The sequence below is a fragment of the Marmota flaviventris genome, chromosome 12 (assembly GCF_047511675.1).
Source record: "Marmota flaviventris isolate mMarFla1 chromosome 12, mMarFla1.hap1, whole genome shotgun sequence".
Lineage (NCBI taxonomy): Eukaryota > Metazoa > Chordata > Mammalia > Rodentia > Sciuridae > Marmota > Marmota flaviventris.
In genome coordinates, this window is record NC_092509.1 from 63,582,112 (window position 1) to 63,654,200 (window position 72,089).

Here is a 72,089-nt window from a genome sequence, read left to right on the forward strand (position 1 = left end):
ATAAATTTTATTATTTAAAATAATTATACAAAATTGATGGCAAAGTCTGAAATAAATATTCTACAAATAAAGATCAAAGATAATAAGGTGCATTTCATTAGAAATGCATCTATTGATAAATTATTTATATTAAATTATATCTCTCAATTATTTAATGGATACAAGTATGAATATAATTTATTACTAGAAGGACTCAGGGTTAGGTGGAAATCAGCAACAAAAAGAGGGCATTGGGCTGCTACAAAGCATGAGGTTTATAAAATATTATTAACATTTCTTTTTTTGCTAAGAGCATTATTTATAGGAGAACCCATATGTATTTTTAATTTAAGGATTCCAAATCTAATAAATATATTTTTATATATTTATAAAAGGATAAAAAGGTCAAAAGTTTAATGGATGAGAGTAATTTATAAGGAAGATCAATGAAAATATTTTTAAGAGTCTGAATAAATGGTTTAGAAAAAATAAAATATTAACTAATTTAAATATTTATTCTATTTGAAAGTATAATATTGGTTTATAGGAAATAGTCATGAAACTTTAATCTCTTCATTAATATCATGAAAATTATGCAACTGAAATACAGACTGAAAGATGAGATGAATAACAATATTCACCAAGTACTTTTTTCCTATTGAGAAGGAAGACAGGGTTTGCTTTTTTTTAAGTAGAAAACAATTTCTCAGCTTGCTTTCTATGACTATCCTAATAGAAAGATAGATTAAAAATAGGTGAATGGAGGGAATGATGGATATATAAGTGAACAGATTGATATAGGAAATGATAAGTGCATGAATAAATGGATGGATGGATGGAGGGAGGGATGGATGGATGGGTGATGAATTGTTTTAGTTAAGCTTTGAATTGCCATGGCTCAAATACCTGACCAGAACAACTTAGAGGATGGAAAGTTTATTTGGGGCTCATGGTTTGAGAGATCTCAGTCCATTCACATCTGACTCCATTGCTCTAGGCCTAATGTGAGGCAATAAGTACATCATGGGGTAAGGGCCAAGTAAAGGTAAGCTACTGGGTTTATGGTGGGGTCAGGAAGCAGAGGAGTCCAAGAAGGGGTCATAGGAAAAATGAACCTTCCTGGGACATGCCCCCAGTGACCGATCTCCTCTAGTCATGCCCCACTTGCCTACAGTTACCACCCAATTAGTCCATCAAACTAGATGGACAGATTAGAAGCCAATGGTCACCAGAGGATTGAAAACACAAATCACTCTATTCAAGTCCATCCCTATTTTTAGAAAAACAATACCAACTCAAATAATCTACCCTTCTAGTAATAGCCTAGTAATATCTTTCATAGTTATAGCTTTCATATTCCAATTATTATACTTTCTACATTCCTGCATCTCACAGGTGCTTTTGGGGGACACATCATACTACACTACAACATGGGTGGATAGATGGATGGATGGGTAGATGAATGAATGGATGGGTAGACAGAGGGAGCTCGTAGCCTTACCATGAAATTGGGAACTGGCACCTTTAATATTTCTTTTTTCTTTCCTTTTTTTCTTACATTACCTTTATTGAGGTTTATGTTGAGGTTACACTAGGGTCATAGAATTATCTCAGGAGTGAGGGAGTATCCTTTTTTTTTTTCATGAATTCCCGGTGAAGAGGCCTCAATATTTCTTACTAAAGATATTTGCTTTGCTTTGACAGCTCTATCCCTCTGGGTGATGCTTTCTTTGAAAGAACTTCTGGTTTGGAATAGGGAATTTTTTAAGCAAAAGTTTACATTTTTATGATACTAGTATAGAACTGCAAAACTATTCTGAATTAAAGTACCCCAATTCTAAAGCACAGGTTTTGTCCTGTGAAATAGATTTAAGACAAGAAAAGTAAAGAGACTTTAATGTGAGTTCATAGTGTGTTAGTAAAGGAGGTTGTCAGACACAAATATTCCACAATGTCCCTTATTTCATACCCTGGAAGTTTTTACTATCTATATATTATATCACAATATGATTCAGGATGGATGGAAGCTTCCCCTACTCCCTTTGGAATATTGGGAAAAGAATAATTCTGTGAGGGGAACTGGGAATAAGAGAATATGTCCCACATTGTGAACATAGGAAAGTTCTATGACAAATTAGTTTTCAGAAAGAGTAATAAATGGAATTTGGAATCTAGAAATGATCACCCTTACATATACATGATTATGAGCCTCATTGGAAAATCTCTCCAGATACCCAGAGGCACGAATAGCAGATATTAGTCCAGACAGCCAGAAAGGTTAGAGGCAGAGCAGGATCCAGGCCTCTTTGGAGGAACTCACCAGTGGAGGAACTTGCAAATCCCTCTTATTCTGGAGATTCAATGACCCTTAGGGTACTGCCAGTCCTTCCTACATGTATGCCAGCCCTCAAGTCTCCCCCAAGCTGGGCAAAACTAAGATCCATTTGAGAGAGTGGTTGCCTTGAGTTTGAATCTAACCCTTTCCATCTCCCATCATTCCCAAACAGAACAGAAGGGATCCCAGAGGATTTCAGGGAAATCATGTAGCAAGAGGATATATAAGAGACAACTTGCTCTTTTTTTTTTCTTCATAGATCACCTTGTTCTACTAAGATTTTTATAATTTTTCGATTACTATTAAGCTGCAGTTTTCTTTCAAAGTTCTTGACCAGAACTATCTCTTATGCACACCTTTTCCCTCAACACTGTGAAGTCAGTTTCCTAATATCTGGTGGCAGAGGCCCATCTTTCCCCGGTGATGCTTATTCTCAGTAACACTGGCCTTCTGCTGGTGTGACCACCACACCTTGTTGGGATTTCAGCAGCAGGAGCATATGAAATAAAATATTTTTTAAAATGATGCAACATTTGAGTGTAGGTAGAAAAAAATTATTTGGAAAGATAAAGTACCTATGAATGGGTTACTTTTTATGGATAAAGGAAAAGCTCTCAGGTTTACAGGGTATGGGGTTCATTACCTTTTATATTTGATGCTGGGAATTGTGTCCTCCACAGGTACAGTATAGCTGAAAATCCCGAGGAATAATCCATTGTTTTTTCTATCCTATGTGGAATAATTCCTGGATTTGATACTACAATGAGTTCTCAAAGAGACTTTCATAGTTCGACACTGCTTCTCGATATCAGGGCAATTTCACATTAAAAAAAAATTACCCTCTCCTCTAAAAAACTTCTTTTAACCAAGGAAGCTGGATTTGTACTCACAAGACAATGAATGCCACTTAACCTAAGAAGGAATTGATGACTACTCATTAAACTATAACAGGTACTCTATATACGAGATAATATGTTACATATTATATATAGTATATTAATGTACACTAATATTAATATAATATAAATTTTCACATGTCAACATGTATCATTAATATATATTTATGTTACATAAAAGAAGCTGAAAGGCTTTATTTTGCTTATTATTTTATATAAAAACTGAGACTTAGATGGCTAATAACTAAAGCAAAAATGACTCAATTGGTAGATGAAGGATTTGAGATTCAAATCCAGATGTTTTTGGAAAAAATAACCTCCTTACTGTTTCCTGGAAGCCAACACCTACATGCCCTGGGGACTCTGGGTTTCTTGCTCAGCTAACCTTGGGAGAGACAAGTTATAGACAAGAAGCATCAATACATGAACTCTAGCTGTATGACTTGGAAATCTTTTAACCTTGTCATAGACTCATTTTGTCTTTTATAAAATGTAGATAGAAATATTTTCCTGTCTATCTTCCAGACTGAGTCAGTAGATAAATGAAGCCTAAAGACTGTGAAGTGCTTCTAAATCTGACACATAGAACAAGAACTCACGTTGGATATTGTCTACTTCAATACTCAGAGATTACTGATGAAAAAAAATAGGATCAGGAGAATAAAGTGAGTTAATAGAAATAAAACAATCCATTAAACCAGAAGTATGTTAACACTTTCTAATTTCTATGGCAATGCTTTTCAATCTATGTCAACCTGGCTTTCAACAGGAGAAAATATTGCTACCAATTTTATTACGGGTATTGCCTTTATCATCCATTATTGATACTCTGGTTGAGAGAGACTGTACCACAAACATCAGTTCTGGGTGGTTGATTTCTCTTTGCCATTAATATGTCCAGCTAGTGGTGTATCTTTTTTAGCATAAGCACTATTTTGAGTTGATGATTTTGGCAATCAGCAGACACAGGAGCAGCTCTGAAGAGTAGCAGTTACATTTGTAAGGGAAATTTATGTATGTAAAGAAAAACTCCATTCTAAGGGTACTCAAATCTCCCTCTTTGCACCAGGAAGAAAAGGAGGAATGAATCACTGGAAACTCTTAGCACTGAGGAGGGTCCGAGCTTAAATCTATACAACTAACCTACCCCTTGCTTAAGGTGTTTTCTAGCCATTTTCTCAAAAACACTGCTTCTCCACACCCTTCTTTCTCAGCTTCAGCAATGATGGCATTTGAACCACCTCGTTGAGAATTACTCACTTCCTGTCTATCTTCCATGTATGTGTGAAATATGCATATTAATAAACTTGTTTCTTCCTTGTTAATCAGTGCTTTTTAAAAAAATTTTTTAAGAGAGAGAATTTTTAAGTATTTATTATTATTATTATTATTATTATTATTATTATTTTTAGTTTTCGGTGGACACAACATCTTTATTCGTATGTGGTACTGAGGATCGAACACAGTGCCCCGCGCATGCCAGGCGAGCGCGCTACCACTTGAGCCACATCCCCAGCCCCTAATCAGTGCTTTATTAGAAAAATCCCTTCCAATTAAGAACCATGTTGGGCAGAGAAAAAGTCCTCCTAATCCCCACTAATATACTGAACTTGGAGTTTAGCTTTAACTTAAGGTGGAGGAGTTATCTAGAGCACACACTAATTTAATTGATGCATCCTTCAGTTTCTTATACTAGTCCCTCACAAGATCCAATGTGGTTCAAAGAATAGGATTTAATAACACCTTTTGGAAGTATGGCTTTAATTTAACAAATTAAATTCTCAGCTATAAGAAATTATATATGCTGAATTTCCTAGGAAATACAAAATATAATAACAATATTTGCATAGTACCTACAGTATATAAAATATTTTCATACATAAAATTTCATCTTACTGGTTTCCTATCAGTGCTTAAAGTTATTCTTCAATGGCTAAATGTGCCCTAGGTGTAGACACAAAGAGCAACCTTGTACTATAAGTAGAGCAGGTGTTAGGATTATCAGTGTTTTACAGAATAAACCAAAGTTCACAAAGATTAAGCAACACACCCAAAGGCACATAATTGATTAGCAGCAAAGCTAGAAGAGATTGCAAGTGATTTTATTTTCATCTTTTAAATTATAAAATTAAAATATACTCATACTATTTAAAAAGTCAGTTCAGAAGGATATTAAATAGAAAATACTAGTTCTCATTTCTTCTTGTAACTATTAACATTGACAACAGGCAACTATTATTTGTATTTTCTTGATTGTTTTTCCAGGAAAACTTTTCCTCTGCACATGCAACCTCCCTACAGGAATGTGGTTATCAATCTACACACTGTTATGAATTTGATTTATTCACTTAAATATATTTCCATGTTAACAATACAAGGATCTATATCATTCTTTTTAATAGATGTACCATAATTTATTTAACCCATGCTCTATTAAAAGGAATTTAGAACTGTTCTATTCTGGATTCAAATCTATGTTCTTTTTATTCCACTGGGAATAGAATAAAATCTGTTTCTTTGCACAAAAATAGTGACACATTCCACCTCTGCCTTAGGCTCCAAATTGCTAAATCTAGTACCATTGTCCCCAAAACATTCTTCAAATGGGCAATAAATAAAGTCTGCTTTCTAAATGGCTGCTTCCATATCTAACACCTACAAAGAGACAAGTTTAAAGTTTGGTCTATATATGTCAACATTTTTAGCCAGTCTGTAGGATCTGATTCTAGAAATGTCTAACTCTATATTTTTTAAACTATTTCATTTGCCAAAGTTCACATTCTTGTGGGAGGACTTGCTATCTATTATTCTAGAGCTAACTTCTGGACCATCCACTCTGGCCAGTGGATAGGAACACATTTTACTAACATAGAGTTTCCTGTTTTAATGATAGGACTGAGGCATGGGGTAAGGGACTCAATTCCTAGAAGAAATAGGTTTGGTGGATACAAATAGGTAAATGATTACTATATCATGCTCTGATAGCAGATGGCATAGAGAGAACAGAAATATCTCAAATCTGTCTCCTAATCAAGAGGTGGTGATCCTCATCTCAAATTTAACATCTGGTTTTACTATGCAATGCAGGACTTGGTATTGATTTCTTATTTGCAGAAGCTTTTGTTCTTGTCAGTCATGAGATCTATGACAAAGGGACCCTAAATGGCTACTACTTTCATGGTTACCAAAGGGGCTTCCTCTCTAAGGATATTACCAAGCCAGAAGGCAACAAATTCACTGATCATGCATTTCATCAGCTGTTTGCTGGTTTTCTCATAGATAAAGGCTATCTCTGTAATTATTTACATAGGTATGTTTATTATATTACTAACTATAAACTAGTTCAAAATAACCAGAGAAATACATAAAGATAATGAAAATAATAGCTGAAAGTAGAAAGTTACCATAAATATTAAACTGCTAGAAGTTTTTGCAAATGGGTTAATTATATTTCGACCAATAAGGTTGTGTCATAAAAGTTTTATTTGAGGACATTGAGTAAAATTTCCACTTTGTTCTTAGCTATTCAGGCCTTTGGAGGTAGTCATAGATAAGGTCTAAGGCAAACTATGAAACAACTGAAAATATTTAGGAGAGAGAATTTGATTTAAAAATTCAAGATGGAAATTGTTATAGAAATCATTCCCCATGTAATTTGTTGGAAAAGTGGGTATGACAGAGAGGTTCAGAGCATGCACTCTCAGAAACAGTTTACTTGATTCAAATCCTGGTTCTACCTCCCATTAGCTGTGCAACTCTGACAAATTACCAAGCCCCTGTACATTCTTTCTTTGTATGTACATAGAGATAATAATAATTATACCTGCCTTACAGGGTTGTTGTAAGCATTAAATCACATTTGATGCACATATAAATGTTAGGAATTTTTAGTAGTAGATTTTACATATTCCTTCACTCACCAAAAAGAGAAGGAAAATAAAAAAGAGTGATATCTTACATGCCTGGTCTTTCATATTGTTATATTGGTTTAAAAAATGTTATTTTTCAATTCAGCTTTGTTTAGAAATCAGATTTCACCAAGTATTTTATTTATTCATATTTATTTATTTTTATTTTTTTTATACAGGGATTGAACCCAGGGGCATTTAGCCACTGAACCACTTCCCAGCCCTTATTTTTATTTTGAGACAGGGTCTTGCTGATTTGTTCAGGATCTTGCTAAGTTGCTAAGGCTGGCTTTGAACTTGCAATTCTTCTGGCCAGCCTCCTGAACTGCTGGGATTACAGGCGTGTGCCATTACACCCAGCTAGTATTTGATAATTTTATATAATATCATGCACAATACTGAGACATAAAGTGATTTAATAGATGCATCAGTTTAGTAAAGAATAACTTCAAGGTCTCAGATGTAAACTGGCTCTTTAGAAATGTAAGTGTGGCTCTTTAATGCACTTGTAAATGATTGTAATTTATCATATTGATGTAATTGTAAATGATTGTATTGATGTCATGATTAAGATTATATCATGTCATTCAAAAGACCTAAGCTACTAAAAATATATTTCAGCCTAGACTCCAGTGAATTTATTTCAAAAACAGTAGTGAAATCCAAACTATAATTTCTAATAGCCTTTGCCTATATTAGAGAAGTAAACTCCAAATTTGAAAATAACTTCAGTATTTGAATCTTCTAAATTTTTATTTTGAATACTCTTTTAAACTCTCAAACTCTCTTGCAAATAAATATATGCTACTTGTCAGTTTCATTGGTAGAAATTATTGAGATATTGACATGGCTTTATAAGAATTGTATGCTGGTTACTTTCCAAATATATTTAGTATCTTGGTATTCAGGTGATTTATTCTAAGCTTTATTAGGGATTGAAAATAAACAATTTCTTATTAAATGTATGCCAAAATTATTTCATTTTTTACATGATTTCCACAATTACAACTGAGTCTTTGAAGTCAGAAAAGAGATGCTTCAAGTAAGGGATTTGTATTTATCCAAGCAAAGTCTCCCTAGTGCATTCAATAGTGACTTGAAAACCCACCTTTATATACTTTTGTATGACTGAATTATTAATGATACAACCAGAAGGAAAAATGAGTGAAATTCAACATCTTCAATTATATTCTTCCATTTGAAATTTATCCTAAATTTGTATATAAAATAGCATGTGTGGCCTACTGAAATGGCGAAAATAATACTTAAAAAATGTAGAGAAATTCTGTCTTTTGGGTAATGTTAAAAGAGGAGAAACTTGAAAGGAAAAGGATATGAATGAGTCCTACATTTGAGTGGAGTGAGGCAAGGAAAAGGAAGATCAATTCTACCACTTCATAGATAAGAGGATTGGAACCCAAATCTTAACCTGTGTTGCATAAACTCTGGAAGATGTCCCTCCATAAATAGTCTGCAATCTGCCAACTGAAAAGCAGATTGAGAAATTAGATTGATAAACAAATAAATTTCTACAGAGTTTGAAAAGGTTAAGAATATTTTCCACATATTAAATAGCTAGATACTTTAGCCCTTTCTTACTGATATTGTAAGAAAGTTGTGAGCCATATAATAAGTTAATGGAATTTTTTAAAAAAATTAAAGATAGTTTTAATAAAAGAGTAATGGTAGGTAATAATGAAAACACTCCATATTAAAAAGAAAAAGAATGCTTTTTAATACATCTCAATGAAATCTAGATTTTTCCATAATGTTTATTGGCATTCACAGAGAAGTCAATACCATTCCCACTTTTTGTTTGTTTGTTTGTTTTTACTTTTATTCACCGATGATTCTGATGTTGCAGAAGCATTCAAGGAGACATGAGCTAATACAGACAAGTTCTGGAGTATTTGCAGTATACAGTGCCACCCCATAACCCACACATACACCTTGCTGGTAGAACTGGAACCCCCAAATCACATTTGTTCCATGAGATTGTGCTTCCAGACACAGTTGACTGGAATAGGAGTCCCACTAATCCTGATATCCCTTATACATGCAAGACAATTTCTCTCTCTCATGCTAGACAATCTCTCTCTTTCCCCCTGCCTCTCTTTCCTGCTCCAACCATCTCTGTCTCTCCATATCTCACCTTCTCTTTAGACTTTGACATTGAACTGAAAACACACAAGCTTAGAGCTGCAAGATAATATCCTGTATCTTCTGACTGGAAAGGCAGAGAAATAATTACAGGGAAATAAGGATAAAGTAGTAGCATGAAGAAAAACAAATTTTTGTGAGTCGGGGGCAGGGAGATAGATAGATATTGATTGAGTCCTGGTGGAATTTATGTTTTTTTTTTTTTTTCTCAAGTCCTTTATGGCCCTGACCATACTCCCTGCTCTAAGGATATCTGAGAAAACCTGTACTCTTAACAATAACTTTCTACTTTTCTTCTCTTATTACATAGTCTTGTCAGGACCACTATCCATATGAGAAAGAAGTATATTTATTCTCTCAACAAATATTTCCGGAATGTGTACTAGGTCCAGCATAAGGTATCATGTTTGGGATATGAATAAATTAACAAGGTAATCATGAAGTGGAGCTCATAATCTGAAAGGCCAAAATTAATGATGATCATTAAAATGTAGAAGCTATACATTTTACATGGGCATAATAATAACTTCTATTGGGTCTAATGGTAGTGAGGAAAGTTTTCATGTTTAGCCTAAGACTAATGGGTTAAAAGTTTGAAATATCAAGCTTTATCTGTGTGTGAATTAGAAATTAGCCAATGTTATTTACCTATTGTAAATTCCAAATACTTCTGGGAAAGAAGCATATTAAACAGTTTTCCTCCCACTCTTGAGTTTTCATTGTATAGCTGGAAGAGCAAAAAAAGAAAATCAAGAGTAGGAATTTTATTTAAAATGAACTTGAAGAGCCACAGACATATTTCCCACCCCCTTTCCAGTATTCATGACTCCAAGCATACAAGAATTTCTTTCAAACTCAAAGGTTATGGTAACATTTCAGGTGTTTAAGACAACCTTAACTTAGTAAAAATAATTTGACCTCTGGAGAATTAATATCTCTTTATGTTGGATGAAAAGAAATTACAGAAAACCAAAGTTTGCCACATGGGATATAGAGCAAGAAGTAGATAGATTTCATCTTTAGGGGCTCTGGCTCCAACTTGATTAATCAGCTTAATCAGAAGTCTTTGTTTAATTTTACTTTCCTTATCAACTCAAAACAAGACCTTTCAGAGCACACCATCTGTGTAAACACAGCAGTAGTAGGTGAGGGGAGACAGATTCCTCTCTGTGCTGCCGTCTTGCTTAATTTCTTCCTTTTAATTATGGCTCAGCTAAAGGACACATGCACAGAATAATATTTTACCCACATTTTATTTTAACAAAAAGAAGACAGAGTTTTAAATGCTAATTAGTATTAATAATTAGCTAGGTAAGTGCAGGGAGAGAGCAGGCCAGGCAGAAATAGCTGAATGATGGCCCCAAGGCAGGAAGGAATGTAAAAGGTTGTTATATTTGGACAGAGGTACATGGAGGAGGAGAAAGGGAAGAGACACTAGATACATAAGCAGTGGCCAGATTATGCAGGGTTTTGAGGCTATTATAAGAATTTGGAAATATATCATAAAAGTTATCAAAAGGTTGGAAGCAGAAAAATGGTTTGATCAGATCTGTATTTTATAACATGGAATAGAGGAAGCAGAGATTTTTACACACACACATACACACACACATACTCTTGTTAGAAAATGATTGCATTAATTTGTGTGATTTGAGTTACACTAATGATGGTGGTTATAACAGAAGTGTTAGTTTTTTGTTTTGTTTTGTTTTGTTTTGTTTGTGTATATTAGGGATTGAATCCAAGGGTGCTTAACCACTGAGCAACATCCCCAGCACCACCCCCTTTTTAAATTTATTTTTTATTTTGAGACATCCTTTTGCCAAATTGCTTAGGGCCTTGCTTAGTTTCTGCAGCTGGTCTCAAACTTGGAATTCTCCTGCCTCAGCCTCCCTAGTCGCTGGGATTATAGACATGCACTAACACACCTGACAGAAAAGTGAATTTGAAGGGAATTTTAGAGGTATAATTTACTGACTTGGTGATTAATGTGTCCCAATAAGAGAAGATGATTTGAAGGGATGGCTCTGTTTGTAGGTTGTGTCATTTCCTCTGATTAGAAACACAAAGGAAGGGTAGGTGTTAGCTTAAGTCACTTTTGTTCATATTGAGCTTGAAATTCTCAAGAGACAAATAACATGAGAAGCTAAGTAGGCATATCTGGAGCTTATAAAAAAGCAGATATGGGTATACTTTTTAAATTTAATATTCATTAGCATGTAGGTAGGTGACAGCTATATTGATAGGTAAACCTGAGAATTTTTAAGATTGTACAAAGTTGGAAGAAATGAAAACTGAGATGAAGTCCCAAGTTGATCCAAGATTCAAATATCCAGCATAGAATGAAGCTAACAAAGGAGCCTAAACAGAGAGAACCAGAGAGTGGGAAGACAGCCACTGAGAGAACTCTGGTTAGATGGGGACAAGTTTTTTAGAGGAAAAATTTCTAAATAATTTCTGACATTTTTTGAGGTGTCTCCAATTTCTCTTTAAATACATTGATCGTGAAAAATCAGACAGTAATCAGTGCTACAGCGGTCTGTATGGTAGAATTGCACTAGAACACAGGTCTGCTTTCTCCTAGCATGGAACTCTTTCTTCTCTATAATTGTCAAATGGTATTGTTTGGTGGTTTTACCCAAAGATTTTTCAGAAAGTCTGTGAAAGGGCACAACACTTGGCAAGCAGAAAAAAATGCTAAATGGCAACTAGCAGAGGATGACGATTTCAGAATTCCTAGCTTATATCTGAGCTATATTCGTGTACCCAGGAAGCCCTGGGAAAGATTGAAGTATTTGCCCTTCCAGAAAGAGAGTTCAGAACTTGCACACTCTGAGTCCCCCTGGACACTAGAGGGCTCCAACCCCACGAGTGAATTTGGAGATCCCCATGCCTACAACAGTGTGTTTCAAAGGCCATGAAACGAATGTATTTCTATATAATCCAGCCATACAATAGAGTTAGTGTTAGAAACACTAAGAAAAAAAAAATAGATGCAGCAATTATATTTCTCTCTGCTTGGAGGTCTTTTCCCAACTGTATATAATTTACACAGGTTGGCAACTTACAAAAATTTTTGTTAGCAAATTACAGTGTACAATTACCTCTTAATTCTGTTTATCCTTGTTTCTTTACCCTCTTGTTCCTTAGAACAATTCCATCCTTCTTCTTCATGAAGCTTGCAAAGAGCAAAAAGAAATTAAAGCAGAATATGGAAACTCTGCTCTTTCCTAGTCTTAACCCACTATTCTATCACCAACATTTTTTTTCCAAGTTGCTTCTTAACACATATAGACATAAATTTATTTTCAGGGTCCCAAATCAGGACTGTACTCTAATAATGGAACACAGCTTTTAAAACTGAGATGTGTCATCACCATGTATTGTTCTCAAATATTTCAAGGATTGACTAACTCTAAGTGCACTGGATTTGGGAAGCTATCAAACATGTATTTTTTCCTTCTGAGTGTCCTCGGGACTCATATTCAAGTATGAGACTGGAAGAAACATAAAATGCAGCCTGCAGGTTGAATCTTTCTACTCTGAGCTGTACTTATTGAAATGATGTCCTGAGATTCTTGGGTATGGCAAATATATATATATTTTTTTCTCTCTCTAGGAAGGTGGACTCTCCGGGCAGAGAGTCAAGTAAGAGGTTGGTTTTTCTTTTCAAAGCGAATTTAATTTGCTCTGGAACTAGAAAGTTCAAATCCTCAACAGACCTTTAGAGGATGTATGTACTACCAGCTCATGGCTTCACTGAACCCTCTACCTTCAGCAGATTGCTGATAAAACAAGCCCACCATTCAAGTTAACAATCAAGTTGAATAGCTTGGAAAATCCCAGATAAGCAGAATCTCATTTGTACACAACCAATAGAATGTGGGAGTAAAGAGTTAGTATAAACTATAGTCTGGATCTGGACTGTCCCCTAAAAAAAGGCACATGTGTTGATGGCTTGGTCTCCAGTTGGGTGCTATTTGAAGGTGATGGATACTTTAAGAGTTGAAGTCTAATGTGTGATCTTCCAGGCATTGAGGGGCATATCCTTGAAGGGGATTGTGTCCCTGGTCTCTTCCCTTTTCTCTTTCATGTCCTGGCCATGAGAGGAGCAGCTTTTTACTCTGCCAGGTGCTTCCCATCATGATGTGCTTCTTGACCTCAGGCCAAAAGTAATGGGGTCAAATGCTCATGGATTGAAACCTCCAAAACTATGAGCCAAAATCAAACTTTCCTCTTTATAAATTGATTAAGGTGTTTGTTCCAGTAACAGAAAGCTGAATCACACACTGTGCAGCCTATTATCAGCTGGCAATGAAACAGAATCACACTAATTACATTAGAATGCCATCTAGTCATTGCTTGAGCTATATATGTATATTTCTGTTTGATCAATTTCTCCATGCTAGGTCATGTAGGAGGGTGACTTCCATATTTGTTATTTCCAAATATATTTTATGGTACTAAATGTGTATTCGAAAATACAAATGAATGAATTGTAGAATTTTGACTGATCATGTTTTTTAAATTCCTCACTATATATATGTACTATTATATTATACTTGACACCATTTTTAAAATTCAGAAAATGTGTTTCAGATTGTTATTGACAAGAGATCATAATCAGACATCATACCCTGTGTGGATTTTACTCTGTATATTTAGTTTTAATCAAATGAAATCATCTTTGATCTGAGAAGATTCTGAAGTGAACTAAAATATGTAAACAGAAAAATGAAATATCTTCTCCTAAAAGCCATTGTTGGGATGCTTTCCAAATGCTTTTGATTGCCAACAGAAGTAGGCATTACTCAAACATAGTTTGAAGGACAAGATGAAGAAGAATATTTTTTTATAATTGAAACAACAGGTGGCTATCCCTTTTTAATTATAATACAAATACAAACATTTAAAAACTGGCAAGAATATCATCTCTCAACAGTTCCCTTTGTCCACTGAAAGCTTTGCTATTGGGATAATGGGATTGTATGGAAGATTTCTGCCCATTTGTTTTAATTTCTCCTCCTTTCTCCACGTATTAGTCACATAATAGCTCTGGAATCACTGGTAAAGATAAAGATGGATATTTCCATTTTTAGCTGTGGTCTTGTTTCTGCACAGAGTTTTTATTAGTTTTCAAGTGAAACTTGTTCATAGAAGACATGTGGGTTGTGAAGGGGAGGCAAACAGTAGGGAGGGACAGGGGAAAGTTGGCAGGAAAGAGAGCAGAGTGGAGACAGCATCCCAAGAAACATTGCTATTTGAAGAAAATACTGTAGTCTTAACAGAAAACGATCATATGTAAACAGAAATGACATCATAAATCACTTCTCCTCTTACAAATGCCCAAAGCCACAGGATCTTTATCTACTCTAAATCAAGCTCATGTGGAATATTCCTACCGTTTACTGTGCCAAAGAGAATCTGACAATAAATATGCCTGGATCTGGCCAGTGGGATATATGCTACCAAAAAAATTGAGACAGTTTGAGCAGTAGTAAACTCTGGAGGTAAGCCATTTGTAATTCTTTGTGTTCCTATTAAATATTATGTGTGAGTCCTTAGGTCAGTCTCAATTTAATGTTATGGTGAACTACTGACTGGATGCATTTGTTTGCCCTGTGGGTTACAGGCATACATTGAATATCAGGAAATTTAATCAAGTGATTTGCCAAATCTCCATCAGAGATGTGTCCTGTGCATGTTTGTAAGTTAAGAACACTACCTAAAGTAGTCAATTTGATTCTTTTTATATCTTGGGACCCAAGACACTGGCTTGAGTTTTGGGAAAAGTGTAAATGGAGGAACTATGTGTATGTTCTTTAAGAATAAGTGAACCTACGTTAGTAGAAATGATCTGTAATTCAAAGCCTTCCTACACTAGGAAGCCATACTATGATAGTTTGGAAATTGAGACTCAGTTCATATGGAACTAAATATTAAGTTGTTTTGTTGTTCTTTAATTCAGTCAATACTCCAGATAATCTTTGTAGATACAAAATATTAAAAATCTATGAATAATTAACTATTTTCACATACTGTCTTCAATTTCTTCTGGACAGTAAAAATATTACAGTGAATAAGGTAAGCATTTTTTATTCCATCTTTGTTTAAACTTGGCCAGATTTGGGAAAAAAATTTTTTTCATGTGTATGTTTTTTACTTCTCTGATTTTTGCTAGATGCAAATATCAATTCTAAAACCATGCTTTAAGAAAGAAAATGTAATTGTCCATATTGTTTTCTGCATGGCTGGCTTATTTAAACATTATGTAGAATGAAGTATTTGCTAGTCCGTGTATATATTTTCTTCTTTTAAAATAAGGCAACTTAGAACATAGTTAAAATAAGGAAAAGATTTCCTTCAGCATGACTCTCCCTGCTGAGCAGTGGCCATAGATTGAGATTTCCCAATTCTTTTCTCCACCAGAAAGAACTTTGTCTTCCTTTTGAGAGGAATGCATAACAGATGCATAATCAGTCTCCATCTGGCCAGGCCAACCTTTCAGGACATTGTAGAATATATTCATATTTCCCTCCTGCTTTCCTGTGCCCCTTCTGAGCATCAATACCCACTGGTCAGTACAATAGACTTCTCATGTGCCAAGATAGTTTTCTTGTCAGAAAGCAAAGGTAATCTAAAAATTCATTGTTAGCTATGTTGGTGAAGGTTGGACCTCTTTTCCATGTATCATGGGAAAGGGAAGAGGGCCTGGCTACCAGAAGACATTTATCCATACAGGTCTACATAGACCCTGTGCTTTCCTGTATCATAGCTCCTACTACCCCGTATTGGGTTCTCCCCTGTAGACTGTGATCTCTTATAGGTAGGGTCCATAGTTTCAACTTTTTTGCACCTTTCACATAAACGAAAGGTCAAGAGCAAAATGAGGTTTCGTGAGTTTTTGAATGAATGAATGATATCTAATCTTGATTTCTGACTGAAATCAGTCTTCCTCACACACGTTTGAAAGGTGACCTCTTATTTCATGTTCCTCGTGTATCCCTTTCTGTCACTCCAGGGTAGACACTCAGCAGAATGAATGTCACCAAGTCACCTGTGGACCACTCTGGATCTTTCCCTGCAAAGGGAAAGGATGTGTCAGGAATGTGAAGAAACCTTCCTCTTTTGTCCTTACTAAAACTGTATATCTGAGATTCCTCTTGGATAGCAAAGAGACCTTACATGAATCTACCTGGCCACCAAAAGATTGTTGTAAAGGAAATAAGCTGATATATCTGATTATGGGGCCTAATGTCTCAATCTTTTGCAGATTACTAATGGTTCTTTTTATTTTATTTTTTTTATTTGACTTCTGTTTCTTGTTATATAGTGCAGGGGTTGGCACTATGACTCCTGAGTCAAAGCCAGTCAGGTGCCTGCTTTTACCAGTAAAGTGTATTTATTTATTTTAGAAAAGAGCTATTCTCTTTTGTTTTCTTACTCCAATGGCAGGACTGAATAGTTTGGCAGACACCCTATATACCCACAAAGCATAATATATTTACTATAAAGTAAAGCCTTTGATATAAAGTTGGTTGACCCCTAATACATAGCAACTACAGTATCAAAATATTTAATTGGCTTTTGGGTGACTTCTTTAACCTCTTCAAGGAAGGCATCAGATCACAGTGCAATAACTATGGAGTGAAGGTTCAGACAGGTCATGAACAAATCCTAGCACCTCTTGTAATCTATATGATCTTACATAAATCACTGTGGCACCCATGGGGTATCTACTAGATCTCCTCTATGGTAACCTGACACAGGGGCATAGTTGGATGAGCCTTCTGGACCCGACTTCTTTGGATCCAGAACCATGCTGGCAATGAGATCATGCTTTCCTTGGGATGCTCCCAATCAATGATTGTAGATGATGAAAAAAATGGTCTTTAATTTCCTCATTTGTAAAAGGACACTAATAATGATAATTCTATCATAGAGATTCTGGAGGAATTAAGTAAATAAGGTAGGCAATATTTTTGGAAATATTTTGGGGTAGCTCTTGGCACCCTCTCACATATACCTTTGCCACCACAGCCTTTGGAATGGCCACCAGCCAGTTATTGTCTGTTGGGCCTCCTTCTGCCTCTTCCTCACCACATTGTGACAGTGCTCTAAACTTTGTGGGCATGGACAACCTTTCCTTTCTTCCAAGACCCTTTCAAAATTAACAACAGGGCTTTTCAGTGAGTGATTATAGCATAGCATCCTGAAAGAAGAGACATGCATGAAATCCTTACTGATGTATAAGGCATGCACTGCATTAACTTAGTCTTAGATAATTATGAGTCTAAACAAACAATGCATAGGAATGTAAAAGGGGCTTCTTATTCTACCCATCATCATTATTTTCTCTTTTTCAGCCCTAGAAATCACAGCATGAAGGATAAATTAGGACCAAAGACACAGTACTCCTAGGGAACTTGTGAGAGTAGCTTTGAAGACCCATTTCCTGAGACCCAACAGAGACTCCCAAGGCTACCATGAATGCCCTTAAGCTAGTAGCTTTGAAACAGGAAAGCCCCATTTCCCTTTTACAGTTAATCATAGCAGAAGCGGCTTGAAGTCTTGCCAAAGGGTGACTGAATACCCACAGCCAGCGAAGAGACACTTGACTCCCTCACATGAAGGCAGCATACATCTGCTGTGAGCTGGCAGAAGTGGTGCTGTTCTAGGAGTCTCTACTTCCCTTCCTTTCTCCCACCCCACGGTTGGAAGATTATGTTGGGGTTATGCCTTGACACCCTACCGCAGGCAACTCAGCAAATGGGTTGGGGCAAGGCATTGCTGACAGTTGGTTAAAAGTTTTGAAAAATAGTGGATTAGAGGTTAAAATGTCCCTTAGGATCTTTGTTACCAAAGGACTTATGTCATTTACTGGCAAATATTATGGTCATGCTCAAAGGAAAGGACAGACATACATACTACACTTATTAGAATATTAAAATGAAATGCATTCTATGTTGCTAGTTGGCTTCCAAGAAAAAATGGAAATGGTTTGAATTAAGAATTTGTATTTTTCTTCAACAGAAATGAAGGATAAGCTTTCTTCCTTGGTAAAGTGATTACTGGGTATTGGTTTGTCAAAAGTACTTATTTGGTAAAATGAGAACTCAAAAGTTCTATTAAAATTTTAATTCACGCCAGGTGCGGTGGTGCATGCCTGTAATCCCAGCAGCTCTGGAGGCTGAGGCAGGAAGATCACGAGTTCAAACCCAGCCTAAGCAACTTAGTGAGGCCCTCAGCAACTTAGTGAGACCCAGTCTCAAAATAAAAAAAATAAATAAATAAAAATAAAAAGGGCTGGGAATTTGGCTCAGTGGTTAAACACCTCTCAGTTCAGTCCCTGGTACCAAAACAGAAGTTTTAATTTAAAACATGTCATGGAACTTTTCCTCCTCCCCTCTCCCCTCAGCCTTTATAACCCCCAGGGTCTCCATTGGCTGAAAGGCTCTTGATCTACAGTAGTTCCCCTTATGCATGGTTTTACATTTTGTGGTTTTAGTTACCCATGATCAACCACATTTCAAAAATATTAAATGAAAAATTCCAGAAATAAACAATTCATAAGTTTTGAATAACTTTTATGACAGTATGCTGTTATAATTGGTCTATTTTATTATTATTGTAGTTAGTCCCTTACTGTACCTAATTTATAAATTAAACTTTATCTCATATATATATATATATATATATATATATATATATATATATATGGAAAATATATAAGGTTTGGTAGTTTCAGGCCTCTACTGAGCATCTTGGGACACACTTCCACAAAGACAAGTAGGGGGACTACTGGTACTCGTTAATATTCAGGTTGTACAATCACTTGTCCCCAGGCCCTCATTGGGCTCCAGAGGTAGCATAGGGCTCCGTCAAATACACCAGGCCCGATTTAGCCTCTGGATCTCTGAATGTGCAGCTTTCAGTCCTGGGGAACTCTTTATCCCATTCCTTTTTATTTTCCTCCCTACTGTTTTAGTCAGCTTTTTCATTGCTATGACTTAAAGACCAGAGCAGAACATTTGTAGAGAAGGAAAGGGTTATTTAGGGGCTCACAGTTTCAGGGGTCTCAAGCCATAGACGGCAGGTTCCATTCCTCAAGGGCTCGAGGTGAGGCAGGACTCCATGGCAGAAGCGTGTGGCAGAGGGAAACAGCTTACATATTTATCAGGAAGGAGAGAGAGAGAGAGAGAGAGAGAGAGAGAGAGAGAGAGAGAGAGAGAGAGAGAGAGAGCCTCCCCTCTTCAGATTAAAAATATATACCCCATAGCCATGTCCCCTATGAACCAATTCCCCCAGCCACATGCCACCTGCCTCCGGTTACCACTCAGTTAATCTCATCAGGAATTAAACCACTGATTAGGTTAAGGCTATAACCCAATCATTGTTCCTCCAAACCTACTTGCACTGTCTCACATGTGAGCTTTCTGGGGACACCTCACATACATCCAAACCATAACACCTACCTTGTTCATCATTTTGCTTGAACATTTCTTGTATTTCTTGAGCCCCCAACTCCTGACTGCACTCGGCTATCTCTTTTCTTCAACAGTTTTGTTTTGAGACCGTATGGTGTAAATCAGAGAGTGGATTTGCTCCATACAAAGGGTCAGCAGCCTCTGGCCAAAACCTGCTCACTACCTGTGTTTGAAGGTAACTCTTTATTGGGGCCCACCATCTTGTTAGTTTATGTATTTTCTATTTCTGCTTTCTTGCTACAGTGGCAGAATTAGAAGTTGAGACAAAGATTATATGGTTAGCAAGGCCAAATATTTATTCTCTGACCCTTTGTAGAAAATGTTTGCCAACCTGTGGTTCACAGATTTTAGAAACTGTGTATCTTTGAGTTTGAGCACAAATATGCAGATTTGTAACGGACACCCAAAGATAAGGGTTTGGGTCATTAAAATGTTTACTTTGCAGTTTCTTAAATAAAAAGAGAAATTTCTACTTTAAAACATGATTTATAAGAGTTTAATTCATAATTAATATTTCAGAATGTGTCCATCATATAGAACCAGCTATATACGAATTAAAGAAGAGTCAGTCTCTAGATTTTATTTCTATAGGCAACTCTTTTATATTATATTACATTTATAATATATCCTGAGGGCATTTAAAAAGTGTTCAAATATACTTTTTATTGTAAAATGTATATAACAATATAAAATTTACCATTTACATAAATTTTAAGTGTTTATATAATGACATTAAGGTACATTCATATTTTTGTATTACCATCTACCATCCGTCTCCAGAACTTCATCTTTCTCCAACTGAAACTCTTCAGCATTAAGTAGTAATTCTCATTCCTTCTTCTCTCCAAACCCTGGCAATCACCATTCTACTTTCTGCCTCCATGAATTTGACTACCTGAAGTGCCTCAGATGAGTAGAATCATGCAATATTTATTCTCCTGTGATTGGCTTATTTCTCTTATCCCAGTGTCCTCAAGATTTATCCATGTTGTATCAAGTGTCAGAATTTTTTTAAAGACTAAATAATATACCATTATATGTATATATCACATATCGATTATCTATTCATCTATTGATGGACACTTTGGACGCTTTCACCTGTTAGCTATTATTAATAGTGTTACTAAGAACATGGGTTTATAAATACTTCCTTAATACCCTGCTTTCAATTCTTTGGGAATATAAGACACTTCTTTCGATTTTTCCATGTAGAAATGGAATTGGTAGGTCCTATGATAAATTTATGTTTAGTTTTTCAGGGAACTGCCATATTGTTTTCCATAGTTTGTACCATTTTATATTCACTGCAATGTTTCCCAAAGGTTTCTATTTCTCAACATACTTGCAAATATTTGTTATTTTTCTTCCCTAATGGCCATCCTGTTAATTGGGTCTCATTGTGATTCTGACTAACATTGCTGTAATGACATTATGTACCTTTTTGTGTGCTTGTTGGCTATTTGCATAATTGTTTTTGGAGAAATGTCTTTTGAAGCTCTTTGCCCATTATTTAATCAGGTTTGGTATTTTAGGTTGTTGTTGAGTCATAGGAGTTCTTTAATAAATTCTTAATATTAACTTCCTTAACCATATACATGATTTTTTCCATCCATGGGTTACCTTTATTTCCTGTGTTTATAGCATCCTTTGATACACAATTTTTAAATTTTGATGTAGTCCAGTTACTATTTTTTTCTTTTGTTCCCTATGCTTTTATAAAGCTTTACCCTGTTTTCTTCTAACAGTTTTATAGTTTCAGATTTTATGTTTATATCTTTAATTCTTTTTGGGGGGGTGGTAATACTGTGGTTTGAACTCAGAGGCACTTGACCACTAAGCCACATCCGAGCCCTATTTGATATTTTATTTAGAGACAGGGTCTCACTGAGTTGCTTAGCACCTTGCTTTTTAATGAGGCTGGCTTTGAACTTGCGATCCTCCTGCCTCAGCCTCCTGAGCTGTCTTTTTGAGTTAAATTTTACATATGGTATAAGGTAAGGATATGACTTCATTCTTTCACAAGTGGATTGAAGAGATTTTCCTTTCTCCCCGGAAGTGGTCATAGCACACTTGTCCAAAATCACTTGATTTTATATAGGAGAGACTCTCTGTTCTCTCTCACTGGTCTGTGTGTCTGTCTTTATACTAGCACCATAATGTTTTGATTACTGGAGCTTTCTAGTAAGTTCAGAAACAAAAAGTGTGAGATTGTCAGTTTGGTTCTCCTTTTTTAAGACTGTTTTGATTATTTGGAGGCCTTTAGATTCCACATGAATTTTAGGATGGGATTTTTTTATTTCTGTAAAAAATTATCGTATGAAATATGCTTTTTTTGGTAGAACATCTACTATACAAACCAAGTCTTCCTTCTCTAGTTGTTGTGACCCTAGCATTTTTGGTTTTAATGTTCTCTTGCTTTATTAGAACAAAGACTTTTTGTTGGCTTACAGTATTCCCTGTGGCTTCTGCCTTCTGGTTAGACTGGTTGACACCAGCATTTAGCTTAGCATCACTTTCCTTGGACCCCTATTTCACATCGATGGCACTCTGGATGCTTTTTTCCTTCTTCTCAGGCACTCTGGTTCTCTATGTGCTGCAGAGATAGGTCATGAGAAACTCTCACCCACCGCTGATGTAAACATGGTCATACAGTTAATAATGCTTGTGTGTAGTCGGTAGGAACACAGCTGGAGAACATAAAGATTCAGCTTCTCTCTGCCAACTGGATTTTAATGACCAAACCACAAAGGTTTGGACTATTTAAATAAAATAGGACAAATGGAAGAAAAATCTAATATCCCTACCCAGGGAAGGAAAAAAAAAAAAGCATGTGATTTGTAATCTGCAGGACTGTAAAACCAATGTTATAGTTAAGAAGAAAAAAAGTGGAAACATTTCTTGGATATGCACAGCAGACACTATTTGGAGTTTCAGTATTTGACCCAATAAACTGTATTATTAAAAATTTGCAGGCAGAAATCTCTTCCTTTTTCCTTTTGGAGGTTTGGTTTGGTTTTATTTTTTTAGCTGTCTTCCAAAAGGAATTCCAAAGTTTTTTGACAATTTTATCATTTCTGACTTAAGCCTGTTGCAAATCTCTTTGAAACAACTAGGCCCAAGGGTGGCTCAGGCAGCTGCCTGAATTCCACACAAATATAAAAAGTCTCTTCCATTTTGAGTGCTATACTTTGCTGTAATAGAATCCAGATGCTTAAACCATTCAAAGATTACCTTTTACAGTGTGAACAGAAGCATGAATGTAAGTGTTATGTTAAAATGTAGTTAGATTCCAATTGTTACTAAGCTTTTTGAATATGACTTCTGAAGGAGAGTTGAGACAGAGAAGCCTGGGGAAAAGGGAACTAGCAAAATGGGCCTGGGAATGTCTTATCATGCAATCAGTGGAGAGAGTCATAATTAGATTAAACTACTACAGAGTATGCATAATGAATAGCAAAAGAGATCAGCAGACTCCTGAGACTCAGTAAGTAGGAGCCAGGTTTGTTCTTCATGAAATTGGAAGATAAAATCTCATCATGATGCAAAACTGAGTCCCCGTGACTCAGTGTCCTGTTCTTTACTGCAACTGTCTTTACTTCTCAGTGGAGTGATAGAAAGCTTTGTATTGTTTCTTTCTTTTTTTTTTTAAGAGAGAGAGAGAGAGAGAGAGAGAGAGAGAGAATTTCTTAGTATTTATTTTTTTAGTTTTCGGCAGACACAACATCTTTGTTTGTTTGTGGTACTGAGGATCGGACCCGGGCCGCATGCATGCCAGGCAAGCGCGCTACAGCTTGAGCCACATCCCCAACCCTGTGTTGTTTCTTATATGTGCACATAGTTCAAGTGAGCTCTCAAAGTCTTGTTTCATGCTATTTAATTTATTATCTAAGTGATGCACATCCCTTGGCTTCATAGCCATGTTTAATGATGGCTATACACACACAATGCGCACAACCTTCCAACTGTATACATAACTCACTTTTTCAGTCACCAAAATGAGTGCCCAATGTTTCAAACAGTAGACTGACCTAATGTTCCCACAGTACAAACATTGATTAATTTTTCCTTAGAACAATGTTGCAGCATCCCTTACAATTTTTTTCCTGAATAGTCGAGCCATTTGCTTTCCTGGAGTAGGGGTAATGTGTGCAACAACTTTTATCATTTCATATTTACAGGCATCATCAAAAGACCCTTATTATACATCCATACTACATGTGACACTGTTTTGGACACTCCGGATTAAGAGTTCATGTTTAGAGACCCAAAACAAAAAGTCTTACTGAAGGTCAAAAACGGGGACATTCTGAATATAGGGGTTTCTGCTCAGATCCCAACTCCTTCCCCTGGGGATCTTGATCTTCTTATTTGAAAAATAAGAAATGGGGTATGACTTAAGTTTTCCTTCTTCATGCAATTGGAAGATGTACATTGATTCTAACAATTCACGGTTTTAAAATCCTCACATCGAGGTTGACCCTCTGCTTAGGAAGAAAAAGTGTGTGTATGTGTGTGTGTGTGTTTCTGTGACACGCACACATGTGTGCATGTGTTTTCTTTTATAAATATGATTTCAAAGATTCTCTGACCCAGATCTTCATGTTTTCGTCATTTTGCCTGCAGGATTTCCTGCCTGATTTTCTGCCAGGAGGGTATTGCTTTGGAATGAGAGAAATTTTGTCTTCAGAAGATTTTATTGAAAATATAATTGTGCTATGTGGGTGGGGTAGTGCTAAGCTATTCTCTTCTACAAATATATTAATATGGAATTGGATCCCCAGGGACTGAAATTGAGGAAGCAGGGGAAAGGGTGTTCAAAGAACAGGGAAAAATTCCAGGGCACTTGATAGCAAGAGATTTGGCTTCAATCAATAGGGAAGGATCATCCTGGGAAAGTGGAATACATTAGATTATTACTTTTGTAATTGAGATATACTTTATGAATTTAATAGTATCCACTCAAGGATAGCCCCCCACCCCAATTACTAATAGAATGTTATTAGTCAACAATTCTTCTTTACTTTCAAGAAAAGAAGAAGAAATTTGTATCCCTAATGCCTCCAGAAGAGTAGTGACTATTTCATGTGACTATTTCTGTGCTCTCTGATGAAGTTTGTTCTTTCCCAAAGAATATCAAAAACAAGTTCATGGTGGGGAACTGAACAGGGTAAGAGGAGCAAATAATTGGGAGTCATGCATTCTGACTCTTTTTAGTGCCTTCCAGTTGTGACTCCAGACAATGCACACCCACAGGTCAGTACTGGAAGGAAGATATGGGTTAAGGAACCAATATTTATTAATGCACCTATTTCTTCCAAGAACTATTCTGTGTGTTTTGCATGGACATTTTTAGATTCAGAGAATCTAAAAGTAGTACCACTGGGCTGATAGATCAAGAAACTGATAGAATCAAAAATCAACCAAGTCATTTACCCACACATATAAAGATGAAGGTTGTATGGGAAAGAGTTATATTTTATACTTCTTCTCATTGCTAGAAGCCTGAGAGAAGCCAGTAATAGGTGATGTCTCCGTGCAACCTCATTATTGTCTGTTTGGAAAACCTAGTGAGGGATTCCTCAGTTAGTACCTAAGTCCAGATGCTGATGTAGTTGTGCTTTTTGAAGAGAGTCAGAAGGGCTGCCAGGGTGTTGGAAATGATTGCTTCCCTGGACTCCACACAGCAATGACATTCCTGCTCAAAAACACAGATCTGAGAGTATGCCTGCTTTCGCACAAGTGTGGTACCAGCTTTTGATTTAAGACCCTTCACAATCTGTCTCCAAACCACTTGCTAAATCTCACCTCCAGCCTCCAGGGGGAAGCCCTGTTGTTTGGTGGTGACTGGTGAAGTGGACACTCATGCTTCTTTTGTTATGGGCCTAAAGGTCTCATCTGTGAGATTTCCTGAAAAAGAGACTTAATATCTCTTTTTACCTTCTGTTCTGGAGATCATTCTATATCTATATTTTTGGAGTATAAAATTAGGATTTGGAACAGAAACAAGCACATCAGATTGGAGGAAAAAGAGTTTCAGAGAAAAATCCACATCACCTGAAACAGGTCCCAGGAGAAAAGGAGCCAGAGCACTAAAGAGGATCAGCATTCATGAGGCTTAGACCAATAGGGCTTAGAGCAAATGGAAGAGGGAGGATAGGGTGAAACGGACAAGGGAGGGAAGATTCTTCCCAAATAGCAGGATGTGTTTCCTCAACTTAAAGGAAGCTAGAAAACTACAAAGCAAGAAAGTTTTAATAAGAGTTGCTGTGGACAATGCTGCAGATGTCCTTTAGTGTTGTCTAGGGGCTACAAATCAAGAAAGGGATTCCTGCTCTCATGATACTCCTTGAAGGTGACTCATCCTAGGAGGAACTACTGAGTCTTGACACCAACAGGGCCACAATTGCTGTTGCTTAGTCTTTGGCCCAACCTGAAATACCCTGCCTTTTATTCTGATAGATGATAGTTTGTTTTTCCTTAAAGGACAGGTTCAAATGTTATTTCCTTGGATAAGTAGCATAGCATCATCTAGCTTTAGTCCCAAACAACCAGCCTATCCAGGGCATGTGTGTGTGTTTATGTTGTTAGAATTAGAACTGGGCCTCACTCATGCTAAGCAAGGGATCTTTCACTGAGCTACATCTCCAGTACTCCAGAAGCATTTTTAAAATTATCTCAATTATAATGCTCCTTACAGTCCAACACATTGTATGTGGGGCACCTTAGTCTTCTTCATACATCTGAGTGTGGTTATATTTGCTTGTATATATAGCACCTAGCAACAGGCTTGCATATTACGTATGACCTGGGCATATTGCATGGAATTAAGTAAATTCAGATTAGTTCTAGTTTCATTCAATTCAACTATTCAAGTTTGTACAGTGCATGGGTCTTGACTCATTTACATTCACATGCAAGGCTAAAAATAGTTTACACAACTAGAATAAGGAGTGTTAGAATTCAACATTTTTTTTTTCATTTTATATACAAAAAAGACAGATGCTGGTTTGATAAAGTCTGAAGTAGTCTGTTTTATTGTCTGTGGTCGGTTTCATACATGTCTGAGTCTGTTATTTGGGAAGTTTCTATAAAAGAACAAAAAAGAATATTCAAAAATATTGTTGCATTTTATTTGGGTTTCTTTATTAAGGAGATTTGTATGCCCACCCTTGTTTGAAGTTAAATGAGGCTGCTCAAATCCTCTGGGGGCTTAAGTGGAATATAAATGAAGAAAGAAGGAACATACTCTCTATTATTGCTAAGAAAAATATTGTGTAGGGCCAGGTTTATGATAGTGAATTAAGTGATTCATCAGGTCATTGTGGTTACTGCTACCCAAACTCTGCTTCTGTTTTGCTGACACAGGTAGCACAGGATTATTCCAGCTGAGTTACATACATGATTGCTTCAGTTCTACTCTTTGGTGTGACTGAAAACCTTGTCTTTGTGTGTATAGCAAACATTGCTGACAGAGCTCTCCTGAGCCACATTTTTCCTTGTGAACCTACCTTTCTCCCATGAGGCACAGAAAACTATCCAGAGACAAGGATATATTCAAATTGAATGTGCCAGTAATTATTGGCTTCAGCATAGATCAGAGATGTCATTCTGGCCAAGGAGGCAAAAGGGCCAGTCTTTGGGAGGGGGATAACTAGGAAAGGTTTCCTTCCCTCCTAAATTAAAATTTAAAATAACAAAAAGCAGCAATCTGTCACTACACATTGAAGTGCTTGCTTATAGTTGTGATATTTGGAAGTACCAAGGAATAAAGCTGGCATGGTAAGGAAGATGAGAGGAACCAACACATCTTTGAACACATGACCTCCTGGAATCACTCTGTCTTACATGTTAGATACACGAAGAAAATACCTTCTCCTTAAAGACCAGTGAAAGAGGGTTTTATTTTATTTTTTTTATTATTTGTTACCAAATGAGTGTATGAGAACCGATCTAGGGAAAGAAGTATATTTAGCAAAGTAGAAAAGTATAGTTATTATATCATCATCTTATAATTTATATAGAGAAAAATCCCCATAGGAAATGACCAAAAAACATTTATAGAGCCACTGAGAAAGTGAAGGGACTTAACCATCTTTGTCCAGTAAAATGTGTTGCCAATGTGGTGAAATCCATGAATTTCTTCTCAGAAAAAACATTTTTAAATGAGTAAACATAAAGTACATAGGACCACAAAGAAAACTACTTATGTCAAAAATTTTTCTCAGGTTAAGAACTCTAAAAAGATGCATAATTAAACATGACACTTCGCCTTATTTTCATGGAATTAAGCTCTCTGAGCTAACATGACATGTATACCTAAGCCCAGTGCCAACTCGATCAACGGCTAAAAAGTGAAAAGTTCAGTCAAACCAATTATCTTGTATTTCAAACACTGCTATAATAAATTCAACTGAAAAAATAAACTGAATTTAATGAAACCATTTTCCTACATAGGCACTATCAAAATTATCAGCACATGGTAAGAAATAGTTCTTTTACTTTTCCATTTTTTTTGGATGCAAAGGCATTAACACTCAAAAGGGGGGATGTTGGATTGTACAGCTCTTTACTTTAACTGAAGAAGCCGTACATCCAAGCGTATTAATGGTCCCATGTCTGGGCTATCTACCCTTATTCACAAGGTTCATCCATATGGGTTCTTTCCCTGTGTCCTCTCTTTGTGAGAGCATACTTTCTGTGCCTTGTGACTTGATTTGACCTCAATGTGAGTAGAAGTAATGTGTACCATTTCCTAGCACAAGCTTTAAAACAAGGATGGTAGTTCCACCATCCAATGTGTTATGAGAGTGGTAGGTACCAAACAGGATCACTCCTGTACCTTGTATCCCTAAACACTGAAGGCACGTGGAGCTGAAACTGACCATAGACACAGGTCATGTGAGCAAGAAACACACCTTTACATTTATCAGTCACTTAGACATCAGGGTTGTTTATTGTTAAAACAAAAAATGGTAGGTATTCATGGGATATGATTCCTCCAAAATTATCCTCATTTCTATTACCTTACAGTGTTTGTCGTATTTCAAATTTCTTTTTAATGTAAGATTTATTAGTTCTCAAACTGCAGTGCATACAGCCTATTTAAATGTTCATTAGAATTTTCAATATGTTTTTAGAAGATGTTTTCTTCTTCTTGGTGGCAAGTTAGTGAGTTTGTGCAGCTATTATCTTTACAAACAAGGCATGACTGAGTGGAAAATTGCTTCCCTGGCCAGGTAGATCACCCCATGTTATAGCAATGGAATGTAGATTCAATCAGAATCCAAAATGCTTAGATGAGTCCTACAAAGTTGGGGGATTAACTAACCAGAATTGAGATAAGGCCCAATACCCCAAATCAAACATCTGGATTAAAATTTAAAGTGTCATCAATCATCTTGATATTTTTTTATTGTCAACACACCCAACCTCCAGATATTGAACTTTAAAGTTATCATCATGGATGGTATTAGCCTTGGAGGCTGAAAGTTTATGACTTCACTTGATCACAGTGAGGCTCCCAGAGAAGCCATCAAAACAAAGCAAACAGTTTTCTAAGCATAGGGAGAAGTTTTTAAGTCAAAATTTCACTGCTGTCCTGGGAAGTGCTGGCCCTGATTCCCATTTATCATGGTCACATCTGTGCTTCTGATTGCATAATAGCCCTTCTTTTATGACTAAACATGAAAGGAATTCTTGTTCTGTAGAATACAGTCAGAGAAGAGGGGGTCTGGTCTGGCATCATTCCCAGGTCTAAACTTGGTGGAGGTATCCAGGGAAGATCTGTTATTAATTGACATTGACAGTCAAATGAAATAGGTCAACTCCTGGTGATCCAAGGCAGTTTATTCACGTTCCAGAAAGCTCAGGTTCTCTTCTTCTTCTTGCTGGAAACATTCCTCTGGGTTATTTTGCTCTACTAACCTCTACCAGAAAAGCAGAAGGTATACGTGGATATTGGAGAAAATAAATTAGCTTAGAGGATGCTAAATCATGATAGTTGAAGATTGTGAATTAATGGTAGACATCAAAGTGTTTAGATCATTAAAAATTGTCTGAAAATCACTTATACTGAGATTCAGCTGACCTCTTTCCATTGTGTCCAAATAATGACCCATTCTTTATGATACAAGATTCCAATATCACCTTCCTGACAATTTTTTTCTGAACCTTCTTATTCGCTTAATCCCTCTTTTGGACTATCTTAGCCTCTTGTGAGGCAAGAAAGTAGACCACCCATGGATAGACAGGACAAGGACCTTGGAGAAGGGAAAGAGAGAATGAGGCCATGCCATCCTAGAAGGAGACATTTGGCCAGGGGAACATCTGTCACTTTTCATGATGGTTCCAACCACAATGGCTCTGCCTTAGTTAGCTTACCCCACCCCTAGCAATGGTCAACCACAAAATGTTCTCTAGATCACTTCCTCTTGTGCCAACAAACCCTTACCTCCACCCTTATGTTAACAAAGGCTTTAAAACTACTCTCCCTAGATTTGTCAAAAAAGACAAAAACAGAATTAATTGGTCCCTTTCTAAATCCTATATCCCACTAATCACCTATAGGAAGAGATCAAGCCCATAAAATCCCTAGACAATAGACATACATTACCACACCTTTTAGGATCTCTCCATCCTTGGGAGCTCTGATTTCTTTCTATTACTCTAATAAATCCTGTTACTTTGCTCCCACACTTGTATCCATAGATTTCATTCTTCAAATTTGTGAAGCAAAGAACCCCACCCATCCAAGTTCCATGTTGTGCTTGTACATACTTTCATCCTTCTTTCATCATAGCACTTATTACTACTGTGTTGCTTTGTCCTGAAATGTAGGGTACCTAAATAATATAAGATGCATTATTAGAGAGATGAGAGTGCATATGGAGTAAATATTCCTGAGGACAGTTGTAGTAAGAGGTGGTGGTGTCTCGGACCATGCAATATTGATGAAGAGGAAATGAACACGGTGACGCTGAGGCATAAAAATCTTGTCTGTCCTTTTTTTGTTGCTGTAAGAGGATACCTAGTAATTTATAAAGAAAATAAGCATATTCATTTTACAATTCTAGAGCCTGAAATGCCAGGATCAGGCAGCCATCTGGTGAGGGTGTTATGCTGCACCATAACTTCACGGAAAAGCAGAAGAGCAAGTGAGCATGTGTGGAAGAGACTAACACCCGGGGTGGCCTTGACATACAGTGCTCTCCCAGGAACTAACCCATCCCTCAGAGAACTATGTTGATCGCTTTTAACAGCCTAGTCAACTTTTTTTTTTTTTTTTAGCTTTAAGGACAATTTTGTTACATTTTATTTATTTATTTATTTATTTATTTATTTTTGGTTCTTTTTAGTTATACATAACTGTAGAGTTCATCTTGACATATTATATAAGCATGGAATATATCTTATTCTAATTCAGACCTCCTAGCACTTCTTCTCCTTCCTTCCCCACCCCCGCTCCTTTCCCTCTGTTCATCTTTCTGCCATTTACCCATAGTTATTATTATTTTTTAAATCAACTCTTAAAGATCCCACCACCTCTTAACACTGATACACTGGGGGCCAAATTTCAATGTGAAATTTGGAAGGAACAAAGCATCATCGTACATTTTGGACACAAAGGTAACTGTTTGGTATGATTTCTGCCGCTCCCTAGTTGTGAGATCTTAGAAAACCTCTCCAAGGCTAGGTTGTAACTTTGTCAAACAAATTAATGTAAAAGTCCTTTCCTACTTGTGACAATGGGATGAGATAATCCATGGAAATCATTTATCAAAGTTCTTGGAGTGCATTAAGCTCTTTAAAATATACAGAAGAGGGGCAAATAAAGGTCTGTGCTTTCAGGGGAGGCAGAGAGTATTTCTTATAGAAAAATAATGGAAGAAAGTCACTTTTAGACAAAGCCTTGAAGATTCAGCAGATTTGCCATAGGAAGATAGGGTGGAAGCAGCTACCCCAGAAGGAGGTTTGGGGGTTGCAAATCTCCAGGTGCATGCACAAAATGGCAAGAAGTTATATTTGGAGCAATTGAAGGCTGAGTGAAAGAAAGTAATGAAAGTTATTGTTGAAAAGTGATGGGACAGATATTTGGAATCTTTGTTCAAAAGTTCAACTTTATCATTCGAGTCATGAGAAGTTTTGTTTCATTTTAATCAGAGGAGTGCCATCAGAGTGGCATTTTAGAAACTCAACCAGTTCAGTGCACTGGGGAGATTATAGGAAGGAAACATTAGATTCAGGAGAACTATTCAATAGGCTCTGTGATTGTCCAGGCATGAGGTGAAAAAGGAACAGATGAAAACAAAATTTTGTCAAAGAAAACTTTACTGTTCCATCCCCCTCCCTTCTTTGTCCAAAGTTCTTTGTAGAATTCTAGCTCTGCCTACATAGAACCATATTCTTATCTTTGAAAGCTAAGATCATGGGCTGGGGATGTGGCTCAGGGCGGTAGTGCGCTCGCCTGGCATGCGTGTGGCCCGGGTTCGATCCTCAGCACCACATACAAACAAAGATGTTGTGTCTTGGCGAAAACTAAAAAAGAATAAATAATAAAAACTCTCTCTCTTTAAAAAAAAGAAAGCTAAGGTCATCAAGACAAACAAAATGAACATTCCTAATGTCAGTATTAAATATATAGGTAAAAAAATTAAAAATGAGATTTATTTAACACTGTTCAGAAGTGAATTATATGTTGATTTTCCAGATCACTGAAACTTTCTTTTTGAACAACAAATAGTTGAAAGATGTTTAGTTTGGTTGTCTACCTGACTACTTTAAAAATATTACATAGCAATTGACTATGCAAGGAGTAGCATGGAAACCTTGGTGCATGAATATGTGTTTCTGTGTGTCTGAAGAGGAAATAGCCACAGACTTGGAGTAGAAATATATGCACTATTTCCCTGCTATGTGACCTTGGAGAAGTCATTTCACACCTCTGGGTGTCAGAATGAGGAGATTTAAATAAAAAGTCTTGGAATCCTCTTCCTACTCTAACATTCTATTAATCTAGCTAAACAAGAGAGAGTGAAAAACTTTTAAGTGGATTAGCATTTCATTTTGGTATCCACCAGTATATTACTGATTTAAGAAAACTAGCCAAAACAGAGGGACAAGGCATGCATGCTTATCCTTCTAAATGAAGGAGAGATTAAATGTTTTAGGAGGGTATGATCCTACTTCTCAGAAATATAAAAATTGACACTGAAAGACAGCATTGGCCAAAACAGAATGCTTTTAAAACCAGAGTTTCTTGCCAAGCTCAATCCCTCTAAGATTCAAGTTCTCTTTTGCCCTCACTGTTGTCATAAATAATGGGAATAGCAATTTCCCCTCAATAACACCTTTCTTCTGGAACTGTTGCTTGTTACTATCAGAGAAGCAATTTTTGCTATTTCTAAGGAATAAGGCTTTATTGAGAAAACTCCCTGGACATCTTGGGCATCAAACCAACCCTTCTTGCACATGTATTTTACAAATATGTTGCTAAGATGAGTGTGAAGCAGCCCAAAGCCTGGATTGAAAAGCCGAGGAGAAAGTGCACGTGAAGCACATTCCTGCATTCCCTGAGCTTCCAACCCTGAGAACTCACTTGAGATGTGCAGCAAACTGAAGCAGAAGATGCACAGACTCCATAACCAATAAAGCCATTCTGATAGATGGTTTGAAGGAAAGGTCAGCCTTCAAATTTCTCCCCAGCTAGGCTTTTACAGTGAGAGAGAAAATATCTGACAGATAAATTATGCTACCAGAGACCTAGAAGAGGTCTGAAAAATTCAGCCAGTCCATTCAGCCCTCTCTGCTCAGATCTCTATTGGGGATCTAAATGGAGCAAATTATGTTATGTGCATTTATGAATATGTCAAAATGAACCCTGCTATCATGTATGAATATAATGCACTAACAAAGGCATTTTTAGAAATCTCTACAGATCTGGTGTAAAAGAAGATAGGGCATTGCTAACTTACAAGCCTGTTCTGAAACTTAGACATTGGAGAGCTAATGGCCATAAACCTATGCAAAATGGAGCTTTTGCCTCTTTATGTGTAAGTTAGCAATCATTATCCACTTCTGTTTGCACATGTTCACACACACACACACACACACACACACACACACACTTTGTACACATTCCAAGTTAAGCTGTTACCACAGAAATATTCTCTTTTTTTGGTGTGGGGGGGCAGTTATTCTGTTGCCTGCGAAAAAAGAGACAAAATTTTAATTTTAGGTTGAAGGACTTTTCATAATTAGAGCCTTTACCTTTGTTTTTGTCATAAATTCTCATTTTGCATTTTAGTCACCTTCTACTCTTTTGTATTTACGAAGCAGAAGGAACAAGGTAAGAAGAAATTCATCTCTGGCACAGAAGCTTACCCAGACAGTGGCAAGGTTGGCTCCCTCTCTGGGAGTCCTCATGCCTGGCTGCTATGGAACATGCCCTCGATGACAGGCTCATAGCTTCAAGTGAAGGTGAGAGACACATGGGTCTGGTGTTATTAGATATGTGAATCTAAGCAGAAAATATCCTCAAGCAGCTCTTCTTCCAATCTTGACACATATGTTTTGTGAGCATGCATATATGCGTATACGCACATACACGTATCACACATGCACATACAGTCTTTTTTTCCTAGCATTTCCATTTATTCATCAAATACTGCATGATCTCCCTTACGTGTAGGTTCTGAAAAGGGTGATCTCATAGAAGTAGAGAGTACGATAGTGCTTACCAGAGGCTGGGGTAATTAGGGGCAGAGGAGGAAGGGGACATGTTGGTCAAAGGGTATATAATTATAGGTAGATAAGAGGAACTTAATATGTTCATATGGCAGCAGATCTTTGTCCAATGGCTACACCAAGGTCTGTGAGTTTAAACTGCAATCAACGTTATAAAGGTAAACTTCAGAGCCTTATGAATCTGAAGAGGAAAAAGCCACCTGAGAAGAGAGGGTCTAATCCATAAACTCTGACCTAATAAGAAGCAGAGAAAACTAAGATTTATCACCAAGAAAATCTCATCAGGCAAGGATTCCAGTGCCATTCTAAGAGCTGACTTAAGTTTGGACAAACTTTAGATAAGCTTTCAACATTCTTAACTTGAACCTGGTGTGGTTTGCAGTTCCCTTGTTGCTAGGTAAAGCTCTTACTGGCTACAGTCCATTATTATTATTATTATTTTCTTTTTTTGGTACCAGGGATTGAACTCAGGGTCACTTGACCACAGAGCCACATTCCAGCCCTATTTTGTATTTTATTTAGAGACAGCGTCTCACTGACTTGCTTAGCCCCTCGTTTTTGCTGAGGTTGGCTTTGAACTCATGATCCTCCTGCCTCAGCCTCCCCTACCTTACAGTCCATTCTTAACAATGCTCTCTTGGAATTTCTTACATGTGGAGAGGCAGGTTGACAATCTTGACTGAATTTTCCAAAGTTATTGATTTATGTAGTTTTCAATGCTATGAAAGCCCTGACAGAGACTTACATGATCTTGGGCAAACAGGGATGGATGACTGCTTCTCCAAGATGGGAAGTTTGGATGCAGCTGCTCTGGGTAGATACCCACATACTTTCCCTTCCATGGGTTATACAACCGGATGTCAAGCCTAACTCCAGGTTTGTGGACTTTTCATAGCCAGTCCTTTTATGTGTTGTGTGTAAAGTCTGAAATAAAGCTGCTTTTGACCACCATGCCACAGAAATGATGGTTTTGATTCCAGGTGTGTCAGGCAATAGAAAATTCTGGACTTGCATTTTTTCTTTACAATCCGTTTATATCCCTTCAGTGACATTTTCATGACTTTCGTGTGTCTGTTTGTAGATTTTTTTCCCCTTCTGCATAAGTACACGGGATGTTATTTGTTATGCACTCCATGTTTATTTTAAGAAATTAGATCATTAAATCCACATCCCACATTTTAGCAAATGACCTTCATGTATAAAACTAGGTGAGGGTTGTTATTTTTAAGAAGAAAGGAATGCTTTGTGAAAGACCATACAGGGTGAATTTTGCAGTATCTGCTTCTGTTTCTCCATTGTTCACAAGAAAGCCACTTGTCTGGTCTCCAAAGTAAGGCTTATTTTATGCTCTAAAGGAGCTCAAGCTGGCAAATAATGAGGCTGATGTAACACTGGGAATGGTCAAAAGGGGGATAAATCCCTCATGTAAGAAAGCACAGTTTGCTCTGTGTATCCTTTAAGAGTTTGGGGCTATGGTGATCCTGGGAGGCATTTGGGGCCCTGCTGAGGTAAGCACAATGCTTTAAAATGGTCTTGAGACACTCACAGCAGGGATTAGTAACTAGTCAGAAATGTAAATGGTAGCTCAGCCACTCTCCTTATTGTATTAAAAGTGAGTTTAATTGTCAGGAGTTTGCTTGCTTTTTTTTTTTTTTACTTCCTTAAGCGTGAGATTTCTCCAGCTGGATTTGAATCCTCATTCCCTGACCTATACAAAGTTGGTAAATACTGTTGGAGGTTTGGATTTTGTTTTCTAGTGTCATGCCACTGATAATTGACCTGATCAATACAATCCTTCTCTCCTCATTATTGGGAGAGCCTACTTTGGTCCCTCCTGGCTCTGTTGCTAAATCTTGTTGATATGCTCAGTGATCACCTCTCTGTCAACTAGAACTTGATGTAGAGTGACCTAGATAACCAACCATACCTCCTAGAGCATGAAGAATCTGTTTACTAATTGCCCTGTTCTCTGCTATTTTCTTGAGCAACTGAAATATGCTACATTATGGCTGCCCTTTTGGAAATGGGATGTCTTTTGCCTTCCTCTTATACACTATTTCATTCCATGCCCATCCACAGGCACAAATTGAAATATTAAAATATAATTTTAAAATTTAAGCTATCAGAACCAGTCAAATATATGGATAAGAGTTGCACTCTCTGATTTTCTCATTTCCAGGGCAAGCCCTTGTTAATCAGGAGAAATATGCTTTTCTTTAGATTAAGCAGATTATTACTGCTTCCTCTGAAAATCCAAAGTCCCAATGTGCAATAGATGCTCAAGAGTAAGGAAACAGCATGCTATTCCCTCTGGATATAGAGTGAGGTCCATTCCTAAAGCAGCCCTGGAGAAGCCCCACATGACCATGACATTCATGCTTCAGATGTCACTGTGGAAAACACAAATGAAAATATTCAATACCCACTGGGTTTGGAATGTGTGTGCATGCGTGTGTGTAAAATGCTAAAAACATACAATCTATTTGGTGTTACAAAATTCCCATAAAAATGGACAGTATAGGTGTCAGTTCAAGGAAAACATGAATAGAGCAAATAAGTGTTGTAGAAAGAAAAAAAAAATAAGTCTGAGTAAGTAATGTAAAACTATCCTATACTGCTGCTGCAAATTTAAGTCCTCCCCACTTATCTTTGTTCATATTGGCTCAACTGTCTAAACAGGGGGTATAATCCATAAAAATACACTCAGATTCAGGGATGGCACAGCCAGATGGCAGCACATGCCTGTTTCTGCAGCAGCACATTCTATGGGTCATAGACAGAGGGCAACAGATCTCTGCAGCACCAACTCTGGCATAACCCCTAGTGTAACTCCTGGCCTAGGGATATGTACCTCTGTTTAGGACTCACAGTGGAAATAAGTATTCATTAGGGTGCTAGTGTGAGTTTTAAGGGGTACAGAAGCCACATAATTATGCTTCCTGTTCTTAACTTATTTACTGTCTGTATAGGGAGATACAACTAAGGTCACCAATTGCATTTTCTACAGCAGAATCTGAGATGCAGCTGCGGGAAGGAAGTTTCTTGGGGACAAACCATGAGAACATGCCTGTGAAGCAGTTGGAAAAACAAGAGCTGATAGAAAGAGGTTGAACTGTGATGAGTTGTGACACAGGTCTCTGACAAGCAGTGTCTTAGATTAACTCTAAAGCTATGTGTGTGTAAGTGATGTGTAAAGTTGTCACATATTGGAGTAAGAGTGCCAGGACTATACCCCTGCAAATCAACCAGCCCCTGGAAATAGGTTGTCTTTAGAAAGGAGTCTGACCTTGGGAAAGGCAAGCTTCTTCAGCTAAAAGTATATATATAAAATAATTACTATTATTTATTAATATTATGTAATATTATATATAATTTTATATACTATATATACTTACATATATGTTGTTGTTATTATTTCACTCAATTAGTATGGCCCTCAACTTACAATGGTGTTATGACCCAATAAAACCACTATAAGTTGAAACTATGATTACATAAAAAATATATTTAATACACATAACAGACATCATATCTTAGCAACATGGTCATGTAGAATATTGGTTATTTGTCCTTGTGATCATATGAATGACTGGGAGCTGTGGCTTGCTGCTGCTGTCTGGCATTTCCAGAAAGTATTATACTGTATATCACTAGGCCTGGAAAAGATCAAATTCATAATATGAAGTATGATTACTACAGAATGAATATCGCTTTTGTACCATCAAAAAGTTGAAAAATTGTAGGTTGATCCATTGTGAGTCAGAACCTCCCGTATATGTGTACAGTAGTTTCATAACTGTTAACTAGTACTCCCATGGGAAATTAATCAGCTAGAATGCAGTACTTGTGTATAGTTGATTCTTACAAGATTTCACTTATTTGGAGAGTTCTGAAATCAGCAGTTTCTATGCCTTTTCAGGAGATTGTTTCATATAATTATAATACAGCGATGCTTTTTAACAACATTCTGCATTCATCCCATTCCAGCTCCAAACTCTTAAATGATTTTTTGAAAACTCCCATACTTTAAAGTTCACTCATGATGCTATAAAGTTCCATGAATTTTGACAAAATCATAGATTTATGTGTACATCATCATAGTATGATATAGAGCAGCTTTATCATCCTATAAAACCCCTGTGTAGACCCCTGGCAGTTACTTATATGCTTACTGCCTTCCAGAATGTTCTGCAAATGGAAATATATAGCATGTAGCTATTTTCCACTGGCTTCTTCCACTTAGCATTATGCATTTAAGATCCATCCATGTCTTTGCCTGATTTCATAGCTCATTTCCTCTTATCACTGAATAATCCATTATGTTAATATATCCAAGTTAGTTTATTTAAAATTCACCTATCAAAGAACATCTTTGTTGATTTCAATTTTTGGCAATGATAGACAATGCTGTTATAAATGTTCACATGCAAGTTCTTATATAGACACAGTTTTAAAATCAGTTGGGTAAATACCTAGGAATACGAGTTCTAGATTGTTAAAACTACGCTCAGTTTTGTAAGAAACCATGTTCTAGAGTGGATGTTCCACTTTTCATTTCCATTAACATTGATGGTTGCTCCATATCTTTGCCAGTAATTGAAAATTAGTATTTTAATAATGGGTGATGTTATCTCAAGTTGTTTTAATTTGCATTTCCTTTTGGACAAGATGATGAACATCTTTATATTTGCTAACTTGCCACCCCTCTGTCTTCTTTGGTGAGATATCACTTCAAATGTTTTGTCCTTTTAAACCTGGGTTGCCTGTATCTCGTTGCTGAATTCACATCTTTTTCTGTTCTTTATGGTGAAGTGAGAAGCACACATAAGACACTGCTGCTGCATATTGAAGTACAATGGTTGTCTTGAGAAGCACTTGTGATTGATTTTCAAGCTGAACTAGCTGTGTTTATTCTAAAAACACAATTTTTGGGGTGAGGGTGGGGGGAGACAGAGGAGACCCTGATGGAAAAAAATTGCATTATGTGTCAATGATTTCCTAAATAATGAATGAAGAGGACTTGTGACTTCAAGAAATCAGCTTCCTCCCCCCAATTATAACATTTAAATGTTCAAGTAAGATTAGAATTTTGGAAAAATTCCATCTGCCACAGTAGACTTGAAAATTCCCTTTCCTTTTCTTTTCTTTCTTTCTTTCTTTTTTTTTTTTTTTTTTTTTTTTTTGAGAGAGAGAGAGAGAGAGAGAGAGAGAAATGTTTAATATTTATTTTTTAGTTTTCGGTGGACACAACATCTTTATTTTATTTTTATGTGGTGCTGAGAATCAAACCCAGCGCCCCACACATGCCAGGCGAGCGTGTTACCGCTTGAGCCCCATCCCTAGCCCAAAATTCCTTTTCTTAATGACATTTCCAATAGCATTGATGATGATATTAACCAATGTAATTATAATGTGTCAACATTCAGAATTGCCATTGAATTCACAACAAAATCATGTCTGAGTAAAAGCCTATTAGAATCATGAAACAGATCCATGGATTTTATTGTAATTCATGTAAGAAAAGTTTATTGATATGGCTTTAGGTTTCACATTGCAACTAATCCTTTCAAAAACCTACTTACTACTTTTCAAGTTCCGACAACCATCTACAATGATCTTTACAGGTTATCAATATAGCTCACACTTTTCCAACTACAAGTCTTTGGGAAGCTGGATTTTCTTCATCTATTTCAACCCAGACAAGCTATGGCAAAAGATAGAACACAGAAGCTGATGTGAGAATTAAGCTTTTAATAAAAAAGACCCTAATGAGATTTATAAAAAGTAATGCAATGGGGCTAGTGATGTAGCTCAGTGGTGGAGCACCTGCCTTGCATGTATGAAGTGCTGGGTTCAATCCTAAGCACCATATAAATATAAATAAATAAAGGTATTGTGTCCATCTACAACTAAAAAATATATTTAAAAAAGTAATACAATGCCATTCTAGTCTGTTTATTGGAAGATATATTTGTATTTATGAAAACATTTTAGTTATGTGAGTAGTCAATGGACTTAATTTTATTTTTAAATTAATCAATATATTTTAAAAATTCTGTTTCCATTTTAAACAGTTAAATATGATAAATTAATGAACCCAAAGTCTGTTATAGTTTTTGATAATTTTTAAGAGTGTAAAGGGCGATTAAGATAAATAAATGTTTAAGTATAATTAGTCTAATCACTACATTAGCATCACCTAATAAATTTTGATGAATTTTCATTTTCTTTCAATTCAAAATATTTTCTAATTTTCTTTTCGACTTCTTCTTTGTCCTGTATTTATTTAGAAGTGTGCAGTTTAACTTCCAAGTATCTAGGGAGTTTGCAGGTATCTTTCTGGTTTTGATTTCTAATTTAATACCACTGTGGTCAGAAAACATACTCTGGTTTCAATCCTTTCAGATTTATTGAGACATATTTTATGACCCACCATATGGTCTATCTTGGGGAATTTTCCGTGTGCTCTTGTAAGTAGGTGGATTCTGCAGTTTCATGTGTAGAGTTCTATAAAATTCATCTTGATTGCCTCCTTTCCTCCTTTGTTATCATTTAATGTCCTTATTTATCTCTGTACTATTCCATTTTCTGATGTTCCCTTCTAAAAAAATAGAGCTGATTCAATTTGGTCTTGATTTTGTTTTCTTTCTGTTCTTTTTTCTTTTTCTTTCTTTTCTTTCTGGTATAGTCTAACAATTTTTGCCTCTTGATGGAGGGTCTAAACCATTTATACTTAAATTCTTGTTGACATGATGTGATGATTAGCTTTTTACCTCTTATGTTCATTGTTTCTTTATAATATTTTTTTCCACTTTTTAGAATTACTTGATTATTTTTGGTATCCCCTTTTGGTTGGCTTATTAGCTAATGTATCTTTTGACATTGTTAATTTTTACTTTTTTTCCCCATTGCTATTGTTGGCTGTGTTGGCCAATGTAGCAGTTACTAGATATATGTTGCTCTGTTCCTTAGTTCAGTTCTGTAGACACATTAGCTACACTTCAAGTGTTCATGGGGCATCTTGGCATTCAGGACTGCTACATGGATGGCTTGAACACATTTCCATCATTACAGAAAGTACAGTGAGACAGCTCTGCTCTAGGGCTCACAATATGCTTCTTGAATGTGTTCAGGCCTACATTCTAATACAATTATACAATTCCATCTTCAATGTAAGAACCTTAATGCAATATTCACCTAGTTCCACGTTTGCCCTTTTTGCTTTTGTCATACCTTCTACTTTTGCTTATGTTTTAATACCCACAACAAATTATTACTTTGGTTTTAAATGATCAGATGCTTTTAAAAAGTGAATATAAAGAACTTTTATGTTTAGTCTATACATGTAACCCATCTCACGCTCAGATTGCTTTGTGTAAATTTGGGTTCTATTTATAATTGTTTTCCCTCATCTTTTAACAGTTCTTGTGGTTTATACCCACTGACCATAAGCAATATATATCAACTTAGGCTTGTTTTAAATCCCAGATAACCAAAGGCCAAATGTTTTCTCTAATATGAAGATGCTAATTCACAATAAGGTGGCAGCTACTAGGGAAGAATAGCATTACCTTAGATAAGGTCAAAGGAAGTGATGGGAGGGGAGGAGAGGGGATGTGGGGATAGGAAAGATAGTAGAATGAAACAGACATTGTTACTGTATGTATATATGTGACTGCATGACCAATGTGATTCTGCAACATGTGCACTTAGAAAAATGAGAAATTATATTCCATCTATGTATATCAAAGTGCATAAATGTATTCTACTGTCATGTATAACTAATTAAAACAAATACAATTTTTAAAAAAGGAATTAAAAACAAGTTCTTATTTTTGTTACCCAGTACATAATGTATTGCTCTCCTGTAGCTACTTTTTACATTTCCTTGTCATTTTAGTTTTGTCATTCAATTGTGACATCCTTTGCTTTAGTTGTATCCTTCTCTGTGTTCATTGATCTTCTTCGTTCTGTGATTTATTGCTTCAATCAAATTTGAATTTTTTGCCACTATTTTTTCTAATATCTTCCACTTTCCTTCCGCTCCTTTGCTAGAGACTGCTGGCTAGACATTATCCTGTGGGTCCCTCTGCTCTATTCTTTTCATTTCGGTCTTTCCCGCTGTATTCAGTCTGAACTCTCTACTGTCCTTTGAACAAGATCATTATCTTTTCTTCTTCTGTGTTATTTCTTCTATTAGGTATATATAATTACTTTCTATTTCAAATGTTTTATATGTTAGTTCTAGGGATGTTTCTAGTAATTTCTATGTCCCTCTTATTAAAACCATGTTCGCATTTAAGTCCTGTAACATATTTAAAATACTGGTTTTAGAGTTTTTGTTTGCTAATTTCATTTTTTTTCCTGTTGTATCTTGGCCTGTTTCTATTTGGTGGTGTTTTCCCTGTTTATAGTCCCATTTTCCTTTCTTAGATGCTAGACATGGTGATTTTCATGTTGTTAAGCATCTAGATCCTGTTTTCTTCCTTTAAAGAGTGCTGAATTTTATGAAGGAATTTCGTCTTTTGTTATATCAGTTTTCTCCTTCATACGTTTATGTTAAAATTTAGTTTGAATGTATCTGTTACAGTCTTTTGAGAGTTAGTAGCTTAGTCTTAAGATATGACCTCTCTGAGGTTCCTTCCAAATGCCTTTGGGGTTCAACAAGCATCTCCACTCTGGTTGTGAGAACACAAATACTTCCCAACACCATGCCACTTTTAAAGATTATCTGCTCCCTCCAAATTTGTCTTATCCTAACAGTTGCTCATGAATCTCACCTCAGTCTTGGCATTCTAGTTTGGTACTCAAACAGTTAAGGAGCCCCTGTATAGCCCTCTGGAGCTCTATCTCTGCCTAGGTGCCTCCTACCTGGCACACTGATCTTCAAATTCCAGGTGGCCTCAGCCTCTCAACTGTATTCTGTGTCTTCTAGCTCAGCCAGATGACCATGGTGATCTGCTTGAATTCCCCCTTTCTGTACTAGGATCTAGTAAATGCCTCCAGGTTAAAAAAAATCTGAAGTTTCACTTCTTTTCAACATTATATTCTTGTGTTGATAGCTTTTTAATGTCTTAAAGCTGTTGTTTCTTATATCTTATCCAGTTTGCAGTTGCTTACAGCAGGAGGTCTAGTAGGTACCAACTACTCCATCAGGGTTGGAATCAGAAGCTAACACTTAGTTTTGATCATATAAGGAACAATTTGACATGACAGATACTATTTTTGAGAAGGATAAGTATTGAAAAGGCAGATGAATTATATGGTAGACAAAGTAGGAAAAGAAGAATGAACTCAGGAATGGTAAACCAAATATACGATGAATAGAGGCTTCTGTGGGCTGAGCGACAACAGTGAGCACGGACCTGCAGAGAGGAAGATCTGTCTCATGGGTTGTTATTCAGCAGGAATCAGGATGTTAAAATATTCTTGGAAGGGAGTTGGGGATATATCTCAGTATTAGAGTGCTTGCCCCATATGCACGAAGCCCTGGGTTTGACTGTAACTCTGAAAAACCACAGAAAAAAGTTCTTGGAAGGACACTTAAAGAAAGGGACAATATTAACAAGGAGTGGGTAGCCTTTATTGAATGTCTACTATATTCTTAATATTTTCCATATTTCCTTTATTTCTCAAAATAACCCTGTGGACATTATTATTTGCAACTTATAGGTAAAGAGATTGGGGCTAAAGGAGATTAACTGGCCTAAATCAAGTCAGCTGGAAATGGCAGAGCCAGCCTGGAACTCCAGATTTGGTGTCTGCAGACCTCAAGCGCTTTCCTCCTTGAACTTCCTCTGTAGAGTAAGACAGAGGTAACTCTTAGAAAGCTGTGTTTATGTCAATGGGGAAGTGTTTGCAACATTACAATTAGAATTTATAAAAACCTAAAAGCTTCTACCGATGTAGAGTTACAACTAGAAATTACAAAGCCCTGAAACCTCTGACAAAATTCCACCCAAGTGGAATTTGGAAAGGACTCTTTGCCATCTGTCTGAGAGTCTGGTTGGTTATAAATATTATGGCTTAGCCCCAACGACCAGACCATTTTTCATTGCCAATGCCATAGTCCCAGGCAATGGGTCTCAGGTTTACTCATTCAATTCCCTAATTGTTTCTTTAATCAGCTTGATGGTCTGTGGTTAGCATTACTAGGAGTTCTTAGTACATTAGAAATACCTTCATTTTTTTCGCTTTAAAACCCTCAGAATGACTTTGGGAATAAAAGAGATGATAGAGACATGATTTACTATTTTCCTAAATTCAGCAACTTTGATGTGTTTGTATTTTTCTTACAAAAATATTGACCATCCAGGAAATGGATAAGCTGGGGAAAAGTGACCAACATGGGCATTCTCTGTGAAGTAACTATTATCAGACATAAACCATATTATCACATAGACTTTCTTATTCTAACACCACATGATCCTCATGAGAGTGACTTAATATTATGTGTAGAGAGATTTCTCTTTAATTACACACCCTCAGTGATTCTCTTGCTATTTCTATTATCGTCCCCCTTTTTTTTCTCTACCACTGTAGCATTGGGTAAGAATGGACCTTAATATGCCAACATTTAGCTACTGGTCCTGAGAAGAGGTCCTGAGAAAATGTACATAGATATTAAGTCTGTCTGGAAGTTCTGTATGTCTTCCCTAATCTAACAGCTGTCAACAATGTTCTGCCCGAAAGTACTAACCAGAGGTATTGGGTAAACACTAGACAATAATACAAATTGGTAGTGATGGCATTACAGAATCTGCCCTAACAAATACAGCAGAGAGATCTTCAGAGGTTTAGGTAGTCACAGTAGAGGCTGAACAGGGCTCCTGGTCTCTTTCTTTTCTACCTGTGGTTTGTTGGGACATTTCAGAGTGAGAGGAACAAATACTTGAGAAAATGGCCCCTGACCCACTGGGCTCTTCATCCTCTTGCTGAAGCTCTGCCAGGAGTCAGTTTCTGCCACAGAAAACCAGAAGATGGGCAGGCTCATCCCTTTCACCCCACTTAGCTGAGCTGCAGATGTTATTCATATTCATCAGTGTCCAGCCCTTTGACAAAAGTTACAGAGTTCCTTGGCTCAATAAAAATCATGTGTCATCGAGTTCCCTGGGTTAAGTGCATGCTACTTAGGAAAGCATTTCCCTTGTCTATTTGTTTGATGAGATGTTTGGAAACCTCCAACATCTGCACATCAGTTGCAGCCTGTCCTTCCTGGTTCCACAGTTGCCAAATGTCCTTCCATTGCCTCTACTTCATTCTCCAAGGTGCTCACCCACTGCTCAATCGTACACTCTGATATCTCTTGGCAACTCTTAGCATTTCCTTGAGTTCTGTGGAATGTATAGATTCTCTACCCAAAGTACAAAATGCTGGGAGCAGGAGGAGAGGCAGTATAGTTTCACACAGTTTTATTATTTCCTGCCCTCGGTCTCAATCCCAAAGGCTGAAGATTATTTCCAAATGTGCCCTGCAGCCAATCCCATCATTACACGGATATTAGGTCCTACAACTCAGCATTGTGGCTCAGGCATCTTCATGCCTCGTGAGACAGTGTGTGGGTTAAGTTTTGACATTGAAAAAAAAAACAGCCTTGTAGAACTGATTGAAAACATATTCAGTGTGGCAGGGCATGCATGTGGATCTCAGCCTGTGGCTTCATCAATTTGAACAGAAAACATTAGCATCTGGTGCTACAAAAAAAAATTACTTAAAAAATAGACACCTTTTAAAATTCCTTTACAGCAGCATGTAGAATAGGTCTCTAGCCATAAACATTAGTTTGAAGAAATGACAGTGTTTACATGTAAAAATTTTTCTTGGGAAACCCATTCATTCATTTTAATTGGTGCATTGTAATGATGCAAAGCAGTGAGATTCATTGTGATATTTTCATACATGTATGTAATATAATTTGATTGTTTTCTGATTTGCAAAATAATTCTAATTCTGGTGTCAGAGGTCCTGCAATGGCATTGAAGGCATCCCTGGATAAGGTAATGATACACACTCCAACAAAGTCCAAGCATTATATGAACAGAGTGGGCATAAGGCCTCTTTAAGATTATGTTACCATTATTCACTGTAAATTTTGAGATTGAAGCAAAATAAATATACACAGAGTGATATCTGAATAAAAGCCATGAGAAGAGTAAGGTCAGGTATAAAGGTTCTTCTAGGTTTAAAAGATGCTGGTCAAAGTTCCTTTGGGTGCACCATATTATTTCATCACTGCTGTGCTAAGAGTAGTCACTATTTTCTCCACCTTTTTGTCAAGCTACTCTCTTAATTGCCACCCCCCACTCACACAGCATGCAAACATGGGAACATATATGCACACACAAGCATATACATGTGCCCACATGTAAGAACATATGCATGCATTTACACATATACACTTGCACAATTTCCTTCTTCATGGGTTCTAGATATCAACCTGAGGAGCTTTCCCTGACCATCACAGGGTGGAATTAGCCATTCTCATTTCTTGCTTCATTAACAATCTCTTCCCACTTCTCTCCTAGCAATAACTCATCTCATTGCCTATGTCTCTTTCCTCTCCCAGTATAAATTTTTTTAAAATATAGTGACCACATCTTATTGTGCTATCTCCCACTAGCTTAGATCCTAGCCCATAGTGCATTTTTAGTGAAGGCTGAACTGAGTGAGCCATATATGAACTATAAAATATAGTGACATCATCTTATTGTGCTGTCTCCCACTAGCTTAGATCCTAGCCCATAGTGCATTTTTAGTGAAGGCTGAACTGAGTGAGCCATATATGAACTATCATTCTAAATAGGATTTCTCTAGGAGCACTTTCAAGAGAACTAAACAAAAAGGGTCAAAAGTAGGGGACCATTATGTCAATGAATTTTTTTTTTGTGTGTGTGTGTGTGTGTGTGTGTGTATGCAGTCCAGTGGTTATGAGTCAGGCACTGATCGCAGGCAAACCAGTTTTCATCTTTGTACAGTCTTGGGCAAGTAAGTTAACCTGTCTGAAGCCCATTTTTCTCATTTATCCAATAGGAATAATGATTTTATCTGTTGTGAGGCAAAAATGCTAGCTGAGATGACAGTAGCAGAGTTTGCTTTGATATTTAGAAATGATGCTTTGACTTCACCACTAGGACATGTAAATTATACAAAGTGGGTGTGTTTTCTTTTTCTTTTTTTTTTGGAAGGGGATCTGTTTTTATTCTTGGCCAGTAGAGACCATGCCTAGGATATACCTGGCATATAGCAGCCCCTAGATCAATATTTGTTGAATAAATATGTAAACACAGGTGGCTTTTCTAGGAAAGGCATTGGAGTATACTGTTTCATGTACACTCTGGCTTTCCTGATCATTTATAATACATCTGGCTGGAAGTTTAACACAGTACCATGGACTGTGCAGTAACCAAACCTGATGATTTTATTTCCTGAACATTTGGCTTACTGATCTGATTAGTAGAGTATATCAATACTCAAGAAGGAGGAAGTGGAGAATTTAGGAGATAAAACCAAGGAGCCTGAAGGCATGTTCTTTCTTGAAAATCTATCAGACCTGGAAGGAAAGCCATGTGTTGAAGTGACCCAGGGAAGCTGAGGAATACACTAAATGACCTCCAGAGACTCCTTTCAGCGCTAATGATCCATGAAGGAGATTTACAGACCCACACGCACTGACCCCAACCAGGCCCTGGCTTGCTGCTTTTCTCCCACTTTGGCCAATGTTCTCACTTCATTCACTAGGGCAGCCCCTTCCAATCCAGCCCTGCCCTCAAGCTTCTGCTGCTGGAAGTTACCACTGGCCCAAGGCCTAGAGGGTGTGGCTGGCACCAAGGAGGTGGGATTTGCCTGATTTGTACCTAGGGCACCAGCTGGGCCATACACACATGTGAACAGAGCCAAGTTTGTTTTATGGACAGGCCTCCCATGTGAAATTTGACTTTCCCCTCTTTGCTGACTTGGCCAGTTTAACAGTGGTGACCCCTGATCACAGGAAGCACATGTTTGCTACAAAGTCTCTTTGGAGACCGACATGGCCCTCCTATGAGCAATAATACAGATTTCTTATTTTATTTTATTTTTCTTTTCCATGGGAATTAGAGTGCTTCTCTGCCAAAGGACATATTTTTTAGACTTTTCTTTTGGCTACTCCTGGGAGGGAAGCTCAAGGGTCTGGTGATTTTCTTTTTTTAATTTCTTCTTCTTTTTTTTTTTTTTTTTGAACTATGCATCAATGAGAATCAGGAGACTTTTGTGGGGGTGGGGGGGGAAGGAAAGGAAAATTTGTTTCATGTGCTTAATTGATCTGTCTCATCCAGTGAACAAGGCTTTTCCAGCAGAGTTAAATACATCAATTTCTTGATGGTGGTGGTGGCAGGACATGTGAGAAGAGAGGGTAATGGGTACTTTGAATCATTGTAGCCACACCTCTTATTTAGAAAAAAATAAATTATGTTGTGCAAATATTTGGTAGATCACAACATCAATTGGCAGCCAGACTCTGTTTTCTTTTTCCTCTCCCTGTGAATGAAAGTGGGTGGCAAATACCTGGCAGAAGCCTGGGTGGGCATTTGTGTCCATGCTGATGAGATCCCAAGCCTAATGTCCTTCAAATTCTCAGAGCAGGCCCTGGTGAGCATGGAAACATCTTCCTTTCTCTGCAGATGTGGTGCCTGAGAAAGGAGTATCAAGGCTGCTGATTCTGATTCAAGCAGATAATGTGTTGTTTTATTTTGCTTGTTTAGAATGGCCAGGAAAGGAATGAATGAAGACCTTAGGTACAGCAGTTTGTCCAGACGTAGTCATGAGAGAAAGAAAAAGTGGCAATGAGCTCAGAAATTAGAACAGATTTTTGAAAAATCATGGGTAATATGATTTTTGCTTTTATTAGAGCAAAAGTGATGAGGTCATTTTAAGAGAAATATGAATGAAAGAAGGATTAAGAAAACCAAAGGCCTTATGTTTTCTCTGATATGTGGGTGCTAATTCACAAGGGAGGTGGGGCTACAGAAGAATAGCATTACTTTGTTTTAGGCAGAGGGGAGTGAAGAGAAGGGAGAGGTAGGTGGGTAGGAAGAATACTAGAATGATTTGGACTTTACTACCCTATGTACATATAAGACTACATGACTGGTATAACTCTACATCATGTACAACCAGAAGTTATACTTCATTTATGTACAATGTGTCAAAATACATTCTACTGCCATGTGTAATTAATCAGAACAAATTTTTAAAAGGCAAAAACATAGAGGAAGATTAACAGGAAGCAAAATTAAAGTATAAAGGGCGTTTAATTTTGTAACTTAAAAAAAATACATCTGAGCTAAAATAAAGCTTGTCAAACTCCAGACTATGATGATGATGATGATGATGATGATGATAATGATGATGATGATGTGATGATGATGATGATGTTCTTGGTACTTGTTAAAACATGCTCCAAGTTTGGAGGTTGCAGTCCATGGCCCTGTTGCTTTGGAGTTGTGGCATAGCAACAAATAAAAAAATTAAAAAATTAAAAATAAAATGTTCTCCAAACTCCCTTCCGCCCACTCCTGTCCTCTCCTCCCTCTGCCCAGGTTTCAGAGGATCAGACTCCTCTCTTACTCATGACTCTGTTGTCGGCTGTGCTTCCAGTTTGACATTCTAGGCCCACAGCTTCTTGTTAACCTTTATTTTCTAATTTACAACTGCTTTTCCTTCTGGTCTCCCACTTAGGAAACTACCAGCCCATGTGTTCAAATGTGGTCACACATGCATTAAGCTCTGAAAGCCACTCACCCATCTGTCTTTCCAGGGTCTCCTGGGTTGTCTTGGGGGTGACGAATCATTTCTTATCCATTTCTTTACATGCTTGTGTACCAAGTGTCTGCCCAGCCCTCACTAAGCCTTTCCTGGACCCCTCTGTGGATGTGTGCACGGCTCAGCCTTGCCGCATGAAACTCCCCATTTCAGACCTTGTTCATGATCTCCCTTTCTCTCTGGGGCTTGAAAAATGTGAACCTTCACAGAGATGAAGGACCACACTGAGGAGTTTTGGAGACAGGGACAGCATTGTCATGTAGTAGTCCAAATTTGTCTTTGAGGCCTGCTATAGCTATGCCCATTCCCTGTTCCCACCCTTTCACTACCCCCCTTTTTAATATTTCTCTGAATAGTAGAGAACATCTGCCTATGTGTTTGAGGAAGAAGGAAGATGGAGAGAAAAAAAGTGGTGTTTCTTTCCCCTCTAACCCATTCCCTTCCCCTCCTAATCAAACCAGGCTCACCTACTACAGGAAGGAAGCCAAAGTCATCAATGGTCTCATCTGCACTTAACCTTCAAAATCTATTTGCAGCAGCATATATGTACCAACTTTCTTTTGATGTTTAATTATAACTTAGCATTTAATTTTTTTTTAATTTGTAGATGGACACAATACCTTTATTATGTTGATTTATTTTATGTGGTGTTGAGGATCTAATCTAGTGCCTCACACATGCAAGACAAGTGCTTTACCACTGAGCTACAACACCAGACCTAACTTAGAGTTTTAAAATTACATTTTAGAATGACAGATGATTCATCAATTAAAGATTTACAAATAAAAAGCAATTTAAAAAACCAGCCAGATAAACTAGTCATGGGCAACAGAAGCTTCTTGGGTAAAGAAAAGGAGAAAATAGAGCCAGCTTTAGGTTACCTTCTTCCTGGGTGTACCTTCAGGAATGTTGTTATTCTATTCATTCATTCATATACTGAGTTCATTTTGAAGACCTGCTTTGTAGAAAGTGCTATGTGTGTACTATGGGGAAAAAACGTAAAAGCTAATCCTCATCAGAGTTTGCATTCTAATAGAGGGGGTTAAATACACTTACAAATATATAACACCCATAAACAAGTGAAGTTAGCTGACAGGTACGAGGACACTTTCTAATCCAGAGTAATCTTAATATAAAGGGAGATATTCCTATGTATTAATTGAAGCTTGACTTAACAAATTAAGGCCTATAAAGAGGGTCATCAACTCTGACTGTTGTGATTAGAGAAATGCTATGGAGAGATGGTGTGTGAATAGAGTTTGATTCACATATAGGATATACATGGGCAAGAATTCAATGAGCAGAAGACGTTAAGAAGAGATCTCAGGGAAAAGCTCCATAATAAAAGATACCAGTGTCTTAGAGGAGGTTTAATGTATATATGCGATACAGTAGGGTTGGAAAAAAAGGAAAAACTTCAGAAACATGTTAAAGGAAGGACAGACTGAGTTTATTAATTGACTCCTTTAAGCAGGTGAAACAGGAGTCAAGGAGGATTTTGACCATTTTACTCTGGACTCTATGTGACCAATAGGAGGATTGGGGATGATTAAGGGAGACCTGGCTCAGGAAGAAACTGAATGAATGTGATCCTGGACACATGAAGCCAGAGATCAACATGGAGCCGCATTATTTGGGAAACAAGGAAAATTTGGGCTGATGTCAAGAAGTTGTTAAAGCTGTTGATATGAAGCAGGGAGGCATCTATGCTGTGGACTTACTTATAGCCTGAAGTGTGAAAACACTGAAAAAGTACATGTGAAAATACATGAGAAACATCAAAGGTGAAATCAAAGGGGAGACTCCCAGGTTGAGAATTTGGGGGTGGGGAGCATAACTAGTAAAGGAGAGAGAGATATTTCCAAAAAGAGAAGGCCAAGAATAGTGAGATGCTTCAAAAGTCAAAAGAGGAGTGTTTCTAGGAAGGAAGATAATTTATGGTGTCAAATGTTGAAAAGAGTCAAAACTGGATGTGTTGTGAGAAAACAAGTAGGGGTTCCCTCGCTACCTCTGAGCAGACAGGTTCAGGCGAACAGTGGAGGGGAAGACCAATTGCAGTGGGCTAAGGAACAATAAGAGGAGCAAGAGCAGTACAGTCATTATTCCATTAGATATTGGAAAATTAGGAGGAGGAGAGTGATGAGAATTTTGAGGAAGTAAGCAGATCTCAGAAAAACTGGCTTTGCTCAAGACCAATCTGAACTAATCTTAGATATGGAAGAAGCTTTAAGTTGCTGGGGAAGTAGGAGGAGTAGGAGATAAAGAAAATAATACAAACTCAAGTGTGAATGGAAAACAAATTACCTGTGGATATATCACTTGTAGAAAAGAAAGTAGAGGGAATGGTTGAAATCAAGGGCAGTTGCAGTGAAGCACAGGCCACAGAGAAGGAAGATGAGCGAGCTCTATAAATAGGAGGTGAGATCACCAGATAAGACCAGTAAGGGAAGACAGGACATGAACTCCACAGAGTGGAAGAAACCACAATGAATTAAGCCCATCTCTGCATTCTCCAGGGAGACTTGTTGCCGGTTTGTTCCATACTGACACCAGAATTCTGAGCCAGGAAGGTTTAAATATCACAGATCTCTATTTAGAAGAGTATGGGAAATGTTCTTTGAACTGAAACATTTTGAAGATGATGAAAAATTAAAAATAATTGAACTACCAAAAAATTGAGAATAAGAGACAATAAATTATGTACAACTATGATACCTGGTAGGAGCATGCTATTATTATTTTTTATTTTATTTTATTTTTTGTTGTTGTTGTCATAATATTTAGTGTAGTTTGTAAATGAAGTCTAGGGTAAATTCAAGGATCTGGGGAAAAATCCAAGAATCAATCTGTCCCTTTCTCATCTGATTCTGAGTTTTAAGTCATTTAAATTGATTCTCTATGGCATGTTCCTACATTCTGGTCTGTTTGAAATTCTCCCAGAACCTTGGAGTCACCTTTGATTTATTTAATTGTGGAACGTTTAATTCACCTTTTTTATATATTTTGTTTATAAGGATTTTATTTTCTTCAAATGTGTTTGCAAATTGGTTACTGGTTGAGGAGGATAAAAAGAAAATTAAGCAGGTATTACCATATTCATCTTACAGATGCTCCAGTTCATAATAGACATCAGCTTGGGGCTAAAGACTGAATCTTCAGGTACCAGATCGAGTCCCACCCGCTACCACTTTGTCATATCTATTCTCTTCCCAGGAAACATCACATGAACTTGTCAGTGAAATATACAGTCTATTAATTAATAGGGAAAAAAAAGATGATTGAATCTATCTTCTCTAAGTGACTTCTAACAAACAATCTAAAGTTGAAAATTAAATCATTTTACTTTTTGTATTAATCTTTAAAATGCTAATCATCTTAAACTGCTTGGGCATGAGTGAAACAATGGATCAGCTCAGACAGTTGGTTAAATATTCAAGTTTTGACACAAATCCAGTTACTGGGAGACTTGACTGAGTTTTTCTTTTTCCCCGCCCTCCCTCCCTCCCTCCCTTCTTTCCTCCCTCCCTTCCTTCCTTCCTTCCTTCCTTCCTTCCTTCTTCCGTCTATCCCTCCCTCTCTCCCTTCCTTTCTTCCTTCTTCTCTTGCTCTCTCTTTCTCTCTCTCCCCCCTCCCTCACTCTCCCCCCTCTCCCCCCACTTTTTTGCAGGCTTGTCTTTATGAAGCTCAGTTTTACAGAAGTCTAAAGAGGAATATTTTTTAAAAGTTTGGAAAATGCGCAAGACTAGTTCCCCAAATGTGAAGCATATGAGATTTTGCTTTACTTATAAGCTAACAGGTTAGTCTGACAGTTTCATGGAGTCTGGCAAAAAACTTGGATCACAGATAATAAACTTTATTGCTCACAATAGCAGTAGCCTGAGTATTAGCATCTCCTTGTGCTAGTTCATTGAGACCTAACTGGGTGATGCAAATTGGGCGAGGTAATGACTGCATCTGTAATGAGTTGCATTATGAAAGAGGAACCCTCCAGTGAGGGATCCTAAGCCTTTTTCAATCACAGCTTAGTATGCTAGTTTTTTTCTCTGGAGGAATTCACTATCTTTATCTTCCAAGCCTGCTCTAGGTACAAATATCCTTGAAAAGATAATCTAGAACAGAATACAGCTAGTTCCTGTGCTTCTAAAATATGCAAAGACATGGGTCTTGAAGGTGACTCATTATTAATATCCAGATGTAAAGAGAAGACCAAGACCTAGTAAATACCATCAGAATTATTAACTCAAGAAAGGCTATAACTTGTGATTGTCACTTGGTTCAAGGAGAAAAAAAAAAGCATTGGAATAAATGTAATGTAGGTATACATTTTTTTCCTAACAAAATTATTAAAAATGCCCTTATTCTTCCTTAACCCAACCTTAATTTAAAACTTTGCTTCAGTAAAACAGATCTATTAGAAAGATGTCAAATATTCCTTATAGAAAAATTGTCGAGGTTCAGATTTCAATCAACTTTTTATTGCAGTGGCTTATGAGTCCATTTAAATTAGATTTTGTTTTAAAATAAATGTAATATTCATTTTTATTATAAATTCTACATAAATCTAAAGTGAGCAGCTTGTCATTCATACACAGACCAATAAAAATAGGCTCTTGTAAGTCCACCTAATAGAAAAAAATGATAAGTGTATTCTTTAACAATGGTTCTTTGTGAACTTTGTTTTCATTTGATTTTTAATAATAAAACAGCCACTTGGTTCAGGACAGAGGAGTATAATAAATGCAGAACATTAAAACAAAATAAAACATACATTACCCAAACATTTAATACTGAATCTCACAATTTATCAAGCTGACCCAAGATAATAAACCTCACTTTGTGGAAAAGAAAAAAAAAGTGAAATAAAATCATACCCTTTTCTGAAAAGAGTTATATAGCTTATGGAAAAGCCCACATCAATACAATCTAAGATGAAAAGAAATGTGTAAAATTTCAGAACTGAGGAATTTCTGAGTGTGGGTATACCTTAAGAATATGTATTTTAGAACTAGCATAGTATGTTTTTTTAAAGTAATGAAATCTGGGAAGGTGTATTTGAATTATAAACTTTACACACTATATAAAATATCTGTTTCTATTTTGTAAAACTTCTATCAGACAAGTTGGTTTATAAATAAAATAATCATAAAAAATCTGCAGCTTGAATGCACCCCACATACAATATATGTCTGTGAGTTTTTTGATGCATATGCTATTCCTGTGCTTGGGATATTTAATTCCAAATGGAGCATTAGTGAGCAGCACCCTGCATGTTAAGACAAATGCTAAATGAGTTCAGACAAAGTCTATCACAGTTCACAGGAAGTTCTGGGATCAAGAGGAGGTAGAAAAAGCTTTAACAGGTAGGTCAGATGAATAACTCATTGCCCCCTCCTGTCACAAAACAGAATTTCCTAGTTTATATAAATAAAAGTAAAGGCAAAGAGACCTAAGTTCTAGCTGTAATTTCAGTGATGAGTTTCAGACCAGTGAGAAATGATGATTCTTTTTATGTTTTCATCTCATTTTAATCATCCTAGGGTCAAAAAGTCACTCAGTAGAAATATGAAACTCATTAGTGTTACTGAAAGGAACAGAATTTTTAAAAAACGACCATTGGTTTAACTTATTTAAGAGCAAGGGGGAATCTTTTTAGAATTTACATAGAAGGAAGACTTTCTAAAGTGGAGTGGGAAGAACAGTAAGAAGGAACTAGAATAAATATTACTGTAACCCCCACCTTCACCCATTGGTATCCCACCCTATTAATTGGCTAACCAGCTCCTTTGGGTATAGACAATTGGGTCAATGCTTATTGATTCTTGTGTAATAACAAAGGAGAGATTTAGATACCTTAAAGAGATTTGAGCCTTGGACTAAATCCAAGAGAGACTCTGGTACCTATAATATTGAACGGACTTCTTCTTCAACTTTTAAATAATTAACAGAGCTACAAAATCTGCCATAAAAAGACTTTTTATACTGAACTAAACAATATAAATATCTTCCATCACTTTTCTGGAAAAATATGTGCAAAAAAACCAGTTATGAGTTGCAAGATATTATGTACAAATTGTCATAAGCTATATATTTTGTTTAACGAATTATATAAGCTTTTTTTTCAGACAAGAATGTTCATACTATGTACTTTTTAAAATCAATGTAAATAATTTTCACAATAGGAGAGCTGGGTTTTCCATGTATATAACTGTTGAACATCTTGGAATACTGGAGAAAGAAAGGTTATAATCATAAATTCCTGTATTGGAAAGGGTGAAGTTGGTTAATAATACCAAAAGTCAAAGGAGAGGAAGCCCAAGTCCCTGCCAACACATGGTGCAAAACTGGAATGGGGTTTGGAGTTGGTCAAGTTTCCCAAGCTAGCCTTTACATATTTGAGTAAAGCCAAGTGAGTTTTTCTCCTTAATTTTTCAATCCTGATGCATTTTCAGGGAAATTTGATCCATATGTTTCTAATCCATTTACTCCAACTCATCAAATGTTGTTTTGTAAGACTATTCTCTGCCCAGAGGTTTTCTAAACAGCTTTATGAAGACCTCTGAGCTACAAACGGGAAGGGACACAAGTACTCCCAATGCCAAACCTAAATTTTCTTGAACTCAGTGTTAAATAGAAGACTAGCATCTATTTTTAAACTTGGCAAACTATAGACACCATTCTGCTGCGGCCTCAAATGAGGGAAACAACAATTAACTATTGTTTGTGTAAATTGTGGAAGCACATTTTTTTTTTTTTGTTTTTATATATTTAGAAATCTGTGGAAAGGCATTTAATCCTTTTTTGGGGGAGTGTGGGGGTACCAGGGATGGAAGTCAGGGGTACTCGACCACTGAGCCACATGCCCAGCCCTATTTTGTATTTTATTTAGAGCCAGGGTCTCACTGAGTTGCTTAGTGCCTCGCTTTTACTGAGGCTGACTCTAAACTCACGATCCTCCTCTCTCAGCAGCCTGAGACACTGGGAGCATTCAATTTTTCATAGGACCACAGCATGTTTTACTTTTTTAAAAAATTAGAGCAATATAGTTACACATAGTAGTTTAGTTCGTTTTGACCAAACCATATATGCGTGGAATTTGATTTCAATCCCTGTTTTCCTTTCCCACTTTCCTCCCCCTCCTCCCTCCCCCATTCGCCTTCCTCAACTCTACTGATCTTCCTTTCACTCATTTATTTATTTTTCATTGGTACTTTCTATGTATACATAAAGGAGAAATTCTGGGTAGTATATTTATATATGCATAAGATGATTTTGTTAAATTCCTTCCATATCCCCCCCTTTTCTGTCCCTTCATTCTTCCTCTCATTTTACATTTTCCTAAAAGTTACTCATAGTTTTTAATACCCTTGCTGCTCACTAAAATACTGTGACATAGATAAGATAGTTGTAACATTCCCATTGTGCACTCAAGGGTTTCCTGAAGAAAGTAACCTTCCCATGTCATGTGTGGATGTTGTAGCAGAGGAGGACCTGGTAGTGCCCTGTCCTCCTAGCTCTTCATCCGTGGTTCTTTGGACAGTGATAGGGCTGGCTCCGTGGTTCACACAGGAGGAAACACTACCCTATTAGAGGGCTGTTAGAGTCTGTAAACAAGTCAAAATAACACCTGGCATTTTGCCAGGGGAATGTTAGAGTTCGTAAACAAGTCTGGATGGTGCCTGGCAAAATGCCAGAGGGAGTGGTTTGAGAAGTAACAAAAGCGAGCCATTAAGTGTGGAGATTCCTGATTGGTTGACTGATGTATCTAGTTTATGTTAATTAGATAAGCTGTGTGGAATGTATAAATACAGCTCCTGTCCTGCAATAAACGGCTCCTACTCCTGCTGTATCAACGTACACAAGTTATTCGTCACCCCCCCGTTAGTTTGCTGCAGCCGGACTGTGGCAGAGGGCAGCATGGATGACCAACAAATTAATATGTTTCTCACAAAGGCTCTTGTTAGTGGCAGGGACAGACATGGTGTGAGCCTCCTTTTCAGGTGATCTCCAACCCTCACGTGGGCTCAGACGGTCTTACTGACAACAGAGTAAAGCTAACTCAGATATTTACACATAACTGGGGATTTCATTTGATCTGATTTTGCCTAATTAGTTCTAATCAGCTCATTCACACATTTATTACAAAAATTTTTTGAAAAGGTTCATATTATACTCTAAGATTATTAAAGATGTTTATGTTCATAGTAGTATTTGCTCATAAACCACTGGAGAAAAAGACGACTATTTATTCTTATTTTACAAATAAAGAATCTAAAGTACTATATATTATACATTTAATCACAAGCCAAGTTCAGTTTCCACAGTTTACTAAGGTGAAGTGATGTTAGGTTGTAAGGGTAAAAGAAATTGAAGTTAAAGCATAAAAGTTAAAGGGTAAAAGACCAGGTATTGTAAAGTTTCTAAGCTGCAAGGTCTGAGTTAAAATGTAAAGGATTAGGTATTGTTAGGTTTCCATGCTACCTGCAAAACCTGAAATTTCTGTAGCTGTTAAGACAATGCTTGGAACCGCCCAGTAAATATTTCCCCTGACTGCTTGGTTGTTTAATAACTGAAGGGCTCTGTGTGGCTGCATGTAGGCATCACAGGGCCTAAACCAATCAGTTTGAATGTGTACCCCGCTTTAGAACTGACCTATCACCCCCGCCTGACCTGTTCCCGCCAATGAATGAACTAATCATGTTTAGGAGTTGTTGTTCAATTTTCCCGAGCCTCATGATGATTTGTTCTGATGTATGCAAAGCCCCCCGCCTTCCCCAAAAAGTGTACTTAAGCACTGCTTGATCTCTGCTCTGGGCTCTGGGCTGCTTTCCCTTCCTGGGTGAGCCTGGAGCCTCAGCGCGCTGAATCGGATCCTCAATAAATCCCCTTCTGCCAATTGCATGAGTGGTCACTTGGTGGTCTCTTTCTCCGACGCTTCGCCGGACCCTTACAAGGTGTATCTTCAATATTAATGCTGCTGCTGATGATGAAGTGGTAGTTACCACTTACTGAATTTTTACCACATACAAGTACATAATCTCAATCAGTTTGCATGAAAATACATTGAGGTAGTTATTTTTTACTCTCATTTTTAAAACTGAAAATTTTCAGCTCATCAAATTAAGGTATTATAATAGGACACTATTAGTTGTAAGTGCCAAATAATCAAAACCAAATTGACTAAAGCAAAGACCAAATGTGTTGATCCATGTAGTAAAACCTCCATTAGTAAGGTTGGCTTCTTGTGTGATTTCATCTAGGTTTATGATATCAGAATTTAATTTTTCCCTATTCTTATGTCTTTTATTATTGGCTTTAATTTTCAACTTTCATATGAAGGTAAACAGTAACAATAGTTTTAGACCTTTGCTTACCTCAATAGTCTTCATCTGTTCTGGTTTACACTGATCCCTGTGAGATTGTTTCTCTCTCACACAATTCCTAAAGGAGCCCTGTGGTTTATCCCTGGATTGTACACTTGCCCTTGAAATGTGGGGTGGGGTGGTAGGACACATTCCATCCAAGACATATAGAATGAGAATGAGGAAGTGATAATATCTTGTGTTAGCTTCCCACACTACAGCCAAATACCTGAGATAATCAAGTTATAAAGAGAAAAAGTGTATTTGTGCTCAGTTTTGGAGGTTTCAGGCCATTGTAGATTGTATTCATTGTTTAGGGTCTGTGGTGGCACATCATGGTGAGAATGTGAGGCAGAACAAAACTACTCACCTTGTGTCAGGTAGCTAAAGAGAGAAAGCAGAGGGTTCTGAGGTCCCACTATCATCTTCAAGGACATTTCCCCAATGATCTAAAGACCTTCCACTAGGCCCCACCTATTAATAATTCTACCGCTTCCCAAGAGCATCACCTTGGGGACCAAACTTTTAACACATGGGCCTTTAACACATTCAACTTCCAAACTATAGCATTACTCAAGGAAATTCAGGTGGATCAAGACCCAAGTAACAATAAAGGCAGATGAATTCTTGGAGGCCAACTAGCTACATATACTCTCTACACAAGCAATATGCCCTAGGTTAAAGAGCTAAAATGTAGCAGATCTGAAATCTGCATTAATATGTTAAATTTTTTTTTTTTTTTAGTTGTAGATGAACATGATACTTTTTAAAATTTCTAAAAAAAATTGTTGTGGTGCTGAGGTTTGAACCCAATAATGTTGAAGTTTGTTCTCTATCTCAGGGTTTTTTTTTTTTTTTTTCTGTAAATAGTGAGCTAATAAAAAATTAGGCTTTGCAGGCCATGAATTGTTTGTTGCAACCACTCAAATTGGTCATTGTTATGTATGCAAAGATAGCCATGGGCAACACAAGAGCAAATGGGCATGACTATTCCAATAAAAATTCATTTATGGAAACAGGTAGAAGAGCCTGTGTGTCTGTGTGCTGTAGTTTTCTGATCCCTGCACCCACTTTTTATGTATCTGTCACAGTCCCCACATACAGAACATAATTGGAAGAGAATTTTGGGTGTGAGTAGGAGAAAAGTGCACCTAGACATAGGCGCATTAGCAACAAAGCCTCAAGGTGAAAGCCTTAAGTACTTACTGTCTGCTGCCTTGCAAATCCCCCACGGGCCTCTGCTCTAGCCAAATCAAATATACAGAAAAACCCAGAAAGCACTCGGAAAGAGTCTTTGCTTGTTTTATGGGCTAGACAATATCCTGTACTATGTAGATAATTTTTATATAACAATCTACCACAAACTGTCTTCATTCTTCCCTGAATAATTTAACATTTCTGACAACCTTTGTGGTAGCTGGAATAATGACTTCCCAAAGATGTGCATCTCTTAATCATCAAAGCCTCTGGATATGTTATTTTATATATATAAAAAAAGGACTTCAAAGCTAAAATTAAGAACCTTAACTTAGAGAGATTATTCTAGATTATCTGAGTAGGCACACTGCACAATGTAATCACATGGATCTTTATAAAAGTCAGGGTAGTCAGAAATTCTGGGAAAGATAAGGGGACGGGGAAGCAGAGGAAATGCAGTCTAAGCCAAGAAATGCTGGCACCCTACACAGTCCAAGAAAAGCAGGGGACCATTCCTCCTCAGAAACCCCCAGAAAGAATCTTCCCTGCTCACAACTTGATTCCAGCCTCATAGAAAGCATAGACCTCCAGAACTATAAGAGAACAAATTTGTGAGCAATGTTTTATAGCAACTCTAGAAAAATATTGCAATTCTATATATAAAGATAATATTTTTTGGCATGTTCTAGATTTAATAATGAAAAGCACAACTACACAAGTAAGAAAATAGAAGCATTGCTTCCAATTTCCCATATTAGTTGACCATAGGTAGGCTTCGTCTTGTGATAAGAAAACACCATTTATGGACATTATCTCCAACAATGATTTCATGGCAGTAGTAGTTTAGGAATCATAATAGTATAAAGGCAAGTAAATTGTCTAAATGAATGTGAGGGACTTAGTACTTTTGCTGGACTATAGATCTTAAAAAATAGCCACAGTTGTTATTATCAATAGTTCTAGTATTTGTAACAGAGATAGTATCAGCATTGGCACCAGTACTGGTAATAAAAATGACCTTTTCTTGAGTGCTTTGTATGTGTTAGGTACTGTTTTAAATATTTTTTTCATTACTTATCTTATTTCTCATATAACACAGTGAAATAGGTATCATCATCTCCATTTTGCAAATGATGAATGTGAGCCTCTAGATTTTAAATTATTTCCCTAATACATCATTCTTAAGTAGTAGCAATAGAATTCATTAAACCTGGTAGTCATAAAATCCAAGGTTTTTTTTTTTTTATAATTCATCCATTTCAAAGTTGTCATTTCTGGGCTTCTAAAATTAGCTGGAATAGCCTATGGAACTTTTGAAGTTGAGAGGAATTGGATCTTTGAGGAAGGGAATATTATTGGGGTTTCAGACACATTCTACTGATCTAACACTTTGCCAAGAGCTTGTGTTGCTATGTTGACATTTCTCCCTCTGCTAAGAAGAACCTTCTGTTTACCCACCTGGTGAACACCTATGCATCTTTCAGGGTGACCAAGCTTCCTTTATGAAGCCTTTCACCACCTCTTATTGACTTCACTGTTCACTGTTACTGGCCCTTACTCTAGACTGAATACTTTTCTGTAGTAGGGTTCACAACTAATTTGGTTGTACTTAATTGGTATATATCTGCCTCCCTTAGTATGACATTTCTGATATCAAGAAATTTGCTTATACATCACTATATATCCAGTGCCAATTCTATTGTGCACAATTCTTTGCACCTTAAAGTGTCCGATAGATACTTACTTAGTGATGGAGATAGTAGTGAATGAGTAGATATGTAAATGAATAAATCAATGAATTATTTCATAGAAGAGGACAGAGTTCTCATTCCAGAGGAAAGTTAAGAGACTTTAGTTTTTAGTGAAATTTGTTTTAAGATTTTCTTCTGCAGCACTGTCATATAAATACTTTAGTTGAGTTCAACGCATACTAAGGAAATAATCAATTTGCAAGTTGATGGTGAAAATCAGTAGGAATACCTATTACCAAAGCTACTGTTTCTAATTAAATATAATACTTTGTATTCTCTGTATATTTTTAGTTATACATGACAGCAGTATTAATTTTGATATAATTATATAAGCATGGAATATATTGTTTTGTAATTTGGACCCTATTTTTGTGGATGTACATGATGGAGGAATTCGCTGTGTTATATTTATATATGTACATAGAAAAGTTATGTCTGATTCATTCTACCATCTTTCCTGTTTCCATCCTCTCTCCCTTTTCTTCATTCCTCTTTGTCTAATCCACTGAACTTCTATTTTCCCCTCCCCCCCACACACTGTCCCCCCTAATTGTGGGTTAGCTTCCACATATTAGTGATAACATTTGACCTTTGGCTTTTGGGGACTATCTTATTTCACTTAGTATGATAGTCTTAAGATCTACCTATTGACTGTCAAAAGTCATAAAACCATTATTCTTAATGGCTGAATACTACTCTATTGTGTATTGTTTTAGTCACTACTAAATCAGAACAGAGTTTTTTCACTACTGTGACTAAAGGATCTGACCAGAAAAATTCTAGAGAAGAAAAGTTTATTTTAGAGCTCATGGTTTCAGAGGTTTTAGTCCATAGAAGGCCAGCTCCATTCCTTGGGGCTGGAAATGAGGCAGTTCATCATGATGGAAGAGTATGGCAGAGAGAAGCAGCTCACATGGTGATCAGAAAGCACAGAGAGAGAGAGTCCACTGGCCACATATAAATACATACCCCCAAGCCATGCTCTAATTTCCACTCTTCCAGCCGTACCCTACCACTTCAGTTACCACTCAGTTAATCTATATCAGAGGATTAATTCACTGATTAGGTTAAGACTCTTACAACCCAATCATTTCTCCTCTGAACTTCTTGCATTGCTTTACACATGAGCTTTGGGGGGACATCACATCTAAACCATAACATTTATATGCAACACATTTTTAAAAAATTTATTCATCTATTTAAGGGTGCCTAGGTTGGCTCCATAGCTAAGTTACTGTGAATTGAATTACTGTAAATATTGATGTGGCTGTAGCAATGTAATATGCTGATTTCAATAGCTAAATTATGGAACCAACCCAGATGCCCTGTAATAAATTAATGGATAAAAAATGTGGCATATATACACAATTGAATATTACTCAGCAATAAAAGAGAATAAAATCATGGCATTTGCAGGTAAATGGATGGAGTTATAGAAGATAATGCTAAGTGAAGTTAGCCAATCCCAAAAAATCAAATGTCAAATGTTTTCTTTGATATAAGGAGGCTGATTCACAGTGGGATTGGAAGAGGGAGCATGGGAGGAATAGACAATCTCTAGATAGGGCAAAGGGGTTGGAGGGGAAGGGAGGGGACATGGGATAATTAATAATGGTTGAATGTGATGATCATTATTATCCAAAGTACGTGTATGAAGACACGAATTGGTGTGAATATACTATGTATACAACCAGAGATATGAAAAATTATGCTCTATATATGTAATAAGAATTATAATGCATTCCACTATAATATATAAATTTAAAAAAATAAAATAAAATAAATAAATCCTTTGGATATATACAAAGGAGTGGAATAGCTGGGTCAAACAGTGGTTCCATTTCTAGTTTTTTTGAGGTATCTCTGTACTGATTTCTAGAGTGGTTGCACCAATTTGCAGTCCCACCAACAATTTCTGAATGTACTTTCCTGCCCCCCACGTCTTCAACAACATTTTTTATTCCTTGTGTTTTTGACAATTGCCATTCTGACTGGAGTAAGATAAAATTTCAGTGTATTTTTAATTTGCATTTCTTTAATTGCTGGAGATGTTGAACATTTTTTCATATATTTGTTGACCATTTGTATTTCTTCTTTTGAGAAGTATCCATTCAGTTCCTTTGCCCATTTATTGTTTGGGGTTTTTGTTTTTTTGCAAATTCTATTAGATTTTTTATTCAGACAATAGAAAAGGAAAGCTAAGCTTATGTTTGTAAAGATACACCCCACAAAAGTTCTTATATGCAAAAGACAAAGTGCTTCCTTCTGAGAGATGGAATATGGTATCTACACAGAGAAATATACAGGACTGGTGTTAATAATTTGAACCAATGGGTGTGAATCAGAGGGTGTAGTATCAATGAAATAGTTATTTCAAAGTATGTATACACAAATACAGTTAAAGGTGGTAGTTGAAAATAGAGCTGAAAAAAGAAAAAATATGAGATCTAAAATAAAAATTCTCATTCTCAGTTCTTTGTTAATGTAAAAATGTAGTTGGAGAAAATTGGACTTTCATTTATACATTTTCCATATGTGGAAAAAATACTTTGAGAAATGGGATTGGATGGAGCAAAGATGTGTTGGAACAGAACCCCTCATGAAAGGATGAGAAAGAGCAGATTTGGGAGAATGACCAAATGGTGGGAATTTTGAAAAGTGTGCTACAAAGTGTACAAATTCTTCTCTTTTATTAACTTTTCTGTACATCTCATATTCCCAAAAATGGTTTTGCTATGAGTAGAGTGTTGATATGTTGATGTGAGAAAAGTTTGGAGGTCTAAAATAAAGTGTGTAGGGGAATAAAATGTACTCTTCGTTCAAAAGCAGCTGGTGTAATAAATACAAAAATTTCAGTTTTTGTCTCATTCAAAAAATGACAGGGAACTGATTTGGTGCTAAGTACTAGATTAGATAAAAAGATCAAATTTCGGAATTTCTGCCTTTTTTTTTTTTTTGGTACTGAGGAATAAACTCAGGGGCACTCGACCACTGAGTCATCCCCAGTCCTTTTTTGTATTGTATTTAGAGACAGGGTCTCACTGAGTTGCTTAGTGCCTCGCTTTTGCTGAGGCTGGCTTTGAACTTGTGATCCTCCTGCATCAGCCTCCTGTGCCACTGGGATTATAGGAGTGCACCATTGTACCCAACTTCAGAATTTATCATTTATGGAAATGTAGACATGGTATAATTGTTTTTTTATACAAAATACTATATAAACACAAGCTAAACACATATACAATTTCTTCATTTATAAACACATATACAAGAGATTGTATATGTGTTTATAAATGCTTCAAAGATGAGCTGTTATTTATAGGAGAAGGAGAGAAATTTCATTGAGAGAAAAGAAAAACTCATTATATATACAGAAGCAAATTTGCTCCATGGCCCAGGATGTGAAAGCAGTAGAGTTCTAGGGAAGAGAAAATAATCCTACATTACTTTTTACCTATACATTATAGGTAAAAATGGGAAGCAGAGATATTATGGGAGAAGAGAATGATGATCATAAAAGTGCTATGAATTAGTAGAAGATTCTCATTCAAAGAAGAGAAACCCAGAGTTGAGAGTGTTGCTCAGAGTCATAGGCTGATAAGACTGAGAAATGTACCTGTCTCCTTTTCCAATGCTTTATCCCCATTACTGTTTTTTGAATTGTGGTCAAAGAAGCCTTAGGATTCTACAATAGAGCATCTAGTGCTCAAGAGCAAACAAAGGGGAAACTGAATTAAATCATCAGGAAATCTCCACTCAAATTCTTTAAAATAATGAACATTATTTTGCTTTGTTTTGTTTTTTCTTTTGGTACTAGGGATTGAACCCATGGGAACTTAACCACTGAGCCACATCCCCAGCCCTTTTTAAAATATTTTATTTAGAGACCGGGTCTTGCTGAATTTCTTAGGTCCTCACTAAATTGCTGAGACTGGCTTTGAACTTAAGATCCTCTTGCTTCAGCCTCCTGAGCCACTGGGATTACAGGCATGCACCACATGCTCAGGAAAATAATGAACTTTTTACATTAGATTATTTGAAAATTGTTTTCCATCCTATAAATAAAGTTGAGAAACTTGGCACATGTTCATCTCCCTCAAGTCAAGTTCATGGTTTCATAAATTGACTGCAAAGAAATTAGTAGTCACAAATAATACTGTCATGAATTGAAAGAGGACAAGATGGCAACTATGTCCTGAGCTGAGTGACACCTGGTGACATGTGAGAAAGTTGGAGTCCACTGGACAATGTATTACCTATACATTATAGGTAAAAATGTGACAGCTTACTGAACAGAGCTAGAAGGCATTCTGGGACTGGAAGAAGAATAGGCTGAGAAGGAACGGAAGGGTTTATGCAACATCCCAGGAGCCTTGCCTTGATAAATAATCTGCCCAAATCCTTTTCTTTCTGTAATTAAAAAAAATATTTATTCCTGCCACAAATATTTCCTTTAAGAACTTCAATTGTCTATTCATATCTAAGAGAAAATCTTCCTCTGGTGAATGGAGAGAGGAGGTGAACAAAGGGCTGCTCTGGAATGAGAGGAAGTTAACAACTTGCCAACTTGAAATTTGGAGGACCAGTGACACAGAAATGCAGGCTGAGACATGAAATTTTCTTTACCTCTGTTCTAGTAGGCTTCACAAGGTTGCCATGTATAGTGACACAGGCTGCTCACTCTGCTCAACTCCTGAGACCATGATGTGACTTCTTTAAATTCTGAGACATCTTAGAATTGAGCAGCTCAGGAGTCTTGCTACGGTAAAAAGAATGATGGGACCCTCCAAAGGCCTAATGTGGGACCTTGTTATGTTGTATGGTAAAGGGAAATTGAAACTGTAGATGGAATCAAGATTGCTAATGAGTTGATCTTAAAATAGGGAGATTATCTTGGATTATCCAGGTGGACCTAATCAAATGACAGACACTCTTAAAAGAAGAGGGATGAAAATGAGAAAGAAGTAGAAGAAGGATCAGTTTGAAGTGTAAGAGTCACATGACCTGTCAATGCTGGCTCTGAAGATGGAGAAAAAAGACCACTGGCCAAAGGGCTGAAAGACCACTAGCAACTGGAAATAGCTCTTAATTCATAGCTACTAAGAAAATGGGGACCTTGGTTCTGTAACCACAAGATACTCCATTCTGCCAACAGCCTGAATGAGTAGGAAATGGATTCTTCCTTAGAGCCTTCAGTAGGTAGCAATCCTTCAATCTGGTTTAATTTTTTGACAAAAAAAATTCAGCTAATACATTAATTTATTAAATGCCTTCTTTTATGTTTTATGCCACAGAATTAAATAACATTTAGTTTTAAAAGAATGGTCTGGCTCTTTCCTCTCCAAATACATACAGTATTGGGAACTGAGTCTTTTCTCTTCATCTCATTATCACTGACTAGCATAATTTGAATGTGGAATGTCTCCCCAAACCCATGTGTTAAAAAGTTGGTCCCAGGATCATGCAAATCTTTTAAAGTGGATCCTTGTTAAAGGTTCTCAGGTCATTATGTCTGTGTGTATGTCGTGTATGTCGGGGGAATTTTAGAATCTGCAACATTCCTCTTTCTCTTTTGCTTCCTGGCCAGGAGGTGAGCGATTTTCTCTGTTACAGCTTCACCACAGTCCAAAATTACAGAGCCAATAGATTATAGATTGGGATTTCCAAAATTGTGAACCAAAATAAATATTTTCTTCGATAACTCATCTTAGGAAATCCATTATAGTGATAGAAAGTTGACGAACACACTGACTTTCCCTGCCTTAAAAAATACTGTGTTCTCCAAAATGGTCTCAATGACAAAGACCAAATAAAAATCATACCTCTTGGACAATTCTCACAAGGGTCACTATATATCTATATATCTCTGTGTGTATATAGCTATCTAGCTAGCTAGATATATCTATCTATATCTATATCTATATCTATATATGTATGTGTGTATATATATATATATATATATATATATATATATATATATATATATATCCCCTAAGGGCTTAAAACAATAACAACCATATTATTTCTCATAATTCTATGGATCTGGAATTCAGTAATTCAGTGCAGCACAGCCGGAGTGTCTCATCCATACTTCCTGTGAAGTCTGCTGGGGCTGAGATAGTCAAGATGGTCTTCATTCATTCACCTGGCACCTCAGCTAGAATGGTTTGAACAGCTGGGGGCTGACTGTAAAAACTCAACATGTTGTCTCTTTCTGTTGAAGGGTTCTTCAGCTATTCTCCATGTTTTGTCTCCCTCATTCCATAGCCCTTCTCCCCTTCCACTTTGTCTTTCTATGTGAGGTTTCTAGCAGGAGACCCAGAGAGTTTGAACTGTAGGTGGATTCCAAAGGAGAGGTGGCTGATGCCAGTTTTCTTAAAGTCTATTTTTGAACTGGCATTGGCTTCAGTCTTTTCCTTCATAAATTTTACAAATCTCTAACAAATTATTTCTTTTCCATATTAGTCAACTTAGAGCTGGAGATACCACTAATCAAAACCATATTCTTTGTAACCTTGCATTTGAAGAATGTTTGAATTTCACTGTGAAATCTGTTAGTAAGTCCCCAGATGCTGTGAGATGCTGATATGATAGCAAGGTAAAAGTGAAATTCAAGTGAATGACCATTGCATGGTGCTATCAACTTTCCATTGCTGTGAAAATATAATTGAGAGAATCATCTTAGAGGAGGAAAGATTTATTTTGGCTTACAGTTTCAGGTTTCAGCCCATGATTGCTTGACTCCATTACTTTTGCCTATGGAAGCAAAGCATCATGATGGGGAAGCGGGTAGGGAGAGAGAGAGGGAGAGAGAAGAACACAAGAAAGAAAAGAAGGAGTCAGGGTCCCAGTATCTCCTTCAAGGACACATGCCCAAAGACCTAACTTCCTCCCACTAGACTCACCTTGTAAATGTTCGACCACCTCCCAGTAGCACCACAGGCTAATGATCAGCCCTCCAACAATGGCCTTTGGGGGACATTTAAGATCCAAACAATAACACATGACTTCATTCATTACTAATAAAATTGTACTTCTCAAAAGGAACATTTCTTAAGTTATGGCTACAAATAATATTTGCACGCCCTACTTGACATGTGACAATGTGATAGTTCAAATTGTTGGCCTCAGTACCTAAGGTATTCTGTCCTTTAGCACATGACTTTTCAATTCATCCCACTAAAAGTAGAGGGTACTTTGCCAGTCCTTGACTTTGGGCTCAGCCAAATGTCTTACTTTGGTCAATGGCAGTGGGTATAAGTGGCAACTGCCAGTTCCTAGACTACGCCTTAAGGGACACTGTATATTGCCACTTTTCTACCTTACTGTCACTGTCATTACCATGAGATAAGCATGTCTTGGCATGTTCATTAGTCAAAAGAAGAATAGAAACATATTGAGTAAAACTAGATAAAATCTGAAAATTAGGATGTGTCTAATCCAACAAATCTGCATTGTGTGAGTGAGCATAATTATTTTAAGCCACTGAATTTGGGGTGACTTGTTATGTAGCATTATTGTGGTAATAATTGGCTAATATATATATATATATGGCAAGACTAAATCACAGAAGGAAATATTTCTCATAGTTTCATGCAATGGTTGTCACTATAAAATCTGGAATAAGTGAATTCCCTGTTTTATGGTATACTTGAAAGGATACAAATTACAAGCCAGGAGGATTAAAAGAAATTTTAATGGATGTGATACATACTTTTAGGGATGGAAACAAATTGAGAAGCTTTTGGAATAGTGATAATGCCTGTCTGACTCTTGCCCATTGCTGTGTGACTTGGAACTCCTTTGGAAGGCAAGAAGTAAAAACAGAAACTGTGCACTAAGTGATGCCTATTGCCTCAGTTCCAAAGAGATCCTTGTCCAAGCAGTGGTCTTCTCAACACATGGATGATGGATCCATAGTGACACATGTTAAAACAAAGATTGGGGTCATAAAACTGTTACAGGACACATGGGCATGTCAGTGGCCAAAGCCAACAATCTCTGTCCTCCTCAACTGATGCGTGATTGAAAACATTTTGTTGTGTATAAAAGCCACTATTTCAATGAATATATTTAGGAGTATGTGTTTATAGATACCTTCCTGTTAGCTTACCATACAACTTAGTCACACATTAGTTGTTGTTTTCAATAGTAGATATTAAGCACACGAAATAATGCTATCCGAAGAGAAGGTAAAACCAGAAATATGTTGAAATGTATCTTATGTTCAACACAGAAGCCATGAAAAGAGCTCACAGTTTGATTTAAACTTCTGCTCTAGAAGCAATTAGCATTTAGACGATTGATATGAAAATTAGTTTCATTCTTATTTTTATACAGACCAAGATTATTTTACAGAACTGGGTCCTTCCTCAGATTTAAAATATTTTGTGTTGGTATAAGAGCATTAAATATATTGTCTGCAGTATCTCACCCTTACTCTATAGGTTATGTCAACATGAAATTCCTGAAAGTAATGTCAATGAAACATAAAATTAATTTTGTGTGGCTTACAAGCTTTTGCCAAAACAGCAGTCATGTCTTTAAAGTGGTTACTTAAAATGCAGCTATGTTCTGTCTATGGAAAGTTTAATTTTTCTCTTAGGACTTGGTCTTTTCATTATTCCCCCTTACATGACTGAAGGATATCAAAACCCACATGCTTTCATGGCATTTTGTGCCCGAGAGATCTGAAAGACTATTCCCAAGTGGGGGACTATAGTAAATTTTAACATTTATCTGCTGGCCTATGCTATATAAATGGCAACTTAATGCTTTTTATGAAGAGAGAAAGAAGGTCAAAAGATACAGTAATAAATCAGATGGGATGGGGGAGAGGATGAGATTACTGGAATGCTTTTGGGAGAGACAGTTAACCCAATTTGACAGTTAACCCAGATTCTATTAGTTTCCTGTGGCAGTCAAAACCTTTGAAGCTCAAGTTCTTGTTTTATGTTGTCATAGCTGATGAGGGAAAAAATTGGATGTTGAATTTCCCACTAATGCCAATCTCTTCGTTCCACTCCTACTAAACATTAGCAGAGTTGGTTGGAGAAAAATGGGTGGCATCCTAGCTTCTGCCATGACATTCCAGAGGAAACTAAATTATGCCCTTGGGGAAATACACAATAAAAAGACAAAGTAGGGGTGGCTCTTTAGAATGTTTCATCTAGTCAAGAAGAAAGGGATTTATCCCCATCTAAAATTTTTTACATACTTATTGGATTAATGACATCACAGTTGGGACCCTAGGGGAATTTTTAAGCTAGGAAGAAGAGATGTCCCAGAAATTGTGCTCTGTAAGGCATTCAATGTCATTACTAAATGCTTGGCAAATATAATAAAGTCATGATGGTGGTAATCATATTTGACAATTCATGACTCAAGGAACATTTGTTAAGAATACAGTATGTATCAGGTAATATGCTAGGAACTTTCATAGCTGTAATTTTATTTATTGGTCACATTGTTATCATTATT